Source organism: Chenopodium album, chromosome 2, assembly GCF_948465745.1.
Source record: "Chenopodium album chromosome 2, dcCheAlbu1.1, whole genome shotgun sequence".
Classification (NCBI taxonomy): domain Eukaryota; kingdom Viridiplantae; phylum Streptophyta; class Magnoliopsida; order Caryophyllales; family Amaranthaceae; genus Chenopodium; species Chenopodium album.
In genome coordinates this window covers 37,015,575-37,087,663 of record NC_137835.1, presented here as the reverse complement: position 1 = coordinate 37,087,663, position 72,089 = coordinate 37,015,575, and the positions used below count along the sequence as shown (strand labels likewise).

At 39.0% G+C, this 72,089-nt stretch overlaps 2 protein-coding genes and 1 non-coding gene across 3 annotated transcripts; 2 read left to right on the top strand and 1 right to left on the bottom strand.

The window, feature by feature from the left end:
- Positions 1-26,309: 26,309 nt before the first annotated feature.
- LOC145607190 (small nucleolar RNA R71) lies at positions 26,310-26,416 on the bottom strand. Its single transcript, XR_014105519.1, has one exon. It is a non-coding gene; the product is annotated as a small nucleolar RNA R71 (small nucleolar RNA).
- A 1,011-nt stretch (positions 26,417-27,427) lies between these two features.
- Positions 27,428-28,420, top strand: LOC145571625 (uncharacterized). Its single transcript, XM_081630650.1, has 2 exons — positions 27,428-27,981; positions 28,033-28,420. Exons 1-2 carry the CDS (start codon positions 27,428-27,430, stop codon positions 28,418-28,420), a joined length of 942 nt encoding a protein of 313 aa, XP_081486776.1.
- Positions 28,421-35,260: 6,840 nt separating this feature from the next.
- LOC145571614 (uncharacterized) lies at positions 35,261-36,025 on the top strand. Its single transcript, XM_081630649.1, has 2 exons — positions 35,261-35,451; positions 35,530-36,025. The coding sequence occupies exons 1-2, from the start codon at positions 35,261-35,263 to the stop codon at positions 36,023-36,025; spliced, it is 687 nt and encodes a 228-aa protein (XP_081486775.1).
- The last annotated feature ends 36,064 nt before the right edge of the window (positions 36,026-72,089 follow it).

The following is a 72,089-nucleotide window of genomic DNA, read 5'->3' as shown; positions in this document are numbered from 1 at the left end:
CAAGAAGGCTAACTTTGCCCTTAGACCAAGGATGAAGGAGTTCAAAGAAAAGAGGAAGATGCGCTGCTTCTATTGTGGTAACCTCGGACACTACAAAAGAGAATGCAGCAAGTATCTGGATGATGAGGCAAAAGGAAAAGTAACCTCAACCTCAGGTATCATCTTAAACACTTGAATATAAGCAATTTTAAAAGGTATTAGATACCGGAAAATTGACTCACAATACACTCCTTTTTCAGGAACCAAGTGAGAGGTGCTTTTTCATGTGAAAATGAGTACACAAGTAGGATGAAGGTGATCTATCCAAGAAAACTTGTAATCTCATGTTTTGTCTAAAGAAGTAGAACTTATTTAGTTTTATGCACCATACTTTTGATGTATTTCCGACGTTGAACGCCGTTTTCATCAACCAAGACTTTTGTTTTGATGTCTTGAATACATTTATGGAATGACACTTTCACGTGTTTTTAGACAAAATGTTTGATACCAATGCAAAGAAAGCTAAGACTACACCGTCTAGTCAAACTTACTTGTGGCACTGTCGTCTTGGCCACATTAACATCAAACGCATCAAGAAGCTTCTTCAAGAAGGTATTCTTGACTCATTTGATTTAGAATCCTTTGAGAATTGCAAAGGATGTTTATTAGGCAAGATGATAAAGCAACCATTCTCCAAGTTGGGAGAAAGGGTCGGTGACTTGTTGGGACTAATACACACCGATGTATGTGGGCCAATGAGTACACCCGTAAGGAGTGTTTATCGGTATTTCATAACCTTCACGGACGACTATAGTAGATATGGTTATGTCTAACTAATGTCGCACAAATCTGAATCGTTTGATAAATTCAAGGAATTTCATAACGAAGTTGAAAACCAACTCGACAAGAAAATCAAAGCGCTTCGATCGGATCGAGGTGGTGAATATTTCAGTCAAGAATTCGATGACCATCTGAAAGAACATGGAATACTTTTAGAGTTGACACCTCCGGGAACTCCTCAATGGAATGGAGTATCTGAAAGGAGGAATCGAACCCTGTTAGACATGGTCCGATCGACTATGGGTCTTAGTGAACTTCCAATCTCTTTCTGGGGACATGCACTTTTAACTGCGGCACTTACACGAATCGTGCTCCGTCAAAGGCAGTGGAAAAGACTCCATATGAATTATGGACAATTAAACCTCCAAGGTTGTCTTTTCTCAAGATTTGGGGATGCGAAACATATATCAAGAAACTCATTTCTGACAAACTTCATCCGAAATCTGAGAAGGTTTACTTTGTGGGTTATCCAAAAGAAACCAAAGGGTATTACTTCTACAACAAATCCGAGAACAAAGTGTTTGTTGCTCGTGATGGTGTCTTTTTGGAGAAGGAGCATCTCTCAAAAATGCTAAGTGGGAGGAAAATCGAACTCGACGAAGTTCGAGAGGACGAGCAACAAGGACAAGTTGACAATCAAAGTTTTTTTTTTTTTTTTTTTTTGGAAAATAAGATTTTATTACGAAAAAGAGAAAGTTACAACTTACAAAAGCTAAGTTATAACTACCACCAGAACACCAAAAGACCTGAAAACAACAGGTCAACCCCACAACCAGTTCTAGATCTAAACCTAGCCACCTTCTAGGAAGGGTTCTAGGAAGGGCCTAGAACAGCATGACTCAGATTTCCGGCCACCTTCTAGGAAGGGTTCCTGAAACCAGGACCAGACAACAAAAAAACCAGAAAAACAACAAAGCCAAACACCCAATAGTCACCAAAAACAACAACCAGGAGCAGACATGCCTGCAAACAGACCAGAAAACCAATAACAACAAACACAAGCAACAATAAGAGCAACAATAAGAGCAACAAAGCTTGCACCAACAGCAGACAGCAGGGCACAGAGCAACGGACAGCAGACAGTAGTGCATAGACCAGCAGCAAGCACAAACATCAGCTTCACAACAACAGCAAGCAGAGCCAGCAAGCAGCAGCACAAGCAGTAAGCATACAGCATGGCACAGAGCACCAGAAAGCAGACAGCAAAGCACAGCAGTGCACAGCAGCACCAACAGCAGTGCACAACACCAGCAGCAAGGAACAGCAGGGCAGAGACCACTGCATCAGCAGCAAAACAGCAGTACAGTAACAGCAGTTAGCAGTGCAGCAACAACAAACAACATCAAACAACAGCAACAGACAGCAGCACGAACTGCAGGAACAACAACAGCAACAAAACAGCAATGTAGTAGCACAAACAGCAGTGCAGCAGCAACAGCAAGCAGACAGCAGGCTCAGCAGTGCATAACAGCACACCCAGTAAAACACAGCACCAACAGTGCATAGACAACGAGGCAAACAGCAACAACCAGCATACAACAGAGAAAAACAGTCAGCAGAAAAAGAACAGCAAACAAAAAAGATGCAACGGGAACCTCAGCTTCAAGAAAATAAAAGTACCATCAGAACCCATCATAAAAAAAAAGAGCCAAACGAGCAACCAAGACAAGACAGATAATCAGAGTGAAAAAGAAACCAGAACGCAAACACTAGGAGCCCGAGACAAGCCCTAAACAATCAAATATTTGCTTCCCGCCGGGATTCTACAAACTGAATGAAAGACAATATCCCGAACAAGGGCATCAACAGATTTGCAGCAACCAGTAAAGAGAACTGCATTCATTTGGATCCAAATACCATAAACTGTTTCAGTGAAGGCCACCTGGATCACTTTATTCTTCAATCTGGAACTTCTGCAGATTTCTTTATCCAATCGACCTCATCACTAAACTGCTGAACAGGCTTGGAAACACGTAAGATACCCAATACCTTGCTCCAAACCTTCCTAGAGAAATCACAATAAAAAAATAAATGCTAAACACTTTCATTGCCATTCAGACATAGGAAACAGTTTGGATCACAAGAGATGTGCCATTGAAGCAACCTATCCTTAGTGACAAGCCTATTCCACAAAGCTAGCCACAAGATAAAAACACTTTTGGGAGTTGCTAAGTTATGGCAAGTAACTCTCTTCCAATGAACTTTAGGCACTTGAGGCCTAATAGCAGCATAAAGCTTCTTGATTTTCAACTTGTTGCCTTGAACGAACCCATCCCATCCCCCTTGAGAATTCACAATATCTCTACAACTCAAAATCTTCTTCAAGAACCAAGAGCATCTAGCAGGGGTAGGGGTGGTCCAACAATCTTTATGCTTGAAATAGTAGATATGGACCCACTTAACCCAAAGATTATCAGCCTTGTGAGCAATATCCCAAAGTAACTTAGTGACAACTGCTTTATTCCACTCAGGAAGGGAAAGCAAGTTCCAGCCACCACAAACTTTAGGAAGACAAACATTATTCCAAGCAACCAAAGACTTCTTAGCAGGAACAGAGGATCCAGTCCAAAGAAAGCACCTGAACCTAGCCTCAATCTCTTTCAGAATTTTCTTCGGAAGAATAAAAATTTGAGCCCAATAAGTCTGGATACCAAACAACACACTCTTCACCAATTGAAGCCTCCCAGCATAGGACAAGTGTTTAGCCGTCCACCCTTGAATTCTAACAGTGACTCTCTCCACCAAAGGCCTACATTGAGCAATAGTAAGCTTCTTTGAAGAGAGGGACCCCAAGATACCTAAAAGGAATGGTACCTTGAGAAACACCAAGAAGCTCTCTCAACTCTTTCTGGACATCAACAGGGACTCCTCCAAAGTAGACTTCACTTTTATCAAGATTAGCAGAAAGCCCAGAGGCACCCGAGAATTTCGAGAAGGCTTGGAAGAGAAGCTTAACAGAAACACTATCAGCTCGAGAAAACATCAATAAGTCATCAGCAAACATCATGTGAGTTAGGTTTAGCTTTTCACATCTAGGGTGAAAGTTAAAATCAGGAGATAACCTAAGCTCATCAAGGCATCTGGAGAGGTATTCCATACCAATAGCAAAGAGAAAGGGAGACATAGGGTCACCTTGTCTTAACCCTTTCTTAGCTTCAAAGGGGGGGGGGGGGGGGGCAGGAAAACCATTAATAAGAATAGAGTGAGAGACAGAAGTAAGACAATTCCAGATCCAATCAACAAATCTCTGAGGAAAACCAAGCTCCTGCATGACAGTGATCAAGAATCCCCACTCAACTGAATCATAAGCTTTCTTCAAATCCACCTTAACTATACACCTGGGAGAGATAAATTTGTGATCATAGCCTTTGATCAGTTCAGTTGCAAGAAGAATATTGTCACCAATGCGCTTGCCAGGAATGAACCCTGCCTGAGCATCATCAATCACCTCACCAATGACAGCAGCAAGCCTAGCAGTTATGACCTTAGAAATGAGCTTATAGACCACAGTACAACAGGCTATAGGTCTAAAATCCTTAACATGAGAAGCAGAAAGGACTTTCGGAACCAAAGTGATAGTTGTACAATTCCATTGCTTAGGCAAGGTCCCGTTATTAAAGAAATCAATAACACTTGCATAAATATCATCTTTCACAATATGCCAAGCTCTCTTAAAGAAAAAGGAGTTAAAGCCATCAATACCAGGAGCTTTAGTGTTATCAATTCCCTTAAGGGCGACATCAATTTCATCATGAGAAATAGGCCTAATGAGGTAGCTCTGAGTAGCAGAGCTAAGCTGCTTACCCCTCCTCATAGTAACAAGGTCAACAGCAGGGAGCCAAGGAGCCCGAGTCCCTGAAAGAGACTTATAGAAAGAGATAATTTCATGAGAAATAGCATCTGGATCCTTGAGCAACACCTGATTAGAATCAAAGATGGAGTCAATTCTATTCCTTGCTTGCCTAGTCTTCATCACAGAGAAGAAATAGTGAGAATTGCCATCTCCAAGCTTAACCCAATTAATCCTAGATTTTTGCTTGAAGATGCTTTCCTGAATATCATTCCAGTGCTTGACAACCTTAATAGCATCAGATTCTTTAGCATATAAATCCAAATCATCACGGTTCTGAGCCATTAAGTTTTGAATTCTAGAAAGCTCAACATTAGCCTGGTCAATCTTTCCCTCAATGTTACCAAACTGCTTGCTATTAAGAGATTTGATACTAGACTTCACAGAATTAAGCTTCTGCCAAACAGAACTACCAGAACCCCAAGCCTGCAAAACAGTATCAAGAAAATCAGGGTGATCAGCAATACAATTTAGAAATCGGAAAGGTCTACCTTTCCCAACAGGGCTAGAGCAAATATCCAACAGAACTGGACTATGATCAGATAAAGAAGGAGGGAGATAAACAGTCTCCACATGCCCATGAGAAGCTAACCAAGCTTGATTACCAAAGACTCTGTCAAGTCTAGAGAGCGTTCTAGGGCTAGTATGAGCCTTATTAGACTAAGAGTAGAAGGATCCTTTGCTTTTGATCTCGGTGAGGTCCAAATCATCAACCAAATTCTGAAAGTCTCTAGTCTCATAATCAGTAACATCAGCATCATGAAGCCTATCTGAAGTATGAAGAATAGAGTTATAGTCACCAACACAAAGCCAAGGAGAATGCTGGATAGAGATGCTTCCGAGTCCCTCCCACAAAGGAAGCCTATCGTGAATGGAGTGAAGACCATAGACAACAGTGAGATAAATTTGAGTAGAGAGATCCTTAGAAGAAACAATACAATGAATGAACTGTTCATGAATCTTCAAGACATTAACAGTTACCCTATCCACATTCCAACCAAGCCAAATCCTCCCTTTGGGAGAATGATCATAATTACACAACCAAAGCCAAGAAGAGCCAAACTTCCTCTGATAAGTGAGAACATTTTTCAATTTGATTTTTGTTTCAAGCAATCCAACAACATCATCTGAATGAGAGTGAAGCAACCTCTTTACAGAGGCAACTTTGCCAGGGTCATTCAGGCCCCTGACATTCCAAACAGAGTAAATCATGACACCAAAGGGGGATTAACCTCACCCCCGCTTGGATTTATAGTGAAACCACCTGCACCATCCATTTCATTTGCAAATAAAGCAACAAAGGCATTAGAGGTAGAAGCAGGCTGATGAACTCTAGTTTGTTGGCTTTTTGTCTTCCTCCCTACTATTCTCCACCCCTCATCTGAATTCTTAGAGGTATGAACCTGTGGAGTAATAATAGATTGCCCATGAACAGAAACACCAACATCAACAACAGTAGTAGAAGCAGGAATATGGGTAGGCTTAGGAACCCAAACATGCTTTTTCTTAGGAGGAACAGGAGCCGGTTGCTTAGAAGCCTGCATAGGCATAGGAGGCTTAACAGAGCAATCATGACCAATCTTGTTACACTTAGAGCAAAAAAGAAGGAGCCCACTCATACACCACCCTGATCTCCAATAGTTCCTTTGAAGGACTCTCAACCCACACAGAGGTGGGCATAGGCTTTGTAACATCAATTTGAATCAGAACCCTAGCAAAAGACACTCTGAGTTGTCCAGTATTACACTCATCAGCACAAATTGGCACTCCAAGCAAACTACCAAGGCGGCTAAGAGTGTGAGATCCCCAACAATTAAGTGGGAGATTAGGGAATTTAACCCAAAGAGGAATAGTTCTAAGAATTTCAGCATGAAAATCAAAATTGGGACACCAAGGCTTCACTATTGCAGGCTTTCCAAAGAACATATGAGGACCAGAACAAAGTATAGTATCTCTATCATCACTAGAACACATATTGATAATAAAGTACCCATCATCATGCCAATACACATCTGGTTTTTGCATATCATTCCATTGTTGAGCAAAGAAACGAAGAACAGCAGCAATAGTAGGGTAAAAGCCAACCACATAAAAAAATAGAGCATTAGCCCATTTTCGATTACCTGCCTCAAGCTCGGCTGCCTGTAGCTGAGCAATGAGTTCCCCATCCAGCACTTTCGGAGCAATAAGGATAATGTAGGCCCTTTTGCAGCCAATTTCCCAGTAAAAGGTGCAGCTCGATCACTCACATTCTGCAGGGGAAGAGGCAGCTCGGTTTTCATCAGACTTGCGCGAGTTCAGTTCCAGGGCAGAGGGAGAAACAGCTCGATCTTCATTAACTTTGTGCACATTATGCTCCAGAGAGGGTGAGGAATAATGAAAAGAACGCCCTGGCTCACCACTGTGCCCAGATCCACCAGCATCCAATGGAACAGTAAACCCAGAAACCCTAGGTACTGTTCCATTGGACTGACTCGGCCTAGCAGCAGCTTCAGCAACGAAAGTAGCTTCAGCATCCAATTGAACACCAGAAATAGCACCACAAGCCGCCTGAACTAACGCCAGCGCCGGAGTAAGCAGTTCATCCCCCTCTTGAATCGGGCTAGGAACGAAAGGGGTACTTGAAATTCCCAAATTCTGCAAAATCGAACCAACAACTTCATGAGCAGTCTTTTGTTGCGCTACTTGAGGTGTAGAAATAGCTTGCTTCTTCTTCTTCGACATTGATATCCAGATTTGATGAAGAAAACCAATCAAAAATGAAGAACCATGAAGAAGAGAGAGAAGAGGGAAAGTCAACGACAATCAAAGTTCTCACGAAGCATCTGTTAACATTGGTCAAAGTCAAAATATGCAAAGTCAAACCGACAAAACAAATGCTCAGTCCATCACCCTACGTAGGTCAGCTCGGTCAAGATCTCAACTTGACAGATATCTCGATGTTGTATTAACCTAAGATCAGGACATCCTAGTAGTGGATGGAGATGAGCCGGCAAACTATAAGCAAGCTATGACGAGCCCTGACTCTGCAAAATGGCAAGAGGCCATGAAATCCGAAATGGACTCCATGTTTGAAAATCAAGTATGGGACTTGGTTGATTTACCCGTAGGTTACACACCTATCGGATGTAAATGGATTTTCAAGATGAAAACCGACAAAGATGGAAATGTATTCATTTACAAAGCAAGGCTGGTAGCAAAAGGTTACAGGCAAATTCACGGCGTTGATTATGATGAAACCTTTTCTCTAGTAGCTATGCTTAAGTCCGTTCAAATTCTTTTAGCGATTGATGCATATTACAATTATGTATTATGGCAGATGGACGTCAAAATCGCCTTCCTCAATGGAATTTTTGAAGAAACTATGTACATGACACAACCTGAAGGTTTTGTCGACCAGAACAATCCTAAGAAGGTATGCAAGCTTAAGAAGTCCATTTATGGATTAAAGCAAGCAAGCAAAAGTTGGAATCTGCGATTTGATGAAGCCACCAGTAAGTTTGGTTTTATCAAGAATCCAGATGAGTCTTGTGTTTGCAAGAAGGTCAGTGGGAGTGACATCGCCTTCCTAGTCTTATATGTCGATGACATTTTGCTCATTGGAAATAGCATTCCGTTGTTAGAGTCTGTAAAGGCTTGGCTTGGGAAATCTTTTTCAATGAAAGACTTGGGAGAGGCTTAGTACGTACTAGGCATCAAGATCTATAGGGATAGATCAAAGAGGATGATAGGAATGAGTCAAATTACTTACATCGATAAGGTACTAGCTCGATTCCAAATGGAAGGAGCCAAGAGAGGGAACCTACCCATGTCACATGGCATAACCTTAAGCAAGAAGCATTGCCCAAAGACACCTGATGAGCGAGAAAGGATGAGTCGTATTCCATATGCTTCGCTTATTGGATCCATCATGTATGCCATGATATGTACTAGGCCAGATGTATCGTATGCCTTGAGTGCTACGAGCCGATACCAATCAGACCCAGGAGAGGCGCATTGGACTGCGGCCAAGAATATTCTGAAGTACCTGAAAAGGAACAAGGATAAATTCCTTGTCTATGGCGGTAAAGATGAATCGGTTGTTGAGGGATATACCGACGCAAGCTTCCTGACAAACAAAGACGACTCCAAGTCACAATCCGGATACATATTCTGTCTCAATGGAGGAGCGTTTACTTGGAAGACTGCAAAGCAAAGCACAAGCGCTGATTCTACAACTGAAGCCGAGTACTTGGCAGCGTTTGAGGTAGCCAAGGAGGCAGTTTGGATTCGCAAGTTCATTGATGAACTTGGTGTTGTACCCTCCATCAAGGGTCCAACAGACCTCCATTGTGACAATAATGGAGCTATTGCTCAGGCTAGAGAGCCACGAGAACATTAGAAGGTCAACACATGTCAAGAGGCGATTTCACATGATTCGAGAATGGAAGACAGAGGGTGAAATCAGAATTTGCAAAGTGGGAACGGATGACAATGTAGCCGATCCACTTACTAAACCCTTGTCTCAAGTGAAGCACAACAAACACATTGAGGCAATGGGAATCAAGCATGTCGCGGACTGGCTTTGATTTCCATATTATATTGTTTTAATTAAATTTTGGACAATGTTAATGTAAAGCACTATGATGAACCATTCAGTTTTTGGAGTAATTAAAATTTTTCATGCAATTTAATTCACTCCGTCTCTATTTAATTGTCGTTTAGAATTAAATAATGAGTCCATTCGATTTTAATAAATATTCAAAATAGGGTATCAAGTCAATGGCTTGGATAAAGAAACACCTATTAAGTGAACATTGAATATTTTAATCGAAAATTATCCCTAATCAAGGTCATATTTTGGTGGATGATTAATGACCATTAGAGGTTAGTGTGTAGTATGATTTATAAAACCGTTTCTTGTGCTCTGAAGATATAAATCATTTGCACAGGTATTGGTTTAGAACCATACTGGATCGACCTATGAGAATACTTTAAGACATTTAAAATCGTCATAAGTATTTTTCTCATTATTACTATCAGAACTCTTTTCCTTGACCATGAGTAGTGGGAGATCTCTTGTTTGAGTACTAGTCCACTTTGGTATCCGCCAAACGTCTGTCGTAGCTGGGGATTATAACGACAGATTTCGAGCGGCTAGGTCCTCTTAGTAAGAGAAGCTACATTACAAGACTGGAAATGTCCCCCTACTAACAATAGGGAACATGTCTTGTTGTTTACAAGGCCTCTCGAAGAGCGAAACTGTGAAAATTCATGGTCGTGCTCAGATGGATTTTAGAAATCATCTGCTTATTGACAGTCAAACTCGGATTTTGAGAAACACTTCTGGACGTAACAGAGATGACGAGTAATCTTACTCTGTAGTTCATGAAGAGACATAGGAAAGGGGCTATACACTAAATACACACTTGTCCGGAAGGACAAGTGGGAGATTGAAAGGAATGGTGTCCTTTGAACAAGTGTATTATTCTAATAGCGGGTTCAGAATTATTAGAAAGCTAATATATGCAGTAAGATCAAGTGATCGGAATGCCTGGGTGGAGGCCGCTTCCGATCCGTAATATTAATATAATTATTATTACAGCTTAATCTTGACTGAACCTTTCGGGTCACACCCAAGCAAAATATACGAACCGACTCGACAAATTAATTCTGAAGAAATTAATTCGTCGCCCGAGTGTTAAATATTTAGACGTCGGTAATTCGAGCTTGGAGCGTCAAAAATAATAAAAAGACGAGACGCGCAAAATAATAATAAATCGACCATATTCTGAAAAAACCCCTAGCATCGGAGTGCCCCGAGCATCTGAATGCTAGGGGAAAAAATGTCCAAGCATAGGTGGCTAGCAAGCGCACCAAGCCGAGCCTAGCATGGCTGGCTAGGTGCTTGCTAGCGCACCGTGCTAGCAGCCACGCACATCAGCAGCTAGCAACCGCATGCACGTTGTGCGTGCAGAAGTGAGCTGCCGCAAGCTGGACGTGCTTGCAGCGCACACACTAGCAGCCACGCACAACAGCAAGCCCGCACCAAGTGCGTGGCTTGCGCGCATAGCAGCAGCCCGCATCTTGGTGCGGGGCTGGGCTCGGGCTGGGTCATACGGCCAGTCACTATGGGGAAGCTTGAGGAATATGGGAGCAAGTGGGTAAGGAAATGTGGCACAAGGAGAGTATTGAGTGGGGAGCAAGTATGGTCCCCTACTCTCCATGTGGTCCTCACATGGTAATGCCACTTGTAGATTTATTTTTAGTTTGCAATTTTAATTTAATTTAGCTTTAAATTAATTTGTGGAATTTCATGATCCCACATTGATGGGATAGAAATTCCCACTCATACTTTCCTCTATAAATACCAACCTTGGGATTTGCAATAAAGTGCTTGAGTGGGAGTTAGAAAGAGCATTCCATATTTTAGGAAAAACTCTTAAACTCCATTTACACTTGGGTTTTGGTTGGACCTTGCTAACTCCAAGGTAGCGGACCTAAAAAGTCGTGTTCGTCCTTTGTGGGTGGATACTGTTGGAGGCACGACATTTGCGGTGCTCAAGGCTTTCAAGTAAGAGCCCGTTTTGAGAGGGCGAAGCTCGCTTCAAGGGTATGGTTTGTTCTTCCTTTTCTTGTTTTTATTTACTTATACTCACCAAACCCCAACAACTTCCTCATAGATCTGGTAAGGGCCTTCCCAATTAGGAGTCAGCTTTCTTAGCTCATTAGCCCTACCGGTTGCCTCCATTTTTTCGTGACACGAAGTTGCCAACTTTCGAAGGGCACTTGAGAACTTTGTTGTTGTAGGTTCTCGTCATTCTCAGACGGTATATCTCATGACGCAAGGCAGCATTGCCCTTGTATTCTAGGAGGGAGTCCAATGCCAGCCGCATGGCCTCCCAATTTGCCTCTTCATTATAAAGTATCACTCTGAAAGTCGGCTCGTAATGTTCGATGGGCAAGATGGGTTCAGCACCGTATATCACCGTATACCCTTTGGCAGTTGTCCGGATGGCCCACAGGATATGAATTAATTCCTCTGCCCGTAAGCCACCGGTTCTTTCAATTTTCTTTTTGATGCCATCTGAGATGAGTTTGTTGAAAGCTTCAACTTGGTCGTTTGCTTGGGTTCGGTCGACTGATGCAAAATTGTGTGAGATCCCTTGATCTCCAAACCAAGTCTTGAGGTGAGGCGTTTCAAACTGAGGGCTATTATCAAACACCATAGACATAGGTACCCCAAACCGGATGATGAGGTTCTTCCATATGAAATAGATAACATCCTTTGTCTTGATGTTCTTTACCGCCTCTGCCTCCACCCACTTGGTGAGGTAATCCACAGGCACCAGAATATAGCGTTTTTTGCCTCGTGCAGGCGTATAAGGACCTAGAATGTCCATGCCCCATTATCAAACGATACTAGGATGTGGACTGCCGTCAGATCAGTAGCCGGACGATGGATAAGTTTGTCAAACCTCTGACATTTGTGGCATTTCTTTACCAGCTCTTTGGCATCTGCCTCAAGGGTAGGCCAGAAGTAATGCCACCTGGCTTTAATGACCAGAGATCTGCCTCCTATATGGGAGGTGCAGTATCCCGCATGCAGCTCTTCGAAAACTTCCTTCCACTTTTCTGGGGTAAAACACTTCAATAAAGGTTTAAGGAAACCAGCCTTGAAGAGCTCTCCATTTCTTATCTCGGAGTTTGCTGCTCGTTTCTTCATGGTGGCTGCCTCTTGTGGTGAATCAGGGAGTGTGCCGTCTGCTAAATATGCCTAGATGTCGTCCATCTAGGTAGAACTTCGGTCCAGGATTCCAATGGGTTCTTCATATATACTTCTTCTTCCAGAACTTCCCAAAAGACTGACCAAGGCGTATCACAATAGGCGAAAGATGCTAGTTTGGACAATACATCCGCCTGGTTGTTGTCTGACCTGGGCGCGTGACTCGAACGAAATTCTTCAAGTGCCCCAGCCACTTCTTTGACTGCCTGAAGGTATTTGATCATAGCCGAAGGAGTTGCTTCATATTTTCCCTCATACTGGCTTACGACCAATTACGATCAAAATAGGCGTTAATCTTTGTTGCCCCTGCCGCCTAACACATGTGGATTCCGGCTAGCAGGGCTTCGTATTTCGCCTCGTTATTCGAGCCTGAAACTTATTCAAATTTGTCCCCCTATGGAGACTCATATATAATTCCTACACCACGGCCGTTTTTTGTCGAGCTCCCGTCTACATACACTTTCCAAACGTGATCAATGTTATCTAGAGGAACCGGTCGTGTCATTTTGAAAAATGAAGTCGGCAAACGCCTGACCTTTCACTGCCTTTCTTGGTTCATTTGTGATTTCAAGAATTTACATTTCAATAGCCCATTTCAACATTCTGGATGACTTCAAGGTGGACATTGGCCGCTTGAGGGGCTGATTGGTGTAGATTAGAACCGGATGTGCCAGAAAATAAGGCTTCAGCATCTTGAATGCCATATATAAAGCAAGGCCAATATTTTCAACCATGGGGTACCGGAGTTCAGTATTTTTTAGCACATGGCTATTGAAAAAGACCGGGAGCTGGATGTCGTCTCTCTCAGCAAAGAGAACTGTGAGCATTTTTTAGCACATGCAACCGGTTAGTCTCTGTACTTCCTTAACAGTGTGTGGTGACTTTATGTCAATCACCGACTTTGATCAATCAAGAATCCGAGAAACTTCCCAGACTCAACACCAAAGACGCATTTCATGGGATTTAACATAGCCTTATACTGCCTGAGAGTGGTGATGGTTTCTTGTAGATCAGTAAGGTGATCCGTCCGCTGCTTGGATTTGACTATCAATTCATCAATGTATGCCTCTACATTCTGCCCTATTTGATTAATGAAAACTGTATTAATCATCCGTTAGAATGTAGCCGGCGCATTCTTCAATCTAAACGGCATCACAACATAGAAGAATAACCCCTGATCAGTGACGAAGGTCGTCTTCTCTTGATCTTTTTTCCACATGGGTATCTAATGGAAGCTAGAATAGGCATCCATAAAACTCATCAAGGCATGCCCAGCTGTAGAGACAATTAGACTGTCAATCTTTGGAAGCGGATAACTGTCCTTTGGACATGCCTTATTGAGGTCTGTGTAATCAACACACATACGCTAGGTACCATTCGACTTCTTTACAAGCACAATATTCGCCACCAAGTCGAGGAAATGACATGGTCGAATGAACCCAACATCTAGCAGCTTTTTTAATTTTTGGCAGTTGTCGCCTGACTTCTTTCCTCGTCGTGATTTCTTTTCTTTTGCCGGATGGGCTACTTTTTTGGGTCCACGACGAGTTTCTAGACATCGTGATTCGGACTGACGTCTGGCATATCTTCCACTTCAAAGACAAAAATGTCTTTGAATTCTTTCAACATATGGTGCAGCGTAAGAAGTCGTCACAAACTTAATAGTACGCTCTGGACAGTTGTCATCCAGAGGTATATCAATATGTTAACCAGCCGGCTGGGGACGGAGCTCGTCTGACTATTCACCGGTCAGTGATTGCTATTTTTTCTCTTTCTTCACCTCCATCAGCTGATTAACCTTTCTTTTCTTTTTGGCTGCTTGTGGGGGTGGGCTAACTTCCTTGACATTTTCAAGGTCTATTGGTTCCTGTCCCTGGCAGTCTAAGGCCACAGTGGACTTGACGATTGTGAGATAACACTCCCGGGCCGTCTTCTAATCCCCATTCAGGGAACAAATAGAATCATCATCCTTCATACTTGATCAGCATGAGGTAAGGAATAATTACCACCTTGGCCTCATTAAGAGTTGGCCGGCCTAAAATAATGTTATAGCCGGTCAGATCCTCAACTACCAAAAACTTGACGACCAGGTGTCGTCCTTCTCCTTTCTCTCCCAGCCGGATGGGTAGATCTATCCTACCGACTAGATACACCATCCTCTTTCTAAAGCCAACCAGGGGGTGGTTTACCGGGTGCATGCTGCTGGGCTTATACTTTAGCTTCGGCAAGCACCTATGAATGATGATGTCAGACGAGCTGCCGGTGTCAATAAGAATTCGCCTAACCAGCTGATTGGCGACCTTACATTCAATGACAACCGGGTCATCATGCAGGCGACGGACGCTTCCCCTGTCCTTCTCAATGATCAAAACGTTTTGGAAGGTAAAGCTTGCTGATGCCTGCTCGTCATCATCATTGTCCATCGTATAAGGATGGTTCTTGGTGCCCTGGATAGTTGGGCCACCACATGAGAACCCGCCTGCTATAGTGTAGACCGGCTCTTTGTCAATTTGTGAGCTACTAGCTGGCTTGGGGGTCTTAGATGACTGCCCCGGGTTCTTATTATTAGTCCCTTTGGACTTATAAATGTAGGACATAAATATACCTTAATTAGCTAGCCGGTCCAACGCCCGCTGAAGGCTGAAGCAGTCGTTGGTGTCATGGCCAACCTCCTCATGGTAATGACAGAATTTATTTTTTTTCCTTGATTAAATGGAAATTTTCACTGGATTCGGCTTCTCAAGAGACAGCCAGTCCTTGATCACCATGAGGATGGAGTTGCAGTCCTTGTTAAACTCGTGCTTGGGGACGTACGGTTTAAACTCTTTCTTTTTCTTCTAGGACGGTTGGTAAGAATCACCCACTGTAGACACCTAAAAATGTCTCCCCAAAACCAAACCCGATGATGAACAACCTTTCACTGCCATTATTTGTCGGGTTTAATATTTAATATTTGGAGTGCTTAAATCCATATTCAAATCCATATTTTCATTTCATAAACCAACCCAATTTCTAGCCCATTTCCAAAAAATAACTTATTTTCCTCTTTTCGTGCCTTGAACCCAAAATAATTCATTTCGTGTCCTTTAAAATCATTTATTTCGTGCCCTTTTTATAAAACGTTAAATCCAGTTTATTTTGGTCCATAATCTGGGTCCAATGATTAAATAGTTGGATGGGGCTTTAAAAGAGCTTTCCAACGATATATTATAAGCCCAAATCCGAGTTATAACGAATAAGTTATGGCCAAAATATTAAACTGAGCCCAAACCGAACCTAAGCCCACCTTACCTACGACCCAATGATCATGTAGAGGGTCCAAATTATTTAATCCAATTCCTACAATAATTAGGATTTATTAGAAGCTTCTATAAGTTTCTAAAATATCTTAATAATCCTTTTTGAAAAGATATGACTAAAGAGTTTGAAATTGAATAAAACTTTTCTTTTTGAAAATCCTATTTCTATCCGAATTGAAAGACGTTCAAAGATAGACAGATATTATTTTCGTGCCTCATTGTTTTTATCCAAATTTTATATGGTTGGATATCCCTTGAAATTATCTTTCCAATGATATATTATAATATCAATTCCGAGCTATAACGGAAAAGATATGAATAAAATGTCAAACTCTATCAAAAACTGACACCGTCTTACTATTTCGGCCATATCTTTTGTTCTACAAAATATTTTAATATTTTTTAAATTGGGTTAGAAAGTAGACTTCAAGGTATTTCCAACAATATCTTATTTATCTTATTCCAATTTCTGGATTAAAAGATATGATAAAAATAAAAACCGCAAAAACTGATGTCTATCGCAAGAGTTTTTATCCAATTCGAACTCGATCTTTTCTTGATTCTTCGACCCCTCTTTTTTCTCTATAAATAGAGGTCATATCTCCCCTTTTTTCAGGGATCAACAAGCTTGATCACAAAATAATTTTCTTCTCCCTCTTTAACCTAAATACTAGCCACCCTATTCTCTCAAAATACTTCCCCTAATTAAGCACCCCAAGGAGTTCATACAATACCCGAGGTTTTATACTTAAACCAAGGTGTGAAAGTTATAATTAACTGAGGGTTTGGACCAAATCAAATATACATTTATTTAATTTAATTTTCATTTGTTTTATATTTTTATTGAAGTTACTAACAATTTATTCATGATGTAGCAATTCAAGGAACGCGCGGAATGTGAGTAATTAATTAATTTAATTACTTATTTTATTTTTATATTGCTAGTATCATGATTACGGTTATTTTATATTTGATTTGAATAACACTATTATGGTTAAATTGCTTCCAATATTAATATTTATTCTATTATTATTGTTATGATCACTATATTTCATGTTTAAAGGGAATATGTAATTAAAAATCACGCCTAATAAGATAATTTGGTCAACCGGTTTAGGTTCCTTTTTAATTATGTTGCTTAATTCAAGTGATCACTAATATTTTAGAATTATGTGTTGCATTAATAGTAAACCAATTTAGCATAATAATAGTTTGGAGCAAATTGAATATTTTGTTTGTATGCCTTTGAGATCGCAGGAATCACTTTTCACTATAAGAATCGAGTAGAGGCCAATACGGGCGAATGTGACTCCATGACTCAGTTCGTACCATCATCCCCGATCCTCCTTTCGTGGTTCCAAACCATATAGAGTTAGTAATCTCATGGATTATGAATGGGGTGTAACCTTCACGGGTCAATCGTTGTTGCCTATCGTTGTCCCTTTATCGTGGTTGCCTTTAATGATCCGTGAACGGTTTACAAGTTCCTTAAAAAACTTGTTGGTGGCTCCCTACTTTCCTTGTCCCTAATCGTAATATGTCAATTCCCACTTCCTATGAGTGCAAAGCATATTCACCACATGCTTTTTACGTAGGCGCACTTCGAACGACGCCTACAATTTGGCGACTCCACTGGGGAGGATTCTTGGTTATTTATCGATTTGAATGATCGGTATTTAATTGAAATGAGTGGATGAGACTTGAAAGATTCTTGAATTGTATTCCTGCGATTTAATTGGCATTTTCACATATGCATATCTTTTTAGGTTACCTATTTTGCCACAATAGTACGTGTTCTACGTATGTGGCTAGCCAGGGGGATTTAAGCTTTATCAACCCAAAAACGCTCATGGCAATAAGGGTTCATCCGAGTTTTTAAATCCACCCAAACCATGGATTCGAGTTCGATTTCATCACGAACTCGCGGAGCCTCCCGTTGGCATACACCCTCAAGGGAGGATGCCTTGCTAACGCGTCCAAACTCTTAACCATGGTACCCTTTGACACCCTTTTAAGCTTGACCATAGTCGAACATAGAACTTGACTTTAGGTTGCGAACTTCATTGCATCATTCGTGACAATGTGCTTATATGTGCATTTTTTGACCTTTTATTTTTTTTTCCTCTTATCAAACCTTTTTTTTTTATTATTAGAGTCGAGCCATAGAATTATTATTTTTTTTTTCAATTTTTGAGTCACCCGGATTTTTATTCCCGTATACTGCACAAGAGTCAACTTGTTTTGGTCATAGCCGGAGTTCTAGAAAGAATTACGTGTCGTTCCACCTATGGATCTGTAGCCCCGGGTTTTATCTATCATTTGGCGTTAGTTTCGTCTCAATTAGAGTCACAGATAAAAATTTATAACCCATATACTACAGCCTGTCCGGTTTAGCTGTCTTTTTAGCGTCAACTTTCTTTTGTTTTATTTTTATTTATTTTTTATATCTTTTCATGTCAAGTTAGTATTAGCCAAATCCTTTAATCCGTGTCAAATCGTATAACATAGGATTATAGATTTTTTATTTTTTTCATTTTTTTACACCCATGAGTCATAACTCTTCTAGAATTTTTATGTCTAGTCCTCTTCCTAGTTTCTTGTGATCAATTTTTATGCTAACCTTAACATGTGTTCTTTTGTCTTTGATTGTGGTTGATCTTATTTATGAATAACGATTGCCAATGGACCGTTTTCACCTAGTAAATAGCATAAACATTAAAATTTGACAAAATTAATCAAGTTAGTTTGTTTTTTAGTCTTCCGTGCTATTTGGTCATTGGGTCCTTTGTTTTTCACGTCTTCATGTCTAGCCATGCGATCATACCACGAGTCTTAATAAACTCATCTAATCATACATGTTGAGTTGTGGCACACACTTTGTCTTTGAGTAATGCACTATATTGTTTATGATTGTATACTAGGACCATGCATGCATCGTTTTCCGTCGTAATAGGAATGAGTGGAGTACTTCCCATCAGTTTTCAAAATCGTTTCATACAGTCTTCCTTTTCAATTCGAGTATTGAGTGAATGCATTAAGTGAGTACATCCTTACACATTACTTGAGTCTAAAATCACTAGGCAATAGTTGGAAGAATAAGGGGAACGCCACTCCTTCCTTCTTTCCTTCCAATCAAAGCATCAACAACAAGAAACTTTTTTCCTCACCAGGCGGCAAGAAGTTACTCATAAACAACCATGAAGATAAATCACAATGCAAGCTTCCCACAAAGATTTCATGTTTTTTTTCTTCTTTTGTTTCAAACCCTTCCCCTAAAAAGTCTAGCATAGGTTCTCCTTATCCATGTGTCTATGTGTCACATTTCTTACCTTCTTCATAAATGAGCATCTATTACTTACATTCGATCATGTGATTAGGAAAAAAAAAATTGGCGAACTAAACACAAGGTACACCAATGACTTGAGGCACCTTTGCAACCCTGTCATTCCATGTTAACCGTTCAATCACATTCCATTTCTTCATCAACAATTTTGAGCCTCGTCTAACGTTTGGCCTTCATTTCTTCAACCCACATTTACTTAACCCTGGGATTGGAAGATGTGTAATTGCATAACATTCAAAAAGCAAGTAAAAAAAAAAGCAGCAAAACCACAATAAAACAATGTCTAAAGGCAAGTGTTCTAATGTCTTTGATATGAACATGTCTCAAATTGCGTCTCTCATCGAGTGCTTGGTACCGTGCATGAGAAACATGAATGCTAAGTCAGTGATGGACCGCATGATCTGAGATTGCCTACATTGATTCGAAAGAATGAAAAAAAAAATTCAAAACAAAAAAATGTTGAAAATAAAACTTGCAAAGTCCAATTCACAATTACACGTCTTAGGGTTTCTCTCGGTGTTTTGAGCCTTTTACCCCTTTCTTCCTTAAACCATCAGCTTAACCACATTACAACCCTTGAAAGACCTCTTCGAGGTGTACATACACTTGTGCAAAGTTCGGTTAGAGCTACGTTCGGCCTGATTCCTAACGGATACGTAGGCAACCTCACATCGAGGTGCTGCCACTGCACATTCATATTCATATCCATGCATGATCGAGTCAAAGAATATCCAATGCTTACCCTTACCCATTTAGAGATAGACTTGGGGGCTTGAGCCCACATCATTTAGCCTACCTAGCCTAAAGAGTCATCATCTTTGACTCTTCTCACATCTCTTTCCATCGCCATAACCCTTGCAGCCAGCCTTGGTATCACATTCACACACATCACTCACACATCCATATCCATATCCATATCAATCATCCTTCCCTTTAAGAGCCCTTTATCATGAAATCTTGTTTCCCTACCGTGCATGCTTCATCATCTTTCAAGATAACATTCATAAGAAGAAACGTTGTATACTTGCTTAGCTTCCTGACCTGAGCAATGTTTATTGTTTCATGCATCGCATAATGTGCTGAGTAACATTTCTATATCAATGATTTGTAATAATACAAAGCATATCGTTCTTAGCTCCTTGACCTAAGCAACGTTCATAATCACTTCATCTATATACGTGCTTAGCTTCTAGACCTAAGTGACGTTCAAGATCGCTTCTTTACACCATATATGTTGCTTAGCTCCATGACCTAAGTTCATTCATCTATCGTGTCACATGATGTAATTGTCCTTAGCCTCCTAGACTAAGAACATTCATCATGCATACATTATTTTCAAGACAAGAAATTTAATCCATACGATTCATTTCGTCTTGCTTAAGGAGGAAGTTCAAAACTTCCTCCCTTTTTCATTATTTTCTTTTGGGGAAGTTCAAAAACTTTTTAAAATTTTTTTCGAGGGAAGTTCGAAAACAAAACTTCATTTTTCACGTCTTTCTTTTTCGAGAGAAAGTCAGTACCTTCCACTCGTCTCATGACAAAAATTGACGGAAAATTTTTGCTTTTGCATCTTCGTTTAATTTGCTTGTGTCTGCACACACACATATACACACACACACACATACTCACAAGTCATACACATGTCATGTCACATCAAGTCAAACTTGGTCAAGTCAGTGGTCAAATCAATCACAATATATACGAGTCCATTGGCAAATTTATTTTTGCAGGTCTCATCTACAGCCCACGTCCGGGGATAAGCGGACCATCTACAGCCCACGTCTGGGGACAAGCGGACCATCTACAACCCACGTCCGGCGACAAGCGGACCATCTATAGCCCACGTCCGGGGACAAGCGGACCATCTACAGCCCACGTTCGGGGATAAGCAAACCATTTACAGCCCACGTTCGGGGACAAGCGAACCAACTACAGCCCACGTCCGGGGACAAGTGGACCATCTACATCCCACGTTCGGGGACAATCGAACCACCATCATTTCATGACGCAAGGTTCTCGATACACAGAGACTTGCAATCTCATCATCTGTTGACTTTCCTCAAGCATGGAAAGTATTATCCGGTGGATTTCTTCAAGCATAGAAAACGGCCAAATTCCTCAGTCGGCTTTCCTCAGGCTTGGAAAGCATTATCGTTGGATTTCTTCAAGCATAGAAAAACGACAAAATCATATGTCGACTTTCCTCAAGCATGGAAAGTGTCATTCGGTAGGTTTCTTCAGGCTTAGAAAGCTACCAAACTCATCTATCGGCTTTCCTCAAGCATGGAAAGCATTTCAACAAATGTCATCCGGTGGATTCCTTCAAGCCTAGGAAAATACCAAACTCATTTGTCACCGATACACTAGTGTCAGATAAGCGTTCCATCTCTTTACATTTTTATCTGTGGAATTAACATTTTTTGTAGGTATCGGCGTATACAAAGTGATTTAGGATCGCAGAACGTCTTAAATCATTCTCCGTCCCTATCGACTACTTTGACTATCGTTTTTGAAACTAACGTTTCTACAAACTCAGTCAAAGTGGGGGCTTCTGTAGACACCTAAAAATGTCTCCCCAAAACCAAACCCGATGATGAACAACCTTTCACTGCCATTATTGGTCGGGTTTAGTATTTAATCTTTGGAGTGCTTAATTCCATATTTTCATTTCATAAACAAACCCAATTCCTAGCCCATTTCCAAAAAATAACTTATTTTCCTCTTTTCGTGCCTTTAAACCCAAAATAATTCATTTCATGTCCTTTAAAATCATTCATTTCGTGTCTTTTTATAAAACGTTTAATCCATTTTATTTTGGTCCATAATCTGGGTTCAATGATTAAATAGTTGGATGGGGCTTTAAAAGATCTTTCCAACGATATATTATAAGCCCAAATTCGAGTTATAACGAATAAGTTATGGCCAAAATATTAAACTGAGCCCAAACCGAACCTAAGCCCACCTTACATACGACCCAATGATCATGTAGAGGGTCCAAATTATTTAATCCAATTCCTAAAATAATTAGGATTAATTAGAATCTTCTACAATTTTCTAAAATATCTTAATTATCCTTTTTGAAAAGATATGACTAAAGAGTTTGAAATTGAATAAAACTTTTCTTTTTGAAAATCCTATTTCTATGCAAATTGAAAGACGTTCAAAGATAGACAGATATTATTTTCTTGCCTCATAGTTTTTATCCAAATTTTATATGGTTGGATATCCCTTGAAATTATCTTTCCAATGATTTATTATAATATCAATTCCGAGCTATAACGGAAAAGATATGAATAAAATGTCAAACTCTATCCAAAACTGACTTCGTCTCACTATTTCAGCCATATCTTTTGTTCTACAAAATATTTTAATCGGATTTTAATTGGGTTAGAAAGTAGACTTCACGATCTTTCCAACGATATCTTATTTATCTTATTCCAATTTCTGGATCAAAAGATATGATAAAAACAAAACCCGCAAAAACTGCAGTATATCGAGTTTTATTCCGATTTAATTCGGATCTTATCTTAATTTTTCGACCCTTCTTTTTTCTCTATAAATAGAGGTCATATCTCCCCTTTTTTCAGGGATCAACAAGCTTGATCACAAAATAATTCTCTTCTCCCTCTTTAACCTAAATACTAGCCACCCTATTCTCTCAAAATACTTCCCCTAATTAAGCACTCCAAAGAGTTCATACAATACCCGAGGTTTTATACTTAAACCAAGGTGTGAAAGTTATAATTAACTAAGGGTTTGGACCAAATCAAATCTACATTTATTTAATTTAATTTTTATTTGTTTTATATTTTTATTGAAGTTACTAACAGTTTATTCATGATGTAGCAATTCAAGGAACGCGCGGAATGTGAGTAATTAATTAATTTAATTACTTATTTTATTTTTATATTGCTAGTATCATGATTAGGGTTATTTTATATTTGATTTCAATAACACTATTATGGTTAAATTGCTTCCAATATTAATATTTATTCTATTATGATTGTTATGATCACCATATTGCATGTTTAAAGGGAATATGTAATTGAAAATCACGCCTAATAAGATAATTTGGTCTACCGGTTTAGGTTCCTTTTTAATCTTGTTGCTTAATTCAAGTGATCACTAATATTTTAGAATTATGTGTTGCGTTAATAGTAAACCAATTTAGCATAATAATAGTTTGGAGCAAATTGAATATTTTGTTTGTATGCCTTTGAGATCGCAGGAATCACTTTTCACTATAAGAATCGAGTAGAGGCCAATACGGGCGAATGTGACTCCATGACTCAATTCGTACCATCATCCCCGATTCTCCTTTCGTGGTTCCGAACCATATGGAGTTAGTAATATCATGGATTATGAATGGGGTGTAACCTTCACGGGTCAATCGTTGTTGCCTATCGTTGTCCCTTTTTCGTGGTTGCCTTTTATGACCCGTGAACGGTTTACAAGTTCCTTTAAAAAACTTGTTGGCAGCTCCCTACCTTCCTTGTCCCTAATCGTAATATGTCAATTCCCACTTCCTATGAGTGCCAAGCATATTCACCACATGCTTTTTACGTAGGCGCACTTTGAACGACGCCTACACCCACCGCCTAGAATTCTTTTCTCTTCTTCCTCTCTTCTTTTTTCTTTGCCGGCTGAGCAGGTCGGCTGTCTTTTTTGTTATTAGACTTTTTTGAGTCCGACTGGCTGCCAGGCGAGAAGAGGTCGGTTGCTTGAATATAGCTTTCCGCCTACCTCAGGGCCGCCTATAGGGTAAATGCCCTTTTCTGACAAGCTCAAACTTAAAGGTCGACCCATCTCTCAGACCCTTAAAGAAGTTTGTGAAAGCTACCACGTAAGACAGTCCCTGAATATGAATTCTTGTCAGATTGAACCGCCTGATGTAGGAGCGTAATCCTTCTCTCTCTCCCTGCTTAATGGTGCTCAAGTCAAGACTTGTTTTCTTTGCAGGGATGTTCATTGAGAAGTTGGAAGCAAACAATAAGGCAAGCTTCTTGAAACAATCAATAGAATTGGCTGGCAAGTTGCCAAAGCATTGTTGGGCAATGCCCTTCATTGTAGCCAGGAAGTCCCGACACCAAGTGGCATCGTCCAACCCCTGTAAATACATGAGGTTGGTGTATGCCATAAGGTGGTCTTCCGGGTTAAAGGTACAATCATAAGTACCTACCAAAAAATTTTTGACCTTAGCCGGCTATGCTGCCTCGGTTATTTCCCGGGTGAACGCAGAAGGTTGTTCACCCAGGCGAAGCAAACGAAGCTGCTAGTCCAGTGGCTGGACATTGATGTATGCCGCCTGACCTCCGAAGAGGGCTGGCTGCATAAAATGAGGAGAATCCGGCCGTAGACCATAGGCGGTACGTACGGTGCATTCCCAATCATCTGAGGGCCAGAGTGGACGGTATTACCGCTTGTATGGCTCTCATGCAAGGAATGTGCATTCCCTACATATGTATTCTAAACGTTGTCTGGAAAGCTTGAAGTGGAAGCTGAATCAGACAACTGTTGATTCCTCTTGCGGATGATGATCTCCCGTTGATTTTTGGTTTCCCACCGGTTGTTCACTACGGCAGGTACTTTTGGTATTCATCTTGGGTAGAAGAATCTTTGACTAGTCAAGGGTCCCGGCGACCTTGTTCTTTGGATGCGGAGTTGGCTGCCTGTCCCTGATTAAATTCCTCTTTTCTAGAGGAGTCTTTCTTGCCGACTGACCCTTACTTGGGCCAGCCCGGCTCTTGGTAATCAGATCCTTGATCTCACCCTTCAAACTAGTCATGAACTCCATGTGTTCGTCCCGGGTTACTAGGGAGGATCCACCTACTGTATGGGTTTCCCTTTCCGGCTGACCAGGGGGTCGGCTTGTACTCGCCTTGCTTACACCCCGTTCTAGAGTGTCCATGGGACGGATGCGCTTGGTTATCAGGGAGCCATCCTTAGCTATATAGGTTTCTACCTAAGGATCATCGTCCTCTTGGTTAGTAAAGACCTCTGGCTGGTCTTAATGTTGTACAGACTCTTGAACCATCCTCGAGGTACTCTCCCCACAGATGGCGCCAAATGTTTTGGGTGTACTTTTCCCTTAGGAGAGTTACGTCACAAATATTGGTCCGGCTAAGTTATACCTGCAAAGCAACGGAGACTCCGGGTGGTTGGAGCTCCGCCTCCGAAGGTCAAGTTAGTAACTTGAAAAGAGATAAAAGGACGGAAAATTAAATGGGATCTTCTCGGATTTAGAGATCAGGTTTTCTTTGATGAGAGAGAAAGTGAGTGTAATAAATGATTGAATGTGTCCCCAAAATGTGGGAATATCTCCCTATTTATAGGGTCATTGGGAAAAGTGCCCCTCCCTAGGTCACTCAGACCTAGGTTTTGTGGGCTTCGCCGCAAAGTGCGGATTCCTCGGGAATTGGGCCTTTGAAGGCCGCAATTCTGATTATTCTCTGAGATTGCCACGTGTTAGCTGGTGAGTGGCCTATAGTGGCCTGCCAGAGCTTGACTCGTAGACCTCTCTCATTGGTCAACGTATCTAGGTATTTTTACACTAAACAGTTAGTTTCCCTCTATTCGCTTGGGTTCGACCCTTGACTTGCCTCTTTACTAGTGTTTGGTTTGATTAAGTGTTTACAAATTTAGTTTTGACCGTGGTAGGATTAGTTTCAACGATCTATTCTCAACCCACGTCAAAAATGGCGCCGTTGCCGGGGAATGGCGAAGTTGTTTGCTATTGTTGTTGAGTCTATTTCACTTTATCCCGAAAATACAAAAAGATTTTTCATTTTTGAGCTACATTTGTAGCCGTGCTACTAATACTTTCCTTTAAAGATTGTGTGTGAAGTGAACATGGGAGAAGTCCCAAGGATTACATTAAAGGAGTTGGGAACTCTGGGTGCATACAAGTACGAGAGCGGGATCGCTGCATTATTAATCCCGGAAAGTGAATTTGAAATCATGCCGACAATAATAACTTTGATTGAAAAGAGACAACATAGTGGTGGAACAAATGAAAGTCCCCTCATTCATCTTAAGAAATTCGAGAAATATTATAACACAATTAAGGTGAACGGGTTTGCACAAGAATTCATAAGGCTCAAGCTATTTCCTTTTTCTCTAATTGGAAGAGCTCAAGAGTGGCTACACAAGGAGGTAAATCCTTATTCCTTGAGAACTTGGGATGAAGTCACTAAAGAATTCCTTTCCCGTTTCTTCCCTCAAAAGAAAACGGTGAACGTAAGAGCTTTGATTCAAGGTTTCAAGTAAGGCACTAGTGAAAGCCTTTATGAAGCATGGGAGAGATACAAAGAGTATCAACGCGAGTGTCCTCATTATGGAATCCCCACTTACCTAATCATTCAATTTTTTTATAGTGGTTTGAATACTCAAGGGAAGTCAAGTCTTGATGCCGGAGCCAGACGCCAAATCATGAACAAGACCAAGGAAGAGGTTGTTAATATTATTGAGGATGTAGTTAGACACTACATTGAATGGCAAGATGGTGATAAAGAGCCGACAAACAAGAGTAGCACTACAGGATGCTCAATTAAACAACTCAATGCTATTAATAATTTGTCCAAGCAAATCTCGAATTTAGGGAAGGAGGTAGTATCTATCAAGGTTAAGCTCGAGAGTGAAACTTCACGAGCACAAATTCTTCCCTTCCAAATTAAGGGGAGAGGTACATCTCCTTACCCTAACACTCTTCCCTCTTCTTGTTGTATGATTTGTGAATCTAGGTTTTGTTATCTATGTGGAATGAATGATCATGATGCTTGTTTTTGCCCCAATGTTTCTTGGGATAAAAGTGATTAAATTGATGAAAATGGGAGTGAGCATGTGAATTATGTTGATTATATTGATTTTGGAACTAGATTTGATGTTCATAGGAATGTTGGGAATAGAAATTATCACAACCATGGGAACTATGATAATTATAGCAAAAATAGTGGTTATGGGAACCAAAAAACACAACGGTTTTGTGGTAACTATAACAACCATAGTTATAATTGTCAAAGTCACGACCAAGGGTATGGGTTCATAACCAAGGTTATGGTAACCATAATCAAAATCATGGCCAAAATAAAGCTAGGGGTAATTGGAGTAATAAAACTAGGGGGAATTTTCAAAACAATGCTTAAAGAGGTACCCCACTCGGATTTATTCCAAAGACCCAAGGCCAATGTGATAGTCTGTATGATCAACCTTCTTCATCTAGGAGTTGGTTAGAGGATGTCATTGAGAACCAAACCAAGGTGTTGAATTCTCATATAACCCTTAGTAATCAGAAGATTAATGATATGATGACTTATAGTAAGGGGTTAGAAAACTAAATTTCTCAATTGGCTAGTATGTTGAAAGAGTTTGCTAATCTTTCTTCTTTGACTTCACAAGGCTTCGATCCTCAGAGTCCTACGAGTGAAATTGTGACTAGGAGTGGCAGGATTCTTGAGAGTGGAGTTTCTAAGAAGAGTGATGCGAAGGAGAGCCCTAGCAAGGATTATATTGAGCATGAGGGAGATGAGATTTCATTGGTTGAGAGAGTTGATGAGGAACAAGTTGAGAAAGTAAAAGAAAAAGTGAGAGAAGTTATCAAGCCTAAGCTCCCATACCTCAAAAATTTTAATAGACATAAATTAGATGAACAATTTGGCAAGTTTATAGAGATTCTTAGGCAACTTCATCTTACTCTCCATTTCACCGATGTCATTGACCAAATGCCAAATTATGCAAAATTCCTTAAGGAAATCTTGACTGGTAGGAGAACATGTGATATGGAAGAAACGATTAGTTCGACCAAAAATTGTAGTGCTATCATAATGAACAATAGGACACCTATGTTGAAGGATCTCGGAAATTTTCCCATCCTTTGTGCTTTTAACAAGACACAAATTGATAATGCCTTGTGTGACCTAGGAGCTAGTGTTAGCCTTATGCCATACTTGATTTATCAAAGACTTGATCTAGGAGAACTTTCACCTACCAATATTACCTTACAATTAGCCAATAGGTCCATTAAAATCCCAAAAGGTAAGGTTGAGGATGTTCCCTTAAGGGTTAGGAAATTTGTGATCTCGGTAGATTTTGTTGTGCTTGATATGGACAAAGATTCTAACATTCCCATCATTCTTAGTAGACCATTCCTTGCAACATCAGGAGCTTTGATTGATGTAAAGAGTGCTAAAATTTCTGTAAAGGTAGGGGAAGAAGAGATTGAATTTGATTTAAATGAGAGTATGCAATACCCTTCTTCTTCTTTAAAGAATTATATGAGAATCGAAATTTTAGATGATATTGTGAATTACATGCAAGAGCACAGGCTCACCTCTAATTATCCTCTTTAGTGTGTTTTGTTGAACAAAGAAAATATAGGTGAGCATGGCAAAGTAATGTCTTTCCTTGAAAGAGTCATCAATGAGAGCTTGGAAGGAAGTGATAAGCAATTGTGCATGTACATCTCAAGCCAAGAAGCTTTGTGTAGACACCCATTTATGTCTCCCCAAAACCAAACCCAGTGATGAGTACTTTTCGTTTCGAATCATAATCGAATGAAGTGAAAGTGTGGAAAGTCTAGTGTTGCGGATAGTTTTTAATTCTTTTCTTTCTCTCTGTTTTTGAAAAACTATTTTAAGAAAATAGCCAATCAAGTTTGGTTTGGTCCATGCCAAGGATCCAATAAAAGTGTAGTTGGATGGGGCTTGAAAAAAGCTTTCCAATGACGTATTATAAGTCCAATTTCGATTAATAATGAGGAAGTTATGGCCAAATTACTAAATTGGGCCCGGTGTGATATTTATATGCGGCCCAATGATCTAGAGGAGGGCATTATATTGATTTATCATTCCTAATGCAATTAGAATTGATTTTAGTCTTTTAGATTCTTTTATAAGGTTCTTTTCATTCCTAATTTAATTAGCATTGATAAATTAACTTTAGTTGACTTTTTTGGAGTTTTAATCAGAATAAAAGAAGTGTTTTTAAGGAAAATACAATTTTGCCCTTATGTACGGCAAAATTTTATCAAAATTAAGAAAACGCGTGAAAACGGCTATTAGCGCCTGACGCTAGTTATTAGTGCCTGGCGCTAAACTTCAGCGCCTTGGCGCTAATGTCCAGCGTTTGGCACTAAAACTGTTTTATTCTCGTCGAAACTCTGATTTGTTTTTCAATCCGTCTGGCTGATTTTCTCTATAAATAGCCTCCTAAAACCTCCGTTTTCAATTAACAATTCTCATCAACAACTATCAATTCTCTCTATTTTTCCTATTTTCTCTAGTTTTCAAGATCTCTGTTCTTTCTAGCTTTTCGCATACAAAATTCCGCATTCACAAGATCTAGAAACACCTAGCCAAGTTCGAAGTTGCCTTCGCCCTAGACGTGAAAGGTTTTAATTTATGAGGGTTTGGTCCTAAATTTCTATTTAAATTATTTAATTTAATTATATTGTTTGTTTTTATTATTTTCTTGAAGTTACTAACATGTGTATTTTGTTATTAGAAAGAGATACGAGGCATCCAAGTAAGTGCTTTAATTGATTTATTGATATTATGATACAGAAATCATGTATAGGTTGTTATGATTCCTTGTGTTATGTTAGGGCGTTATAATTTTCCTAGTATCATGTTTAAGGTAACAATTATAATTTCTAATATCAAATATGACAATTGTGATTCCTGCGAGGCTTCCTATTATCTTCCTAATATCATGTTAGTATCATGTTAGGGCTAAATATTTAATCTTTGATGTTTAGTGAAATGCTAGGGTTTGTTATTAATCTTGGTAGTATCATGCCTAGGATCTTGCTATTATTATACTTTAACATGATTTGATTATTATTGTTATAATGATTATTTTTATTATTTTTAATTATGATTATGTTGCTTGTTATATTTATTGTTATTGCTTGATCACGCCTTTTATGCATGTTTAAAGGGAATTGGTACTTGTAATCACGCTTATATAAGATAATTAATAATCTTGTTTAGGGTTAATAGGATTATAATTCAACTGATCGCCAATAATAAATTTATTTTTGCATTAATATTCAACCAACACAGATAAACAGGTTTAGGGTAAACATATTGATTGCATTTTAGTCAGAAAGCGCACATGAATACGATCAGAATAAAGTAGAGGCCTATTATTAGGGCAGGTTCAATCTCTTTTAGGTTGGATTTGTACCTTCATCCCCGAACTACCAGTCATGATTCTAGACCTATTGGAGTTGACTATCTCCTAGATTGTTAAGGGGTGTAACCTTTACCCTATGAACGGTTTACAAGTTCCTAAAACTTGTTGGCGATCTTTTGCACTATCTTCTTTCCCTTTGGACGCCACCATGCTTATGTTTATGATCACAGTGGGGTTCAAGTTTGGGGTAATTCTTGAAATATTCCCTACAGTATTTGGCGACTCCACTGGGGAAGATTTCTATTTTAATTCCTGAAATTTATTTTGGCAATGATTTAGAATGAGTGGATGAGACTCGAAAAGTTCTAAGTATTTCATGTGTGTAATTTTGATTAACATTATTGTCATATGCATAAAGAAGATCTCGTTGGAAAGACCATCCATAATGAGTTAAAAACATAGGTTTTTTACACGTAGGAAATTTGAGGAATATCTTTCACAACTAGGATCGAAATAATGCTACGCGAAACTGGAAAATTTTATCGAGCATAGAAAGCTGCTGAAGCATGTAGGAACTAGCGTCAACAAACAAAGTCTAACGCCACTGATTTGACTCTAGCACCAGGCGACATCTTCTGTCTCTAGGCGCCAAAGCCAAATCGTTTGAGCCGGCCTCTGTTCGCTGGCGCCCAGTTCTTCTAATACCGAGCCAGAAATATGCGTTCTAATTTTGACCAGTTTTAACACTGTGTGCTCGATCCTACTTCTTGATTGAGTTTTTCTCACTTTTCTAAAACCCATATGTGTTCTACATATGGACATAACCCTCTGGGAATTCATGCTCCATCTACCTGATTGAACGCTCTATGCAATAAAGGGTACATCCGAGAATGTTGAATTCACCAAACCATGGAAGCGAGTTTTTCTTAACTCGCAGTGTCCCATCCACTCGCGCTAACCCTTCACGGTTAGGCTTCCGCGCGGTGCATCCGGACAATTAACCATGAACCCTCTTTAACTAACCCATATCCCGAACTTTAGAGAACTAGAGCCATGGTTAGGTTGCAAACTCATTGCATCATACTGGGCCTATTTAACAAATTGTGCATTATTTGTTGTGCATACTCTATGTGTTTTTCCTAACCGTTTGTTTAACTTGTGTTAAGACTAAATAAACTGATTAATGACTAAAAGAACTTTGCTTAATTAATTAATTAATTTTGAGTAATTAAAGTCTAATAATTTAATCAGAGGTGACTTAGTAAGACTTTAGGCATACCCTGTAAAGTATTAATATTGAAAGTAGTTCCAGATCAATGTTCTAGCAATAGCACCGCGATTTGGATTGCAGCGCCTGGCGACAGCTCTGTTGTATGGCGCTACACTACACAGTGTGGCGCCAGTCCTGTTGCTCTGGCGACAGTTCGATATTATGCTTGAGTCATCACTTTGTGCCTAATTGAACAATTTGCTAATCAATTTGATTAATTTTTATTAATAATAATACCTCGTGAAGTCCTTAATTTAGTCTAGTCACATAGTCTAGCCACATGGTCTTACACAAGAGTCTTAATATATCACCTACACTCACTAGTCGTAGCACACACTTTTAGTACGTGTATGTCACCATGATCATGTCTTAGGTTCATGCATGAGTCGGTTCATTTCGTCATTTAAGTTGGGGGTACAGTCTATTCCTAATTTCTTCATATCACTCCATCTACATCATCTTTCTTCACATCACAACCTTCATTATTCTTGCCTTCTTCCATCTATGCATGTTGAATAGAGTTGAGTCAAATAATTAACAATAAATATCCCTAATTCCCCTTTCCACAGTACTTGGTTAAGGAGAGAAGGGCGATTAATCAAGGACAACAACTTTGTTCTAGTCTTACTTTCTGATAAACCTATTCGTCAAAAGAGGAAAGCTAAGAAGATAATGGCAACTCAAGAAGAAGTCAACGAACTTAGGAATCAATTGACTACCGTGACTAAAGCATTGAAGGCTTTAACCCGCAAAATTGATGACCCTGTGAAGCAACAACATATGGAGCTCATGCAAGAAAGCTTGAGCAAGCTATCTAGTGACTACAAGTTTCAGGGCATTCGTTCAGAAGGGGTCTTGCTGGACATTTCTTTCAAGCTCTATTGTTCAGAGACGCGTGGACATATCATCAAGCTTTTTCTTCAGAGACGTGTGGACATATAAAACATCTCTTTTGTTTAGAGACGCGTGGACATATCATCAAAGCTCTATTGTTCAGAGACGCGTTGACATTTCTATCAAGCTCTTTTGTTCAGAGACGCGTGGACATATCATCAAATATCTATTGTTCAGAGACGCGTGGACATTTCTTTCAAGCTCTTTTGTTCAGAGACGCGTGGACGTATCATCAAAAAGAAGCTCTATTGTTCAGAGATGCGTGGACATATCATTAAAGCTCTTTTGTTCACAAACACGTGGACATATCATCGAAGCTCTTTTGCTCAGAGACGCGTGGGCACATCATTCAAAGCTCTTTGTTCAAAGACGTGTGGAAGCATCATTCAGAAGCTCCTTGTTCAGAGACGAGTGAACAATCTTCGAAGAAGCTATTTTGTTAAGAGACAAGTGAACATCAAAGTAGCAAGATGGCATTCCCTAGCTTGTGGAAGGTTATCACAACAACAATAATGCAACAACAACAAATTGGTTACGCTCAGAGACGTGTGCTTGACGGTGAAAGATACGCGTTTCTTAACTCTCTTATCTGTTTTTACTAACGCTAGTTAGCAGGTACCGGCGTTACAAGAATGATTTAAGATCGCAGAACGTTTTGAATCATTCTTCATCCCTACCGATACTTTGACTTTTGTTTTTGAAACTTGCATTTCTCCAAATTTAGTCAAACTTTGCAAGTCGCTTTAACAAAAGAAGGTAAAGGTGTTCCAACGATGGAGCTCAAACCTTTACTATCACATCTTAGGTATGAGTTCTTAGGCCCAAATTCTACTTATCCCGTGTTTGTTAGTGCATCTTTGAAAAAGAGCCAATCTCAAGAGTTATTTTATGTTTTCAGAAGGCACCAAGGTGCTTTGGGATATACCATTGATGACGTCAAAGGTATAAACCCCGCTTCATGTACACATCACATAACTCTTGAGGAAGGCGTTCTTCCATCAATTGAGAGGCAACAGAAGCTACATCCCCAAATGGGAGAGGTGGTGAAAAGGAGATCACCAAACTTTTGGATGCGGGAATTATATTCCCCATCTCGAGTTCTAGGTGGCTTTCTCTCATTCATGTCGTCCCAAAGAAAGGAAGAATGACCGTCGTTGAGAATGAGAAAAGTGAGCTCATTCTAACGAGGACGGTCACAGGATGAAGGATGTGTGTAGACTATAGACTTCTAAACACATCTACAAAGAAAGATCACTTCCCCCTTCCTTCCATTGATAAAATGCTTAAGAGACTAACGAGGCACAAGTTCTATTATTTTCTTGATGGTTATTCTGGATTTTTCCAAATCCCTATCCACCCGGATGACTAAGAGAAAACCAACTTCACTTTCCTATAGGAGAATGTCGTTTGGCCTTTATAATGCCCCTGCAACATTTCAAAGATGCATGATGAGTATATTTGAAGATATGTTGGAGGAGGAGATGGAAGTGTTTATGGATGACTTCTCCGTAGGTGGTGTTTCATTTGAGGCATGCCTTGAAAATCTTGAGAAATGTCTAGCAAGGTGTGAGAAAGTGAAATTGGTATTGAATTGGGAAAAGTGTCACTTCATGGTGGAGGAAGGCATAGTCCTTGGCCATAAGATTTCTCACAAGGGTATAGAGATGGACAAAGCAAAAATTGAGGTTATTCAAAAGATTCCACCTTCGGTCAATGTGAAAGGAGTGAGATCTTTCTTAGGACATGCCGGGTTTTATAGAAGATTCATCAAGGATTTCTCACTCATTTCAAGCCTCTCAATGATCTTCTTCAAAAAGATGTCGAGTTTGTATTCGAGGACAAGTGTTTGGAAGCATTCAATAAATTGAAGAAGGCTCTAATTTCTACTCCCATTGTCCAATCCCCAAGATGGGATTTACCTTTTGAGTTGATGTGTGATGCTACTGATATAAACACTGGGGTGTGTTGGGTCAAAGAGCTGATAATAAACTCCATGTCATTTATTAAATATCAAAGACCCACAATGGTACTCAAAGGAATTACACAACAACGGAGAAAGAGTTTTTGGCAATTGTTCATTCCTTTGAAAATTTCGTTGCTATTTGTTAGGGGCCAAGATGATTGTCTTCACTAATCATGCGGCCCTAAAATATCTCTTTTCTAATAAGGAATCAAAGCTAAGTTTGATCCGTTGGGTGCTTAAGCTACAAACTTTTTAACTTGAAACTAGAGATAAAAAAGAAGTGGAAATGTGGTTGCGGATCATTTATCTAGACTTGAGGATTTTCAAGTTCAAGATGATGAGTCTCCAATAGAAGATAGAATGTTGGATTATTCTTTGTACTCTATACATTTGAAGGAACTCTCATGGTTTGCCGATTTGGTTAACTATCTTGTTTATGGGGAGTTTCCTCCTTTATTTACCAAGACTCAAAGGAAGAAGCTTAATAGGGAGGCTAGGCATTATGTGTGGGATGAACCAATCTTATACAAGAGAGGAGTTAATGGTTTTTTGCATCGATGTGTGCCAAATGAAGAGCTACCTAGTGTGTTGAAGATGTGCCACTCGAATCCTAGTGGTTGTCATATGGGTGTTTCTGGGACATCTTCGAAGGTGCTTCAATGTGGATTTTGGTGGCCAAATATCTTCAAGAATACTTGGGAATTAGTCAAGAGTTATGATCGGTGCCAAAAAATCGGAAATATCTCAAGAAGAAATGAGATGCCCCAATAACCCATCCTTGAGTTAGAAGTCTTTTATGTATGGGGAATCGACTTCATATGTCCTTTTACTACTTCATGTGGGAATCAATATATTCTTTTTGCCGTTGATTATGTGTCGAAATGGGTTGAAGCCATTGCTTCACTAACAAATGATCATAAGGTAGCAATGAAGATGTTCAAGAAGATAATCTTCCCACGATTTTGCATTCCAAAGGCGGTCATAAGTGATAATGGATCTCATTTAGTGCATAGTGCTTTTCGCAAGATGTTGAAGAAGCATGAAGTTGATCAATGTTTCAGACTCCCCTATCACCCTCAAACTAGTAGGAAAGTTGAGGTGTTTAATCGTCAAATCATGTTGATTCTTGAGAAGATAGTCGCAAGAAATAGGAAAGATTGGTCGGTATAGCTAGATGATGCTTTGTGGGCATATAGAACGGCCTTTAAGACTCCTATTGGCACCAATCCTTACCGCTTAGTTTATGGGAAGCCTTGTCATCTTCTGATCGAACTTGAGCATCGTACTCATTGGGCTATCAAGAAAATAAATTTCGACTTGGCAAGTGCGAGTGAGCAACGTTGGCTTGATCTCCCTGAGTTGGAAGAGCTTCGTTTGGATGCTTATGATTGTGAAAGAATATATAAAACTCATACCAAGGAGGTGCATGATAAGCTTGTTGAGAAGAAGGAGTTCAATGTTGGTGATAAGGTGCTCCTTTATAATTCTAGGATGAGATTTTTTCCCGGGAAGTTAATGTCTCGTTGGAGTGGTCCTTTTGTGGTTCAAGAGGTCTTCCCTAATGGTGCAGTTGAAATCTCTCCTTTGGATTTCTCAATGTCTTTCAAAGATAGTGATCATAGGCTCATGTGTTACTATGATGGAATTTTTGTCGAAGTCATTCATAATATGACCCTCTATAAACCACCTTGAAGGGTGGATAAAGTCAAGCCAATGACGTTAAACAAACGCTTCTTGGGAGGCAGCCCGAATTTCTAACTTTTTTTTCTACTTTCTTTGATTGTATTTTTCACTTTTAATGTATTTGTTTTTATTGATTTTCTTTCTTAATTGTGTTCTAGGGTGAATTTTATTGGATAGAAATGAGGTTTCCAAAAATTTTGGTACCAAATTTGAGGATGAAGTGTTCAATTTGATTGCTTAGAGCGAGGCATAGGCAAGAATTAAATCTTTGTTGGTTCGAAATGGTGGGTTCATGAAATTATCGTGTTGAACCCGCCGTGAAGGTGTTTAGGGACTTCCTGGTCTCGTGTTTATGATGATCATGTAGCATGTTCCCACCGATGTGCGCATAAGAATCTTTCGGAGAAGCAAAAGAACCCAGGAGGGCACAGGCGTGCGTGACCTTGGTGCGGCCGCGCAGCCTACTGGCACGGGCGCCCCCCCTACTGGCCCTTCTTTTAAGCGCACCATCCTTCATTTCTCTCTCTTCCTCCATTTTCTTACTTAATTTCTCTTGTTGTGTTCTAGCATATTCTCCTTATTTGCGTCCATATTACCATCATAATATCATCATTTTTCACTTCATTTAGTTAATTAATACTCTAAAATCTCCAAGTTTGCACTTCTATAGTAATTTTCTCTCTCCAAAAGTTGGGATTTTAGGGTATTATTTGATTGGGCTTTTGAGTTTGCAATTTGGATTGAAAGTGTGTGATTGTGCTATTTGTTCCATTTCATTGAGATTTCTCAAAAATTCGAGGTATGATTTCTTTATTTCCTTTAGTTTTGTTGATAAATTTTCTACCTTGGTTTTTCATGAGAAGCTTGATTTTTTTTAGTACTTACATTAATGGTGCTTCCATATTGCTTGTTTCTTACCTCCAATACTTGTATTGATGATGTCTATTGATGGATAATTGAATTTGTAATGCTTGATTTTGCTTGAACATCTACTATTTGGTTATCATGATTGTTGAATATGTTGTTATGATATTTTGAAATAATAATGTTCTTATTGATAAGTTCTAGATAATTGATTGGAGTGTTGTTGCTCTTGGTTCTCATTGGTAGTTCATAAAATCATGCTAGCATTATTGTTCAAGTGCATTTATACACTTGTTGTATGATGATTAACTCTTTTCATAATAATGTGGCCTTGAATTTATGTGCCCTTGATTTAAATCATCTTTTTACATCATTCCTTTCATAATTTTGAGCCTACTTCTCTTTTGCTTGTGTGTAGATGGCACCTCTTTGTCGGGCCAAGAGGGCACGAACTTCTACTTCAAGGGAGGGTTTGCCACCTCCGCCCAATGTCCAAGAGACTTATGGCATCGAATTTACCAAGCAAGAGCATTGGGATAATTCCATCAATCCGATTCTATGATGCATCGGCAACTACATCTATGGGTATTGTAGGCGTCGTTCGAAGTGCTCCTACGTTAAAACATGTGTGAATATGCTTGGCACTCATAGGAAGTGGGAATTGACATTACGATTAGGGACAAGGAAAGTAGGGAGCCGCCAACAAGTTTTTATAGAACTTGCAAACCGTTCACGAATTACAGAAGGCAACAACGATAAAGGGACAACGATAGGCAACAACGATTGACCCGTGAAGGTTACACCCTATTCATAATCCATATGGTTCGGGCCCACGAAAGGAGGATCGGAGATGATGGTACGAAGTGAGTCATGGAGTCACATTCGCCCGTATTGGCCTCTACTCGATTCTCATAGTGAAAAGTGATTCCTGCGATCTCAAAGGCATGCAAACAAAGATTCAATTAGCTCCAAACTATTATTATGCTAAATTTGTTGAATATTTATGCAATATATAATTCTAAAATATTTGTGATCACTTGAATTAAATAATAAGATTAAAAAGGAACCTAAAGCGGTTGTCCAAATTATCATATTAGGCGTGATTTTCAATTACATATTCACTTTAAACATGCAATATAGTGATCATTATAACAATAGAATTAAGTATTCATATTGGAAGCAATTTAACAATCATAGTGTTAGTCAAATCTAATAATAAACCAAATCATGATACTAGCAACAAAAATAAAATAAGTAATTAAATTAGTTAATTTCTCACATTCCTCGCGTTCCTTTAAATTGCTACATCATGAATAAATTGTTAGTAACTTCAATAAAAATATAAATCAAATTGAAAATTTAATTAAATAAAAATTAGAGTTGATTTAGTCCAAACCCTCAGTCAATTGTACATTTCACGCCTTGGTTTAAGTATAGAATTTTGGGTATTATATGTACTCCTTGGAGTGATTAAAGGAAGGAGTAGTGAAAGAATGGGGAGGCTAGTGTTTAGGTTAAAGAGGGAGAAGAGAATTTTTTGATGATCAAGCTTGTTGATGATTAAAAAAGGGGTTATGTGACCTCTATTTATAGAGAAAAAAGAAGGGTCGAAGAATTAAGATAAGATCCGAATTAAATCGGAATAAAACTCGATAGACTGCAGTTTTTGCAGTTTTTCTTTTTAGGAAATTTTGTTTTTTACCACCTCACAAAAATACGAAAATCTGTTTTACCACCTCCCAAAAAAAAAGTATTACTTTACCACCTCATAAAAAACACGAATATAGGTTTTACCACTACTTAACGGTTTCCATCCAAAAATTTTGTTAAGTGTAGCCCACAGTAACACGTGTCAGCATTTTATTTGTTAAAAAAAAGAGAAATTAAAAAAAAAACAAAAAAACCTAAAACTACTCCAGCCACTACCACAACGCCACCCCCGCGCCACCGCCGCCGCCTTCCCCCCAACTCACCACAGCACTCCCTGAAATCACCAACCGCGTTGCACCACCATTCCCAACCCACCTGAACCCTCCCCGTCCCTTTCCCGCAACCGAAACACCCCCAAAAACCACCAAACCCAAAACCCTCTTTCCCTAATACGGTCACGATTTCAGCCATAAATGGCCGAAATCGGCCGGTTTTGGGGCTGAGTGGCCTTAACCGGCCGATTTCGGCCATTTGTGGCCGGAATCGTCGCTGTTTTGGGGGGATTCGTGGTCATTGATGGTTGTGGGTCGGTAGTTTTTGGGTCGATTGCGGTTGCGGGAGAGGGAAGTGGGCGTTCAGATGGGTTGGGAAAGGGAGGGGGTTGAGCCGCGCCGCCGGTGGTAGGTTCGGGGAGGGGGGCAGTCGTGCGTAGGGTGGTGGCGTGGTGGTGGCGCTGTGGTGGTGGCTGGGTAGTTTTAGGTTTTTTTTTTTTTTTTTTTCTTTTTTTAGCCAAAAATAACACGACACGTGGCTTTATGGGCCCACTTAACGGATTCCTAAACGGAATCAGTTAAGTGGTGGTAAAACCTATTTTCGTGTTTTTTATAAGGTGGTAAAGTAATACTTATTTTTTGGGAGGTGGTAAAAGAGATTTTCGTGTTTTTGTGAGGTGGTAAAAAATAAAATTGCCTTGTTTTTATCATATCTTTTAATCTAGAAATTGGAAAAAGATGAATAAGATATCGGTGGAAACCTCTTGAACTCTACTTTCTACCACAATTAAAATCAGATTGAAATACTTTATAAAATAAAATATATGGCCGAAATAGTGAGAGTGTGTCAGTTTTGGATAGAGTTTGATATTTTATTCATATCTTTTCCGTTATAGTTCGGAATTGATATTATAATATATCATTGGAAATATATTTTCAAGGTCTATCCAACCATATAAAATTTGGATAAAAACTATGAGACACAAAAATAATATCTGACTATCTTTAAACGTCTTTTAATTTAAATAGAATTATTCAATTTCAAACACTTTAATCTTATCTTTTAAAAGGAGTTTTATTCAATTTCAAACACTTTAATCTTATCTTTTCAAAAAGGATAATTAGGATCTTTTAGAAACTTATAGAAGTTTCTAATTAATACTAATTAGTTTAGGAATTGGCTTAAATCATTTGGACTTAGGTTCGATTTGGGCTCAGTTTAATATTTTGGCCATCACTTATTTATTATAATATATCATTGGAAATATAATTTCAAGGGCTATCCAACCATATAAAATTTGGATAAAAACTATGAGGCACGAAAATAATATCTGACTATCTTTGAACGTCTTTCAATTCGAATAGAATGATTTAAGACGTTCTGCGATCCTAAATCACCCTTTATACGCCGATAACTGCAGAAAAATGTTAGTTCTACAGATAAAAGAGTAAACGGATAGAATGCTTATCTGACACTAGTGTGTCGGTGACAAATGTGTTTGGTAGCTTCCTATGCTTGAAGGAATCCACCGAATGATGTTTGTTGAAATGCTTTCCATGCTTGAGGAAAGCCGACTGACGAGTTTGGTAGCTTTCTATGCTTGAAGAAATCTACCGGATGATACTTTCCATGCTTGAGGAAAGTCGACATATGAATTTGGCGTTTTTCTGTGCTTGAAGAAATCCACCGATAATGCTTTCCATGCTTAAGGAAAGCCGACAAAGGAATTTGGCGATTTTCTATGCTTGAAGAAACCCACCGATAATACTTTCCATGCTTTAGGAAAGTCAACAGATGATTTTGGCAGGTTTCTATGCTTGAAGAAATCCACCAAATGACATTTTCCATGCTTGAGGAAAGACTTGTTAGATTTTGGCTGGTTCGATTGTCCCCGAACGTGGGCTGTAGTTGGTTCGCTTGTCCCCGAACGTGGGCTGTAAATGGTCCGTTTGTCCCCATACATGGGATGTAGATGGTCCGCTTGTCCCCGGACGTGGGCTGTAAATGGTCCACATGTCCCCGGACGTGGGCTTTAAATGGTCCGCTTGTCCCTGGACGTGGGCTGTAATTGGTTTACTTGTCCCCTAATGTGGGCTGTAAATGGTCAGCTTGTCCCCGGACGTGGGATGTAGATGGTCCGCTGATGAGTGACATTTATGTCACTCTTAGGGAGTAGTTTTAGAGCTATTTTCGTGTTTATTCTCTCTTATTTTCCCTTTCTTTCTCTTGTTTTCTCTTTAATAACATTTCTTGTTTATTTGGTAATTTTTTCGTGTTTTAGTTCTTTTCGTAGTTTTTATTAGAATTAGTTTATTTTCGTATTTTATTTGCTTTCAATTTATTTTATTATATTTTGTTCTACCCTCGTGTTAGTTTTTGGTTGTAGGTGTGTTCGGGTCGATGCTCAATATTCATGTTCTAATCAAGTTGGAAATTCCAGGTTCGAGTCAAATATGACAAACAACAAGCTTCCAAGCATCAAGTTGCTGCCACTCTTACCATACACCACTCCATCTCCCTATACTACACCACACTCTCCTCATCACTCTCGTGCTCCCCAATTCACCAACATTACTCAATCAACACAACCTCCCCTTCTCCCTGCTACACCACCACAGCCCAAACCAGCCACACAATCCCACACCTCAATTCTACCACCATCACCCACCTGCAGAAATCATCACCAGGCACCAGCCACCGCCAAAACCGCCATCAATATCCACCAAACCACCTCCAATCACACTAATCTCCAGCTACGCATTCCCACAAATTAAGACCTGCTTCACAACGCCAACAATTAGCAGCAGCAACTCCTCCCCGCATCACCAATCCGCAACCAATCGAACCAAATTCACATCAAGAAGCTACCCCAGACCACCGCGGGCGTGGCCTTGGGTCCTTCCATCCTTCTCCAAGTTTCGGTAGATGCCAAGGAGATGCCTAGCCGCGGCCGCTCCTTCGCGGATCTTAAATTCCTTAATTCTCACGTGCCTTGCTCGTGAATGGGGGTTCTTATTGAATTTGGACGGCCATGATTGAAGGTGATCGATGGTGATGGCTTGAAGGCTCATGCGTGAATGGTGAAGATGATAATTCAGAGCAGCCAAGCTATTTGAGGGAAGGGGATTTTCGGTCTGATGGAATCGGTGGGTTTGAGGGAATTTGGGGATTTTTGGTTCTTTTTCCCTTTTATTTTTAGTTTTGTTATTTTAGTTATTTTAATTACTTTTATATTCTTTTTATTTCTTTTATTTTATTTTAAGCCTTGTATTATAAATACCCCTTTTTTGGGGGTTAATACTCTCTCAACTTTTCATCCATCTATTCTATTCTCTAATTAGTTTTAGGAGAGCTTCTCTCTCTAGATTTAGGTTAGGATTAGGATAGTTTAGAGAGAGAAAGTAAGGGTTTCACCATTGTTGAGCTCTGATATTGAAGAGGAAGATTGCTCATCTTGCTTATAGATTTTCACATTCAATCAATGAGAATCTCTAACTCTCTCTCCTCTATTTTTATTTTATTTATTTTGATTATTATTTTAGTTGTTGGTATTGCTTGTTAATCATATTTATTCTTGATTATTTGTTTATTAATCTTGTTATTAGCATGATTAGTGAGTAATTTCCCCATTAAGGGGATGGTTGTGGTGTAGTTTGACCTTGAGCAAGTTCTAGGTTTTAGAATTAATTTATTTGTGATTAAAGTCTTTATATGCTTGATATTCTTTAATCTTCTTGCAAGTGCACATTGTTAGTTGATTAAAGGTGAATCTTTGCTAACAAGAAACGGAAGTTGACTTAGTTAAGGTTCATTATTATCGATTGTTATTTAATAGTACCTCCTAGTATATGGTTCTAATGTGGAAACATAGAGGCTATGTTAGGAGAAGCCAATTGACCCCGGAAGGCGGCTAGATTGGGCCCTTTACTTCGATATTCATGCATGTTTAGTTTATAATTAATTCAATTTCTATGCCTTTGTTTATGTTCAAGTGAATGCTATACCTAAACCATTTCCCTTAATGTTTTATTTCTTGATTTAGCATCTTTAGACTTTAGTTTATTTATCCCCTATCCCGGACTAGCTTAAATGTCGATAACATTTATTGGTGTTTATCCTTTCTCTGTGGTTCGACCCCTATGCTTGCCTTATACTCATATTAGGTTTGTTTAGGTTGTATAAATTGTATTTGATCTAGGGATAGACAATTGACGACGCGTTTATTCCCTTGTCATCCGCTTGTCCCTGGACGTGGGCTGTAATTGAGACCTGCAAAATAAAATTTTCCAAGGGACTCATATAGACTATGATTGACTTGACCAACTGACTTCACCAAGCTTGACTTGACATGACATGACATGTGTATGACTTGTGATTGTGTGTGTATAGTTTGAGTGTGTGTGCACAGACACAAGCAATCGAAAATGCAAAAGCAAAAAAAAAAATCCGTCATTTTTGTCAGGAGATGAGTGGAGGGTACCGACTTTCTCCTGAAAAAGAAAGACGTGAAAAAAAAAGTTTTATTTTCAAACTTCCCTTGATGAGAAAATTTTAAAAACGTTTTTTAATTTCCCCAAAAGAAAAGTTATGAGAAAGGGAAAGAGTTTTGAACTTCTTTGTTGAGCAAGACAAAATGAATTGCGTGGATTGAATTGCTTTACTTGAAAGTAATGTATGCATGATGCATGTCCTTAGGCCAGGAGGCTAAGGACAATTACATCATGTCACAGAATGAATGAACTTAGGTCATGGAGCTAAGCATCATATATGGTGTAAAGAAACGATCTTGAACGTCACTTATGTCTTGAAGCTAAGCACGTATCCAAATGAAGTGATTATTGCATAATGAACATTTCTTAGGTAAAGGAGATAAGCACGATATGCTTTGTATGATTAAAAATCATTGATATATAAATGTTTCTCAGCACATTATGCGATGCATGAAACAATGAATATTGCTCGGGTCAGGAAGCTAAGCAAGTATACAATGTTTCTTCTAATGAATGTTGTCTTAAAATATGATGAAACATGCACAGTGTTGAAACAAGATTTCATGATAAGGTCTCTTAAAGGGAGGGGTGATTGATATGGATATGGATGTGTGAGTGAAGTGTGTGAATGTGATACTAAGGCTGGCTGCAAGGGTTATGGTGATGGATAGAGATGTGAGAAGAGTCAAAGATGATGACTCTTTAGGCTAGGTAAGATAAATTATGTGGGTTCAAGCCCCCAAGTCTAGATTTAAATGGGTAAGGGTAAGCATTGGATATTCTTTGACTCGATCATGCATGGATATGGATATGAATGTGGCCGCACCTTGATGTGAGGTTGCTTACGTATCCGTTAGGAATCAGGCTGAACGTAGCTCTAACCGAACTTTGCACAAATGTGTGCACACCTCAAAGAGGTCTTTAAAGGGTTGTAATGTGGTTAAGTTTATGGTTTAAGGAAGAAAGGGGTAAAAGGCTCAAGACCCGAGAGAAGCCCCCCAAGATATGCAATTATGTATTGGACTTTGCGAGTTTTATTTTTCATATATTTTTTCGTTTTGAATTTCTTTTCTTTTTTTCATTCTTTTAAATAAATGTAGGCAATCTCAGATCATGCGGTTCATCACTCACTTAGCATTCATGTTTCTCAGGCATGGTACCAAGCACTCTATGAGAGACGCAATTTGAGACGTGTTCATATCGAAGATATTGGAACACTTGCCTTTATACATTTTTTTTTAACTTGCTTACAAATTACACACCTTCCCATCCCAGGGTTAAGTGAATGTGGGTTGAAGAAATGAGGGCCAAAAGTTAGACGAGGCTCAAAATGATTGATGAAGAAATGAATATGTGATTGAATGGTTAATGGAGAATGAATGAGTTGCAAAGGTTCCTCAAATCATTGATATACCTTGTGTTCAGTTCGGCAATATTTTTTTTTTTTTTTTTTTTGTTCATGACATGATCGAATGCAAAGGAAAGAAATACTTATTGATGGAACATGGCATATAGACATAAGGATAATGAGAACGTATGCTAGATTTATAAGGGGAAAAGGGATGAAACGAAAGAAGAAAAAAAATGAAATCTTGTATAGAGACTTGTCTTGTGCTTCGTCTTCATGGTTGCTTATGAATTATTTGTTACCGCCAAGAGGAACAAGAATTTTGTTATTGCTTATGCTTTGATTGGAAGAAAAGAAGGAAAGAATGACGTTCCCCTTATTCTTCCAACTCTTAACTAGTGATTCTAAAACTCGAGTATTATAGAACAAAATGAGCTCACTTAATGCTTTGACTCAATACTCAGAGTGGAAAGGAAGAGTGTATGAAAGAATTTTGAAAATCGATGGGAAATACTCCACTGATTCCTATTACGACGGAAAACGACGCATCCATGGTCCTAGTATACGATCATAAACAATATAGTGCATTACTCGAACAAAAAGTGTGTGCAATGACTCAACATGTGTGATTAGGTGAGTTTATTAAGACTCGTGGTATGATCGCATGGATAGACATGAGGACGTTGTGAAAAACAAAGGACCTAATGACCAAATAGCATGGAAGACTTAAAGAAAAACTAACTTGATTAATTTTTTCCAATTTTAATGTTTATGCTATTAACTAGGTGAATACGGTCCATTGGTAATCGTTAGTCATAAATAATATCAACCACAATCAAAGACAAGAACACATGTTAAGGTTAGCATAAAAAATCACAAGAAACTAGGAAAAGGACTAGAATTCTAGAAGAGTTATGACTCATGGGTATAAAAAATAAATAAATAAATTAAAAATCTATAATCCTATATATGAGTTGACACAGATTAAAGGATTTGGCTAATACTAGCTTGACACGAAAAGATATAAAAAAAATAAAAAATAAAAAAGAAAGTTGACGCTAAAAAGACACCTAAACTGGACAGGCTGTAGTATATCGATTATAACTTTTGTTTTGTGACTTTGACTGGGACGAAACCAATTCCAAATGAAAGATAAAACTCGGGGCTACAGATCCATAGGTGTCGCAACACATAACTCTTTCTAGAACTCCGGATATGACCAAAACAAGTTGACTCTTATGTAGTATACGGGAATAAAAATTCGGGTGACTAAAAAATAAAAAAAAAAAAAAATCTATGGCTCGACTCTAATAATAAAAAAAAAGGTTTGATAAGAGAAAAAAAAATAATTAAAAAAAGTCAATAAAACAAATGCACATATAAGCATATCGTCACGCATGGTGCAATGAAGTTCGAAACCTAAAGTCAAGTTCTATGTTCGACTATGGTCAAGCTTTTGGGTGTCAAAGGATACCATGGTTAAGAGTTTAAACGCATTAGCAAGGCAGCCTCCCTTGAGGGTGTTTGCCAACGGGCGGCTCCGCGAGTTCGTAATGAAATCCAACTCGACTCCATGGTTTGGGTTGATTTAAAACTCGGATGAACTCTTATTGCCATGAGCGTTTTCGGGTTGATAGAGCATAAATCCCCCGGGCTAGCCACATACGTAGAACACGTACTATTGTGGCAAAATATTTAAGCTAAAATGCATATGCATATGCGACAATTCCAATTAAATCACAAGAATATTTTTCAAGAATCTTTCAAGTCTTATCCACTCATCTGAATTAAATACCGATCACTCAAATCGATAAATAACCAAGAATCATCCCCAGTGGAGTCGCCAATTGTAGGCGTCGTTCGAAGTGCACCTACGTTAAAACATGTGTGAATATGCTTGGCACTCATAGGAAGTGGTAATTGACATTAGAATTAGGGAGAAGGAAAGTAGGGAGCCGCCAACAAGTTTTTAAGGAACTTGTAAACCGTTCACGGATCATAAAAGGCAACCACGATAAAGGGAGAATGATAGGCAACAACGATTGACCCGTGAAGGTTACACCCAATTCATAATCCATGATATTACTAAATCCATATGGTTCAAAACCACGAAAGGAGGATCAGGGATGATGGTACGAAGTGAGTCATGGAGTCACATTCGCTCGTATTGGCCTCTACTCGATTCTCATAGTGAAAAGTGATTCCTGCGATCTCAAAGGCATGCAAACAAAGATTTAATTTTCTCCAAACAATTATTATGCTAAATTAGTTGAATATTAATGAAACATATAATTCTAAAATATTTGTGATCACTTGAATTAAATAACATGATTAAAAAGGAACCTAAACCGGTTGTCCAAATTATCATATTAGGCGTGATTTTCAATTACATATTCCCTTTAAACATGCAATAAAGTGATCATTATAACAATAGAATTAAGCATTTATATTGGAAGCAATTTAAAAATAATAGTGTTAGTCAAATCAAATAATAAACCTAATCATGATACTAGAAACAAGAATAAAATAAGTAATTAAATTAATTAATTACTCACATTCCTCGCGTTCCTTTAAATTCCTACATCATGAATAAATTATTATTAACTTCAATAAAAATATAAATCAAATTGAAAATTAAATTAAATAAAAATTAGAGTTGATTTAGTCCAAACCCTTAGCCAATTGTACCTTTCAAGCCTTGGTTTAAGTATAGAACTTTGGGTATTATATGGACTCCTTGGAGTGCTTAAAGGAAGGAGTAGTGAAAGAATGGGGAGGCTAGTGTTTAAGCTAAAGAGGGAGAAGAGAATTATTTGATGATTAATATTGTTGATGATTAAAAAAGGGGTGATATTACCTCTATTTATAGAGAAAAAAAAACGGGTCGAAGAATTAAGATGAGATCCGAATTAAATCGGAATAAAACACAATAGACTGCAGTTTTTGTGGTTTTTGTTTTTATCATATCTTTTGATCAAGAAATTTAAATACAATTAATAAGATATTGTTGGAAATCTCTTGAAGTCTACTTTCTAACCCAATTAAAATCAGATTGAAATAATTTTTAGAATAAAAGATATGGACGAAATAGTGAGACGGTGTCAGTTTTGGATAGAGTTTGATATTTTATTCATATCTTTTCCGTTATACCTCGGAATTGATATTATAATATATCATTGGAAAGATAATTTCAAGGGCTATACAACCATATCAAATTTGTATAAAAAATATGAGGCACGAAAATAATATCTGACTATCTTTGAACGTCTTTCAATTCGAATAGAATTAGGACTTTCAAAATAAGTTGTTTTATTCAATTTCAAACTCTTTAATCTTATCTTTTCAAAAAGGATAATTAGGATTTTTTAGAAACATATAGAAGTTTATAATTAATACTAATAGGTTTATGAATTGGATTAAATCATTTGGTCCCTCCACATGATCATTGGGTCGTAGGTAAGGTGAGCTTAGGTTTGGTTTGGGCTCATTTTAATATTTTGGCCATAACTTATTTGTTATAACTCGGATTTTGGCTTATAATATATCGTTGGAAAGATCTTTTAAGCCCCATCCAACTATTCAATAAATTAAACCATATTATGGACTAAAATAAACTGGAATAAACTTTTTTATAATAAGGACACGAAATGAATGATTTTAAAGGACACGAAATGAATTATATTGGGTTTAAAGGCACGAAAAGAGGAAAATAAGATATGGTTTGGGGAAATGGAAATATGTATTTAATAACTCCAAGAATAAATACTCAACCCGACCAATAGTGATGGTGAAAAGTTGTTCATCATCGGGTTTGGTTTTGGGGAGACATTTTTAGGTGTCTACAGGTATGGATGATGATGTGAGAGTCTTAGCTCGAAATATGGGGTTGAAAGAATTCATTTGTCTTATTTCTCCGACATATGCCCGCATCAATTTTGAAATTATTTCATCTTTGGAGCAACATGAGGATAAGATGGATGGTGTGACTACTCAAATACTTACTTTTCAAGTTTTCAACAATGACTACAAGATTCCTCTCTCCTATTTCTATGAAGCCTTCATGTTTCCTTCGCCAATAGAGGATACTCCGTATATTTACCTAGCTTTTGGTGCTTTCAAAGAGATCATGGTTATAAGGAACGTTGTTGGTGGAGGCACATCTCGGTAGAAGATAGCTATCGTCCCCAATATTCCAAGTCGGCTTCTATGAACCACCCGGCCGTGAGATATTTTTGTAGGCTCCTCACATATGCATTTTTCACTAAGGAGTCTCTTGAGCCATCTCTAGGGAAGAGCTATGTTTGCTTTGGTTGGCGGATAAGCCTTTTAAGCAAAAGGTTGCGGTCATTTATTTCGCGTCCCATTTGCCTAATCATTTCATTGATATTCGTGATGGTTTTTTTCCCTCTGAAAACATTCAATTAGGAGGAATGATCACTATCTTAATTCTCTCTTTCAATAAAAGATATGGGAAGATGCTTGAATCCCTTAAACCCATTCGTGATAGGCGAGAGAAGACTCCATCCCATCTTCTTAGTATTTATGCCTTGGTAAATTAATGATTTTTGGAGCGTACTACTAAAGAAAACTTGTTTGTTTGGAAAGTTTTAAGGACAATAGATTGGCGCCGCATCCATCACCCCGAGGCTACAACTAGATTCTTAGACAACCCTCTTCCATGGATACCAAACAAGTGGCCGGTCGACCAAGCTCTCAAGAAAGCTCCTTTGCCAAATCTCCGCCACAACCCAAATGTCCCTCTTGCTCCCTCTTCACCCCCGGTGTCCCGGGGAGGTAGATATTTGATTCCCCCTTATTCATCTTCTATCTCTACTTGTGACTTATCTATTTTGCATGCAAAGATCGATTCCATTGTGAATATCTTTCCTTTAGGAATGACATTATGTTTTAGGCTATGATTACCATGCTAGGCAAGTTTATGATATAAATGTAATGAGGGGGATATTGGTCCTTATGTTAACTACCCCTACCTCCCCGTTTAACAGGGACCCATACCTCAGTGGGCCCCGTATGACCCGGACATTGGTCTTATATTTTGCTATTCCTATTAGGAGGGGCCCAATGTGCCTCCCCATGCCATTAAAGGGGATCTCTCTAACCTCTTACGATTATAAGAGGCCGGGAGGATGTGACTTTTCTTTTGACCCGGCTAACCCTAATCCATTCCCTAATCCTGAGACTTTTGGCTGATAAGGGCTCTCGGGTGAGCCGGTTCTAGATGATTGATCCAACCTTTTTGCTAGGGAAAGGGCTATGAGGGAGAGTAAGTTAAAGGGTAAGGGCCCTATGGATGTGGATAATGTCATAAGCCAAGTTTCTTTTGAAGTTGGTGAGGGGAATACTCATTCTACCCCTTACCACAATGCTGAGTGATGTCATTTTGGCTACCCTCCCTTTTATGCTTGTTTACTTTTATGTTATTTTTATGCTATCTTGCTGGTTGGTTTGGGCTTAGGGGGGGTAGCTCACTTTAATCTTGGGGGAATTGTAGGGAATATTTCAACCCATCCCACACTTGAGCCTCACTGTGATCATACACTTAAGCATGGTGGCGTCCAAAGGGAATGAAGTTAGAGTAAAAAGAGTCGCCAACAAGTTTTAGGAACATGTAAACCATTCACAGGGTGAAGGTTACACCCCTTAACGATCCAGGAGATCGTTAACTCCAATAGGTTTAGAACCATAACTGGAAGTTCGGTGATGAAGGTACAAATCCAACCTAAAAGAGAATGAATCTGCCCTAAAAATAGTCCTCTACTTTATTCTTCACGTATTCATTTGCGCTTTTTAACTAACATGCACTCAATAGGTTTACCCTAAACCTGTTTATCTATGTTGGTTGAATATTAATGCACAAACAAAACTGTTATTGGCGATCACTTGAATTATAATAATATTAGCCTAAACAAGATTATTTGTTATCTTATTAAGCGTGATTATAAGTACAAATTCCCTTTAAACATGCATAAAAGGCGTGATAAAGCAATAACAATAATATAAAATATCAAGCAACATAATCATAACAATTAATATGTATATTATAATTTGGGTTACTTGATTAATTAAATATTCAAATTAGTCTGTTACACTTGAGTTAGTGGTTGCATGTGTTGTTATCTTGGCAACTAGGAAACCACAATTACACCTCTTCATCATCGCGCAGCAATATTGTTCTACAAATACAATATCTTTGTTGACTTAAAAAATGAAAAACGTAAAGCAAATTGAAAAAGAATTCTCACCTTAATTGATTCGCTTTTTGATTATAAGTTGTGTTTGCCCTTTAATTGTGATTCAAAAGATAAGAATTTAAGTTTCAATTACTGAATTTAGGGTTTGAAGGAGGGAGAAAAGAGGGGAAAGAGGGAAAATCATGAGAAAGGATGGGAAAGAAATAAAAAGTAAAAAAAAGAGGGAGTTAAGTGGTCACATGCTAAGCACGTGATTTTAAGTGGCCGGAAAAATTTGGTCAACGCCGGAGTTCGGTCAACGGACCCTCCTCGCAATCAAAAGTTCATATAAGGACCTTCCATGCAACCTTTTTCATAAAAGGACCTTCCTCACAAGGTCGACCTCATATAAGGACCTTCCTCGCAAATTTTCCTAATAAAAACATCCTCATCACTAGACCTTTTAACACTTTTGCTTTGTTCGATAATCAAGCAACGTTAAAGGTATTCATCACTGGGTTTGGTTTTGGGGAGACACATTTGGGTGTCTACATGAATATTCTTATGTCTGTTGTGCTTCTTTTGTTTCCCCCTTGCTTTTATGGTTCACTATGGCTTTGTCTTCGACTTTGTGTCTTTCTCTAATGATGATTTATGATGATTTTCGTTTCCTGCGATTGTTTTCTGCTAATGATTTTCGATGATGATCTCTGTCTGATGATTTCTGATGATGATGATATGTTGTTGGTCTGTTTCTTGACCATTGTTTTCGTGATGGTTGATTGTTTTCTAGATGGATGCAATTTCTCTCTTCTTTATGATTCTGTTTCTCTAATTCTTGACCATTTTTTCCACAATTTGATGTTATGTGTTTTTGTTTGGAAGTTACTAAAATTTTCTTTTTGTATATATATATTTTTATTTCTCTCTTGGTATGTTATCCTTGGTTTTGCTTTTAGAGCATCATAAAGCTTTGAGCTTCCTTTCATTTATATTCATTAGCATTGCTTGGAGTACCCGGTGAGATCCTTCTATTTCTTTTCTTTATTTTTCTTTTTTTGATTGCATTTAATAGGTTTAGTTTAGGATGAGTTGATTGTTCGAGGATGTTTGGCTTGTAACTCCTAGCGTGTTTGGGGTCATTGGCGTTATTGCCGAATGACCGCTTATTTGACGATTGGGTTTTACTTGTTTTACTTACATGCTTGTGCTTTTGTATTTTCTTTTCTTTTCTTTCCTTTTTCTTTCTTTTCTTTTGCTTTCTTTTCTTGCATTGATAAAACCAAAAACAAACAAAAATATTTTGAGGCTATATTTTTCTTTTTTCTTGTTTAGCTCTTATATTTGGACATACTACCATTCGAGATTTTGCCTTCGAATGTGTGCTTTCCTATATTTTATCGGTGTGCATGCTTTGAGAGTATCCATGGTTGACTCTAGGATAGGGTATGCTAAGGTAGCGGTTTAGACCTTTTGGGTCCTTGAAGCCGGATTCTTTTGGTTCGTGGTAAGACGGAGTTGCTTCCTTTGGTGGATTTGACAACTTTAGAAAATTTTTGCTACAACCATGTGAGGTTTCTTCTTTTTCAAGCCTTCTTCATATTTTGATTGAGAGGCATGCATCATTGACTATTGCATACCTAATCTTGAAGCTTAACTCATAATTCTCAAACACGAGACTGGACCATCTTGGGAGGATAAAGACATCTTTTTAGGGTGGTAAGTTTCCTTATTTAGGTTAATTTTTCTTTCTTTTCAGTTCTTGGGTTCGTGACAAGTGGAAAACTAGGTCGTTATCTAATCTTCCCTCTGTCAAACTAAATTTATAAACACTTAACAAACCTAAATACGAGTATAGAGGCAAGTCAAGGGTCGAACCCAAAGGATCGGTAATGTTCATGCACTTTCAATTATGCGCCTAAGCTAGGTCGAAGGCGAAGGTAAGAGATAATACTAACAACTAACAAAACAAGTAACCAAGGAAATAAAACACTAGGAATGGGGATCAACAAGTAATCATGTCAATTGCAACAACTTGGGAAGAGCATGCCAATCAAAGGTTGTGAGGACTAAATGATAAGAGCAATCAATAGGAATCAAAGAGCTATCTCCTAATTGTTAAGCTAGGGTTCACTATAAATAACTAACTAAGAGAATCACAATCAAAACCAATTGATAATTGCAATTCCTAAATCAATTGTTCATGTCATTAGCAATTACAATGCAATCTAGCATAGTTCTCAAGTCCTAATTGAATTACACACATGCAAACCTTCATTAATCACTTTAATCTCAACAATTAATCAACACAATTCCAAAATTAATCACAATTAATCAATCATACAAATTTCACCCAATTCCTACCCAACAACTACTCAAACAACATCATCATATCAACTATAGAGAACAAGAATCAACAAAATATCAAGAATCAACAAAACTACTCCTAATCTAGCCTAATCTAGAGAGAGAAGCTCTCAACCTAAGAGAGAGAAAACTATTATAAAACTAAAGAATTACATGAATCAAGATTAAAGGAAACCAAAAACAATATAAACAAAAGAAGAAAAGAAGCTTAAAATCGTAAAAGACCCAGAAACCCGCGCCTGCGGAGAAATCGGCCGCGCCCGCGGAGGGGAACGGACACCCCGATAGCCGCGCCCGCGCCCGCGGGGCCAAGGCCCGCGCCCTCGGGGAGCCCTCGGGACAACCGCGGGTGCTTACTGCCCAAATACGGCAGTTCCGCGGGTACTGTAGACCGCTCCCGCGGCAGTTTTCCATGGCCAACTTCAGAAGGCTGTAACTTCCGATCTAAGAATCGTATAAAAACGTGCGACCTGTCATTGGTAAGCTCTTTTAGTCTAGTTTCCAACCCAACTTGAATCACCCCAATCCGATCTGTAGAACTTGAGATATAACTAAAACAATGCACAAAGGTCCTATTTGATACTTTGCAATCCTTCGTTTTCCTTTGTTTTAAACTCAAATTCAATTCCGAAAAGTGCATATTGATCCTAGTGGGTGCTATTTTCAATTCCCATGCATATAGCACGCTACGTACCTACAAAACAAGACAAAGAAATGAGGAAGCAAGAGAAATAGCCGAGAAATGAATAAAATGATAAGAAAGCCATTAAAAGCATGCATTTCTCTAAACTAACACAAAAACACGCGAATCGAGCATTATTATCTAAAAACACGACATAAACGACTACAAAGGAGCATATAAATATAAAGAAAACATAGCCTAAAGGTGCCATAAATGGCACGGATCAAATTCCCCCAAGCTAAACTTGTGCTCGTCCTCGAGCAAAACAAAATCCAACCCAAGGGAAAAATGATGACATTATTCAAGCAAAGAAAGAAACGAGAAAACTAGAGAAGATGGGAATATACACTAACTCACTTTCGTAGGAATCACGGTCAATTTTAGCAACTAAAGACAAGCCATTTAAACCCCTAGATCGCCCTAGAGGACGAGTGATGCTCTCGTAAGGGTATCCTAAGAGTTTACCCATAACTCTCATAATAATACAAACAAGGCAAAGCATGAAAAAGAAAACAAAATACAAGAAAAGCAAACAAATGTTCATGAAAGGACTTTTGCAAATGTACAAGCACAATGAATGCAAATCTTTCTAAACAAGTAAGGGAGTGCACGCTATAAGATACCTAAGGTTGATTGAAACATAAAAATACTAAGCATAGGAACTATTTATCACACTCCACTTTCATCCCCAACGTTCTTACCGCGTTCCCCCTACTAATCTCATATCTCCCCATAGTGAGCATCTCATAGATTCCGCGAAGGAACTGGAAAAAGATCAAATTTTTGGGCTACTCGACATCTTGACTTCGCATCCCCTTTCCTTAGGCAATGACCCATGATTCCCTCCCCCGAATAGTGACTCAACTTTCTAGGTCGAAAGGTCTTTCCCCAAGGTTGTAACATAAGGCATAAAGGGTGAAGGTAGGCTAAAATTTAAAATTTGGAGGTTTTCCTAAAAAGTGAAGCAAAAGGGTGATTAATCCTTAACAACACGATCAAGAAATCACCAATCAAAAGCAACACCCCCAAGATTATTTGAAGCTATACTCACAAGAAATATATACAAAAAGCGTAAACGCTTTTCCCCCAAGCTTAAATGAAGCATTGTCCTCAATGCTTAGAAGGAGAAAAGAATACATCAAAATATTTTTGAATTTTCACTTTTTTCAAATTTTTTTTTCTTTTTTTTTTTACTTAAACTTGCAATGTCCTCGCCTTTTGCTAAATTCAGACGGCTTTTTCTATAATGCAATTTATTTGTCCATGCCTTTTATGATTAAGGACGGCTTTTACTCAAACACTTGCCATTATTCACAAAGAAGACTTAATCACAAACTAGCACTCATAAAAACCAAATTTCCAACTTATCCACCACAAACTCCATCATACGTGATCAATTTGCTTCACAAAAAACCAAGAATAGAAAGAAAATCAAACAAAAGGCCAAAGAACTAAAGATGTGGCTTGAAAAGAAGGTATAAGGCTCAAATGGTTGCAAGAAGGCAAATGGAAACCCAAAAACAAATATGAATCAAACTAACCTAAAAATGAAAAATACCACCCCGAGAAAGGTGCCTTTGTCCTCCCTAGATAGCTCGGTCTCGGGTTTAAGAATCAGACATCAAGCTTTATAGATTAGGCTTGCAAAGTCAAGGACCCCATGCCGCTCATGCAAGAATATGATGAAATCTTGAACAAATATAAATCTCACATGGTTGTAGCAAAAACTCACTAAGGTTGTCAAATCGAAGATAGGGAGCAACTACCAAACATGCCACAAACAAGTAGAATCCGGCTTCATGATCCCCCTAGTTCTAGACAACTACCTTAGCATGCTTTATCCTAGAATCAACCAAACGTAATCTCAAACCGTGCACACCACTACCATTTAGGAAGAAAAGCATTCAATTATACAAGTCCAAATGTTATTATGTCCAAAGCAAGAACAAAACAAAACACATTGCAAATTTGCCTTGATAGAAACAAAAATCTTTTTGGAGTTTTTCAAAATATAAGAACATGGAAAAGCATATACAAAGGTCCATAGCATACATGAATCAACATCCCACCAAACATGATAGAATACCCTCCCCCAAGCTTTAATGAGACATTACACTCAAACATAAATCATATAATCCATGGGAGAGGAAAACAAGGAGATCAATCCAACAAACCAACATATGTCCAACAAGTCATCATCCACTAGAGAAAGAGCAAGGAAGGATATTACCGGATATTAGGTGGGTGTAAATACCCGCAAATGACCCAATTTAACCTTTCAAAGCTAATTTCTCAAGAATTAAACCTTGTTTCCATATGCTAGCAAAAATAGGAGTCGAACTTGCTCGATTCTTGATCCAAATCGAAGCACCGAAATATATCAACTCATGTACCTAGCAAAAGGCACACAAAAATTTCCATGAGAGAAAATCTATTCTAAAAACAAAAGAAAATCTATTCTAAAACACGGGTTACTTCCCGAGAAAGGCTTGCTTAAGGTCCAGGCTTGACCGCTCTAGTAAAATAATATTGCAACGATCGCAAGAGCTTGTCAAATGCACTACTACACATTTCATATGATAGAAGATAGGAAAATGACGAAAGAAAAACGTGTAACAAGATCATTGCACGCAAGTGAGAAGGGAGGTGCCTAAAGAAAGAAGAAGAAGGATCAAAAGGAAAAACAAGAAAATAAGAAGAAGAAGAAAAGGAAGGGGGAATAAAAGAATGGAAAGAAAAAGAAAAAGGCAAATCCTCCTCACTAAAATATTTTTGGGTGGCAACATCACCCTTTTCCTCAACAATAGACGAATGAGGGAAATTAAGATCATCATAGACAAGGGAGTCCCCAATAGGCTTACCAACAAAGGAAGGGAGAAAAATAGGGCAATAGGGGATGTGGTCAAACCTTTGAGAAAAAGGGGTATGAGAAATAGGCAAAGGGTTCGCGACTCCCTCAACACAAGGTCTCACATCACCAATGAGGGCATGAAAATCAATCACAGAGTCCTCAAATGAAGTTCTCTCACAATCGACATCTCCCTCAAGCTCAAAAACTCCAAAGGAATCAACCTCATCCTTCTTTGCACCACAATAAACAACCTTTCCTTCCACAAACTCAAAACCTAAGTCATCAAAACCGTGCATGAATGGATGCAAATATAACTCAAAATCATCTCTCTCCCATGAAGCATCATCAATGAACTCACTTAGAAGGCTATGGGTTTTCATTTGACTCTCAATAAACACATTGGACATAACCTCAAAGAAGTCCAAACACTCATGGATAGAAGAGTCACATTCATACACTTGAGACTCATCATAATCAACCAAGGAAGAGGAGTTTAGATTCACAAAACCATCATAATCATCATCACTCTCAACTCCCTTTCCTTCACTCCTATGCTCAACAATAGGATCCTCACACACTCTTGGTTGTTCAAAATGATCATCATCATCATCCTCAACACACACATCAAATTGAGATTTTTCACAAACAAGCATCAAGGATGACAATTGGCTTTCTAACTCATCTTTTCTTCTCTTTCCCTCCTCAAGACGCTCATCATTCCTTTTCATTATCTCTAATTGACCTCTCATTAATTGAAGAATCATCTCCTTACTAGTCCCTAGATCATCATCAAGATCAATGTGCCTAATTTGAGACTCAAATATATCAACAAGAGATTCAAAAGATGTAGAAGGTTGAGGCTCAACAAGGGAAGAAGAAGTACAACCAAGATTGGAAGAATCAACATTAAGATCATGAGCATATATATCACATTGGGGAGCGGGGGCACAATCAAGGACATGAGATTCATCATCAAGGGAACGAAGCACATCACAAGAAGGCATGGTAAATAATGAAGAATATTGAAACACACCATTAGCATCAACTTGAGAATGTACTTCATCATCATGAACAAAAGGAGAAATAAATTTGAAATCATATGTTCTAGGTTCACTTAAGGGCTCATGTGACAAATCTTGGGAATTCATGCTAATATTAGAATAATCAACACATTGCAAATCAATATTAGAATCATGATTACCCCTATCATAAACATCCCTAGCAAACCAAACATAAAAATCCCAAGCATCATCAATTGACAATGCTCTAAATTCACCATTATGTATGCATTCAACTTCATTTTTAGTTTGCTCATTCAAACCAAAATAACTAATCTCACAAGCCTCCCAAATATTGCAACAATTATAGTCCAAAAATCCCTCAAGTCTAATGAAATATTCACAAAAAGGCTCATTGCTATATTGAGGAAATGATAGACATGCCATTTTTTTTCACCAAAACAAACAAATATCAAATAAAAGTAAAAATATACACAAAGACCTAGACTCAAGCAATAAAAAACACTCAAACAAAGACACCGTTCCCCGGCAACGACGCCATTTTGACGAGTGGAAAACTAGGTCGTTATCTAATCTTCCCTCTGTCAAACTAAATTTATAAACACTTAACAAACCTAAATACGAGTATAGAGGCAAGTCAAGGGTCAAACCCAAAGGAACGGTAATGTTCAAGCACTTTCAATTATGCGCCAAAGCTAGGTCGAAGACGAAGGTAAGAGAGAATACTAACAACTAACAAAACAAGTAACCAAGGAAATAAAACACTAGGAATGGGGATCAACAAGTAATCATGTCAATTGCAACAACTTGGGAAGAGCATGCCAATCAAAGGTTGTGAGGACTAAATGATAAGAGCAATCAATAGGAATCAAAGCGCTATCTCCTAATTGTTAAGCTAGGGTTCACTATGAATAACAAACTAAGAGAATCACAATCAAAATCAATTGATAATTGCAATTCCTAAATCAATTGTTCATGTCATTAGCAATTACAATGCAATCTCGCATAATTCTCAAGGCCTAATTGAATTACACACATGCAAACCTTCATTAATCACTTTAATCTCAACAACTAATCAACACAATTCCAAAATTAATCACAATTAATCAATCATACAAGTTTCACCCAATTCCTAGCCAACAACTACTCAAACAACATCATCATATCAACTATAGAGAACAAGAATCAACAAAATATCAAGAACAATTACACTAATCAAACATCAAATATCAAAATCAAACCAAACAAACATCAAATTAAACAAAGCAATTGAATGAGATAGAGTTTAGAAATTCTCATTGATAATCAAGAAGATCTCCAACACAATTTTCACACTTGCATCTTCAATCTCTCAATCACCATTGAAATTCCTCACTTTCTCTCTCTAAAACTACTCCTAATCTAGCCTAATATAGAGAGAGAAGCTCTCAACCTAAGAGAGAGAAAACTATTCTAAAACTAAAGAATTACATAAATCAAGAATAAAGGAAACCAAAAACTATATAAACAAAAGAAGAAAAGAAGCTTAAAATCGTAAAAGACCCAGAAACCCGCGCCCGCGGAGAAATCGGCCGCGCCCGCGGAGGGGAACGGACACCCCGATAGTCGCGCCCGCGTTCCAAGCCCGTGCCCGCGGGGCCAAGGCCCGCGCCCTCGGGGAGCCCTCGGGACAACCGCGGGTGCTTACTGCCCAAATACGGCAACCTATCATTGGAAAGCTCTTCAAGTCTAGTTTCCAACCCAACTTGAATCACCCTAATCCGATCTGTAGAACTTGAGATATGACTAAACCAATGCATAAATGTCCTATTTGATACTTTGCAATCCTTCGTTTTCCTTTGTTTCAAACTCAAATTCAATTCCAAAAAGTGCATATTGATCCTAGTGGGTGCTATTTTAAATTCCCATGCATATAGCCCGCGACATACCAACAAAACAAGACAAAGAAACGGAGAAGCAAGAGAAATAGCCGAGAAATGAATAAAATGATAAGAAAGCCATTAAAAGCATGCATTTCTCTAAACTAACACAAAAACACGCGAATCGAGCATTATTCTCTAAAAACACGACATAAACAACTACAAAGGAGCATAGAAATATAAAGAAAACATAGCCTAAAGGTGCCATAAATGGCACGGATCAGTTCGCATTTGCCTACTTGCTAAGCATTTGAGCCTTTTCCCTTCTTTTCAAGCCACATTTGTAGAACTTTGAGCCTTTTGTTTCTTCTTCTTCCATTTTTGGTTTTTTTGTGAAGCAAATGGTCATGCTATTGGAGATTGTGGTGTATGAGTTTGTATTTGGTTCTTATTTGTAAGCAAGCTTGTGAATAATGGCAAGTGAATAAATGTAAAATTCGTCCAAAGTTAAAAAGACAAGGACATTCAAATGCAATGTTGAAAAAGTCGTCCATAGTTATAAGAGGCTAGTGCATTGAATAAAGTGAATATATGAAAAAAATTTAAAAAACATGAAAAAATGCATAGCAATTTAACACAAAAAGCTTTGGCAAAATTAAAAAAATAGAAAAATTAAATAGTTCATAAATATTTTGATGTAAATGTTTCTCCCTATTTTAAGCATTGAGGACAATTCTATTTTCTAGTTTGGGGGGAAGCGTCTTATGCTTTTTGTATATATGATTGTGGGTATAGCTTTGAATAAGCTTGGGGGTGTTAGTTTGTTTTTGTTTGGTGACTTCTTGGTTTTGGTGTTGAGATTTGGCCAATCTTTGCTTCACAACTTATGTGTACCACTAAATTCTAAATTTTTGGCTTACCCCCAACCTTTTTCCCTTACGTTACAACCTTTGGGAAAGCCCTTTTGACCTAGTTGTTGAGTGTAGACACCTAAAAATGTCTCCCCAAAACCAAACCCGGTGATGAACAACCTTTCACCGCCATTATTGGTCGGGTTGAGTATTTAATCTTGGAGTGCTTAAATCCATATTTCCATTTCATAAACCAACCCAAATTCTAGCCCATTTCCCCAAACCATAACTTATTTTCCTCTTTTCGTGCCTTTAAACCCAAAATAATTCATTTCGTGTCCTTTAAAATCATTCATTTCGTGTCCTTTTTATTAAAACGTTTAATCCAGTTTATTTTGGTCCATAATCTGGGTAAAATGATAAAATAGTTGGATGGGGCTTTAAAAGATCTTTCCAACGATATATTATAAGCCCAAATCCGAGTTATAACGAATAAGTTATGGCCAAAATATAAAACTGAGCCCAAACCAAACCTAAGCCCACCTTACCTACGACCCAATGATCATGTGGAGGGTCCAAATTATTTAGTCCAATTCCTAAAACAATTAGGATTAATTGGAAGCTTCAAAAAGTTTCTAAAAGATCTGAATTATCCTTTTTGAAAAGATAAGATTAAATAGTTTGAAATTGAATAAAACTCCTCTTTTTGAAAGTCCTATTTATATCCGAATTAAAAGACATTCAAAGATAGACAGATATTATTTTCGTACATCATAGTTTTTATCCAAATTTTATAGGGTTGGATAGCCCTTGAAATTATCTTTCCAGTGATATATTATAATATGGACGAGGGGGAAAAATGTATGTCGTTATCTACCCTTTCCCCAAGTCAAACAAAATTTGTAAACACCTAACCAACCTTATATGAATATAGGGCAAGTTAAGGGTCGATCCCTAGGGAATGCAATGATGAAAACTAGAGTCTAAGTCAAGCTACCTCGAAGATGGAGTTGATATTATGGTTGGCACTATGGTAAAATAAAGCAAGTCTAATCAAGTAAAACAAAGGTCTAAACACTAGGGATATGGGTTCCACATGCAAGTTCAATGATAATGCTAGTTTAGAGCTCAATAAATTAATTAAAGTATTGCAATGGACAAACAATAGTAGCAATCAAGAGAGTTCAAATGCTGTCTCCTATAGGCCAATCTAGGTGTCACTATGAAAGGAAAATCAAGAAGAATCACAAGCAAACCCAATCAATTAGAGCAACTCTCAATTCGATTGTTCATGTCATTAAGAGTTGCAATGCAATCTAGATTAATCTTATAGGTTGATCACTCCTAGTCTAATCAATCACATGCAAAACTATGTCAACCAATTTAATTGCAAGAAACCAATCAATCAAAGAGCATCAACTAGCAATTTCATTAATCAAACATGCTTCCCCCTTTCCCTAGCAACTAATCTACTCACTAATCATGGTGAAATTCAAGAACAAATAACTAGAAAGTGCTTTAATCTTCATTTCTATATCAAAATCTAAGAGAAATCAAAAATAATCAACAATATCAAATTCAAATCCAAAGAAGAACAAGTAACAAGCAAAAATCAAATAGCAAGTAAGTAAAAGATGAAAGAAGGAAGAGATTCTCACTAATATTGATGATTGAAAATGAAGAAATCCAAACTTGATTGATCAAATGTTGAGTTACAAATCCAAAACCAAGAACTTCTCTCTAACTTCTCTCTAGATTCTCTCTCTAAAACTCAGCTAATGAAAATTATAAAAAGTCCCCTTCATAAAGGAAATACAATTCTATTTATAAGCAAAGAAGAAATTGGCAGCTCCCGCGCCCTCTCTCGATAGACCCGCGCCCGCGGAAAAATGGGTACGGAACCCTCCGCGGGCTATCTGGGCAGACCCCGCGCCCGCGGCAATAGAGATCCTCGCCCGCGGCAGTGAAACCCGCGCCCGCGGCTAATCCCCTGCTCCCAAAGCCTGATCAGGGGGGCCGCGGTCTCTCTGAATGGAGCGGCCTCTCCATTTTACCCGCGCCCGCGGACAGCCCGCAGGGCAACCGCGTCAAGTTCCTGCCAAGTTTTGGCAATTTTGAGTAACATGGGCCCGCGCCCGCGGCAAGATGACCCGCGCCCGCGGCCTGCTGGATTTGCCTTGGAAACCTCTCCGACTCCAAGCCCTCTCTAAGCCCTCTCTAGCCAAATGCTTCTTCCTTGCTTGATCATTAAAGTCCCAAATTGAATCCTTTGCCAAAGTGATTCTCACAATACCTACACAAGTACACAAAGAAAGGAAATAAAAGGGAAAAAGAGACAAATAAAGGAAAACACGATAAAAAGACGAGAATCATAAAGAAAAGCGGAAAAAGAGAAACTAAAGGAAAATGGACCAAAAATAAGAGAAGAAAGCATGAAAAGGGGAAAGAAATAACTCTAAAAGACTACCCTATGAGTGCCATAAATGACACTCATCAAATTTCCCCAAGCTAGACTTTTGCTCGACCCGAGCAAAACAAAGGCTAAAAGGAATAAGAAGGGCTTATTCGAAGCAAAAAGAAAAAGAGGGGCGAGAATTTACACTAAGACTCACTGTCGTAGGAATCACGGTTGTTTTTAGCTACAACAAGCCATTTAAACCCCTAGATCGCTCTAGAGGACGAGTGATGCTCTCGTAAGGGTATCCTAAGAGTTTACACATAACTCTCCACCAAACCCCCAAGAGGCAAACCAGAAAAGGAAAAGAAAGAGGAAAAAGGAAACAAAATCTTACGAAATGGACTTTACAAAGAGACTATAATTCAAATGAATAACAACCTTTCTAAAGAGAATTATGGTATGCACGTTATAAGATACCTAAGGTTGATTGAAACATAAATATGCTAAGCATAGGAACTAGTTATCACATTCCACTTTCATCCCAAACGGTCTTACCGCGTTCCCCCTACTAATCTCATGTCTCCCCTTAGTGAGCATCTCATAGATTCCGCGAAGGAACCGGAAAAGGATCAAATTTTTGGGCTACTTGACATCTTGATTTCGCATCCCCCTTCCTTAGTCTACAACCTATGATTCCCTCCACCGATGAAAGACTCAACTCCTAGGTCCAAAGGTCTTCCCCAAGGTTGTAACGTAAGGCAAGAAGGGTTAAGGTAGGCTTAAAATTTAAAATTTGGTGGTTATCCTAAATTGTGAAGCAAAGACCGGCCAAATCTCAACACCAAACTTAAGTAATCACCAAACAAAAACGTATTAACACCCCCAAGCTTATTCAAAGCAACAATCTACAATCATTAGAACAAAAAGCGCAAGCGCTTTCCCCCCAAGCTAAAAGAAACATTGTACTCAATGCATAGAGAGGAGAAAGACACTTCAATTTTTTTTTTCTTTTTTTTTGAAAATTTTTTTTTATTATTATTTTTTTATTTATTTTTTTATTTTTTATTTTTTATTTTTTTGAATTTTCTCATTAATAAAATTGTTTGAATTTCCTTGAACTCCTTAAAAGCATTAATTCTTTGCCCTTTTTTACTAAGGACGGGTTTTACATAAGCATTTGCCATTATTTACCAAATATAAACAACTCAATTATGTGTACCAATTCGAACCAAACCCCAACTTCATAGACCACAATCACCAAACATTGACCCTTGCTTCACAAAAACCAAAAAGAAGGAGAACGAAACAAAAGGCTCAAGATATCTAATTATGCGGCTTGAAAAGAGGGAAAAGGGTTCAAAGGGGTAACAAGTAGGCAAATGTATCCCAAACCAAAAAGTGACTATCCTAGAAAGAGAAAATTACATCCCCGGAAAACTTGCCTTTGTCCTCCCTTGGTAGTTCGGTCACGGTCTTAGGAATCATACGCTAAGATTCTATATTAGGTTTGCGAAAATCAAGGATCCATGCCGCTCATGCAAGAGTATGATGAAAGCTTGAACAAATATAAATCTCACATGGTTGTAGCAAAGACTCACTAAGGGTGTCAAATCAAAGATAGGGAGCAACTACCAACATGCCACAAACGAGTAGAATCCGGTTTCATGATCCCCCTAGTTCTAGACAACTATCTTAGCATGCTTTATCCTAGAATCAACCAAACGTAATCTCAAATCGTGCATACCATTATTACCTAAGAAGACCATTATTCAAAAGCAAAAGGCCAGTGCATACAAGTCCAATTTTCAAAAAGAGAAAGAGTGAAAATAAAGCCTCAAAAAGTTATGCACACAAACAAGATGAAAAGAAAAGGAAAGAAAAGAAAAGAAAAGAATGGGAAACTTAGACAAGGAGAAGAAAGGGAAAGAGGAAAAGAGCAAAGATGCAATCATAACACGTTTATCCTAATCGACATACAAGCGGTCTAATGGCCACATCGCCAAAGACCCCAAACACACTAGGTGTTAAAATCATACATCCTCGAACCGTTCAACTTCTCCTAAATCTAATCTTAATCTAAGCAACCAAGAAAATGAAGAAGTGAAAATAAAAAGGTAAAATAAGACAGGCCTCACCAAGCATCCGCTCTAAATTAAAGTACCCAAGGAGTAGGAATGTGCATCTCCAAAAGGTTCCGCAATCCAAAGCATAGGCTACGAGCAAGGTGAGTTAAAGAAAAAGGTTATATATACAAAATGAAATTGTTAGTAACTTCCAAACAAAAGCAACCAATAAAACACTTAGATACAAATTATATACAAAGACCTAGAGAAACCATCATCATCAAAATTTCTATTTATTTATTTTATTATTTTTTTTTTTCAAGAAACTCCCAAAAACATCAAGAAATGAACCAAAACAACAAGCAACAGACCAACGAGACCATTAGCAAAAATCCACCAAAAGCCTTATCAAAGACTTCCCACCGAGCCCCAGGTGCTTCCCCAAACCAACATAAAACATCCTTTTTGGCCCTCCCCTCTCACAAAATGAAGGCATCGACCGCGATGCCTATAATCATGCAAAATAGGGAAAGGGGAGAACAAAAAAGGGAACAAACATGCATAAGGGGACTATTGGCCACTAGGGCCGGCACCATCATCACCCGTATCCCAACCTCCGGTGTAACCGGGAGGAAAACCATAGTGACCCTGGAATAGGTCAAGTTGGGATCGGGTTAATTGGTCATAGGGCTCAGGCTGAACAAGGGGCTCGGGGTGATGGGGGTGAACATAGTAATATGCGGGATCACCCCGATAATCACTCCCCCCCGAGACCCTATAATCATAAGGTGGGAAATCGCGCCTTGGCACATCGGGGTCCTCCACCCCGAGCCAATATGGGTACGTAGGGAGGTTGTCACCACCCCATGAAGGTACCAGCCCTTGTTGGGGCGGCACATAAGGGCATCCCCTTGGAAACCCTGTTGTTGTTGTTGTTGTCGTCTTCTTTCTCTTCTTCTTCCTTGAGCATCATCATGAAAATGCTCATGTTATTGTTGTAGTGGCGGTTGTTGTTGCTCTTCATCATATTCATCACCTCCTCCTTCCTCCTCTTCTTCATCATTCTCATCACCCCCATAAATCTCATCATCCTCCTCCATCTCATCCTCAATCCTCCCATTGTCCCTAGGGACCATCCAAATGTTCCTAGCCTCACGAAGGATGGAGGTGGCGGCCGGGTTAGGGAGAAGGCAATGGTGAGTATTTCTCACTAGCCAAGAGTAGGTGCCGGTTCTCCTAGTGCTAGTTATGAAACGTAAAGTGTTAACTTGCTTCAAACTAATCCACACGTCTTCACTCCTTCCAACCGGAGTGCAAGACTTGAAGAACCCCTCTTGCTTAAAATACGACACAAGACGTGTCACCATGCCCTCACAATGAATTTCCCCCGTTTTGACCCCATGCATTATATCCTTGCAACAATTCATGAAGATATAGCCAAAATTAATCCTTAACTCCGGCTTGGAAGCCATCCATAACACCAAAATCTCCTCCCTAGACAACTTCCCCAAATCTTGCTTATTAAAAACCGAATACCCAAGAATTCTATGAAAGATCCTAAGGGCCGGATGGATAATCTCACTAGCAAAAGACTTTTTCGAATCAAACTCCCTCTTGTTGGCTATGGTTCTCCACCAAGAAACCTCATTATACTCAGATTGGACAAGGGAGATAAGGGGCTCGAAGATATCACCATTGGGGTTGAAACCAAGGGCTACATTGAACTCGGCTAGGTTCATGGTGTGTTTGACATTGAAGAGTTGGAAGGAAATAATAAAATCGGTTTCCCCCACCTTATTGAACTCAAATGTGGAGAAAAATTTAATGGAAGGCTCCAAATAGGTTCTAGGGGCCGATTTTAGAAACTCACCCAAGCGAAGGTTATCTAGGAGGATGTCAAGGTCATTTTCAATTCCTAACTTGGCCATATCCTCACGAAAGTAATGCCGGGAGGGTCTAAACTTCCAGTCTTTCATTTTGTTATAGATGGGGGTTTGTTTAGACCGGTTCCAAAATTTGAGAGGGGGTAAAGGAGGAGGAGGAGCATCATCTTGAGTTGTGGAATGCGGTTGGGGTTGAGGGTTTGAGGAGTGGCCTTAAGAAGATTGGCCGGGGGATTGGTTTGAGCGCTTCTTGCTACTTTTGACTCTTCTTATCAAATCCATTTTAACAAAATTCACACAAGTCACAAGAACACAACAAACTCCCTCAAACAAATCAACTTCCTTTAAAAATTACTCACAAACCTCCTTATAAATCCAACCAAACCACCACAAACTACAAGGTACCTGTTCCAATCAACACAACAACCAAAATCCAACAACAAACTACAATATCAACAATCATTCAACAATATAATCATGAATCAACAAGAAAAAGTAACAATCACCCAAATATACCAATTTTCCCATAAATCAACCATAAAACACAAAAATCATGCTCAAATTCAAGGTAAACAAACCAATGTAAAGAAATCAATTGAAATTGACAAAAATATTACAAAGGTTAGAAGTATACCAAGATTGGAGACTCAAAGTAAACTCAAAGCACTTCAAAGACCCGAAATTTCCCGAAGAAGAGGAGGAGTGTTGAAAATGGGGGAAAATGGAAGAAATTGTGAAAAATTTGGGCAAAAGGTGAAGAAATTTGTGGGAAATTGATGTTTTGGGGTTAGGGTTTGAGAGGAGGTATAGAGAGAAAGGGGAAAAATAAGGAGAAGAGGAGAAAATAAGAGAGGAGAGAGGGAGAAGAGAGGCGTGCCCCGGGTTAAAACCCAGTTCGCCGCGCCCTCTCCCGAAAATGCCGCGTCCGCGGAAAAACTCCTGCGCCCGCGGATAGACCGCGGGGCAACCGCAGGGACTTCCTGGAATTTCAGAATTTTAGTACCTGATGGGGGGCCGCGCCCTCTCCAGATTTGCCGCGCCCTCTCCAAAACCTCCCGCGCCCGCGGAGAGACCGCGGGGCAACCGCGGGAAGTCCCTGGAATTGGGTTCCAAATTTGCTTGAATTTAGGCCGCGCCCTCTCCAAATATGGAGCGCCCGCTCCAAAACCTTCCGCACCCGCGGAGAGACCGCGGGGCAACCGCGGGGACTTCCTGGAATGAAGCTTCAAATTTGGTCGAATTGAAGCCCGCGCCCTCTCCAACAGGGGGCGCCCTCTCCAGAATCTCCCACGCCCGCGGAGAGACCGCGGGGCAACCGCGGGAAGTCCCTGGAAATGACATTATAAATTTGCCTCAAGAGGAGAAATTGCCCCCGAGGTTTCTCCTTGCCCTCGGGGAGCCCTCTCCCCAGCACTCTTAATTTTCTTCAAACCCCTTTGTTTTTCAACAAGCGATGATAATGCCCGACCTACAAGACAAACACAAAACTAACTCAAAAATAAAATCAAAAACCAATCAAGGAAAAATAAAAGAAAAGAAAGGAAAAAGAAATGAGATGAGAATCCGGGTTGCCTCCCGTAAGCGCTGTTGGTTAACGTCGTTAGCTCGACGTGCACCACCATTTCAAGGTGGCTTGAAAAGAATCATCTTGTGAACAAGTCCAACAAACACTCCCTCATAGTACTTCTTGAGCCGATGACCATAATTTTTGAATGAAGATGAGGAGTTCAAAGGAGAAATCTCCACGGCACCATTATCAAAAACATCTTTCACCAAGAATGGTCCACTCCATCTTGACATGAGCTTTCCGGGAAACAACTTCATCCTTTAATTGTAGAGGAGGACTTTGTCACCTACACAAAACTCCTTTTTCTCAATCAACTTGTCATGAACCTCTTTGGAGCGAGCCTTGTAGGTGCTAGCACAATCGTAAGCATCAAGTCGAAGTTCCTCTAGCTCATGAAGATCCAACCACCTCTTCTCCCCCGCACTAGCTAAGTCAAAATTTATCTTCTTGATAGCCCATAAGGCACGATGTTCAAGCTCTACCGGGAGATGGCACGATTTGCCATAGATAAGGCGATATGGAGTGGTACCAATAGGCGTCTTAAAAGTCGTTCTATAAGTCCAAAGAGCATCATCTAACTTGTTCGACCAATCCTTTCTATTCCTTGCAACCGTCTTCTCAAGAATGAGCTTTATTTGACGATTGGAGACCTCGACTTGGCCACTCGATTGAGGATGATATGGAAGGCCGAACCGTTGATGCACTCCATGTTTCCTCAACATCTTTTGGAAAGCATTGTGAACAAAATGAGATCCGTTATCGCTTATCACAGCCTTAGGCACGCCAAACCTTGGGAAGATGATTTTGTTGAACAACTTCAGCACTACTTTGTGGTCATTAGTAGGGGAGGCAATGGCCTCAACCCATTTAGAAACATAGTCCACAGCCACAAGTATGAATTGATTACCATATGAAGATGGGAACGGTCCCATGAAGTCAATCCCCCAGACATCGAACACCTCTAACTCAAGAATGGGTTGTTGAGGCATCTCATTCCTCTTGGAGATATTCCCAACCCTTTGACATCGGTCACATGACTTCACAAAGCCCCATGAGTCCTTGAAGAGATGCGGCCACCACAAACCATATTGAAGAACCTTGGTAGCGGTCTTGGAAACACCCATATGCCCACCACTAGGGTCCGAGTGGCACATCCTTAAAACACTAGGCACCTCTTCATTCGGAACACAACGCCTAAGTAAGCCATCAACCCCTCGTTTGTATAGGATGGGATCATCCCACAAGTAATGTCTTGCCTCCCTTTTGATTTTCTTCCTTTGGTTCTTTGAGAAAGAGGGTGGAAACTCCCCACATGCTAGAAAATTCACCAAGTCGGCATACCATGGGAGTTCCTTCACCTCTATGGCATATAAGAAGTCATCAAGCATTCTATCCTCAATTGGTGATCCATCATCATGAATGTGATCACCCTCAAGGCGAGAAAGATGGTCCGCCACAACATTCTCCGCACCCTTCTTATCCCTAATCTCAATCTCAAAAGTTTGCAATTCAAGCACCCATCGAATCAACCTAGGCTTGGACTCTTTCTTGGCAAAGAGATACTTGAGGGCATTTGATCCTCCATTTCCTCCTCCAACATATCCCCAAAGATATTCATCATGCACCTTTGGAATGTAGCGGGAGCATTACATAACCCAAAGGGCATTCTTCGATAGGCAAAGGTCCCATAAGGACATGTGAAGGTAGTTTTCTCTTGATCATCGGGGTGAATGGGGATTTGGAAGAATCCCGAATATCCATCGAGGAAACAATAGAACTTGTGCCTTGTTAGTCTTTCAAGCATTTGATCAATAAATGGAAGAGGGAAATGATCCTTCTTGGTGGATGTGTTTAGACGTCTATAGTCTATACACATCCGCCAACCCGTGACCGTCCTAGTTGGAATGAGGTCACCCTTCTCATTCTCAACCACGGTCATGCCCCCCTTCATTGGAACGACATGCACGGGGGAGACCCACCTTGAGCTAGAGATGGGGAATATGATTCCCGCATTCAATAGCTTGGTGATCTCCTTCTTAACTACTTCTCCCATTTGGGGATGTAGTTTTCTTTGTCGTTCGATAGAAGGAAGGGCGCCTTCCTCAAGTGTTATATGGTGTTGGCACAAGGCGGGGCTTATACCTTTAAGATCATCAATTGTGTACCCCAAAGCACCTTGGTGCTTTCTCAAAACACCACATAACGCTTGAGCTTGGCTCACGCTCAAGGATGCACTAACTATCACGGGATAAGTGGAATGAGGGCCCAATAACTCATACCTAAGGTGTGATGGTAGAGGTTTGAGCTCTACCATAGGCACACCATTACCTTCCTTTGATGTGGCCGCTTGCAAAGCCTCTTGGCTTGAGATTTTCAAGCACATTTGCTCATCCACTTCTTCCATGCTTCCATTAAGCAATTCTTCACAGAATGCCACTTCCTTGCATGGTGTACCTACTTTGTCCTTGCTCAACAAAACATTCTCCAGAGCATCGTTAGAGGTGAGCAAGTGCTCATGCATGGAAGACACAACATGATCAAGTGAATCAATCATCATGCAATTTTCTAGAGAAGAAGATGGATATTACATGCTTTCATTCAAATCAAATTCAATGACCTCATCTCCTACCTTAAGGGAAATCTTTGCACTTCTCACATCAATCATAGCACCCGAGGTAGTAAGAAAGGGTCTACCTAAAATGATTGGAATAGTAGCATCTTCATCCATTTCAAGCACAATAAAATCCACCGGGAACACAAACTTCCCAACCCTCAATGGGACATCTTCTACCTTACCTTTTGGAAACTTGATTGACCTATCGGCTAATTGCAAGGTAATGTTAGAAGGTAAGAGTTCCCCTAGTTCAAGCCTTTGATAAACCGAATATGGCATTATGCTAACACTAGCTCCCAAGTCACATAAGTCATTATCAATTTGCATCTTGTTAATGGCACAAGGGATGGAGAAGTTTCCGGGGTCTTTCAATTTGGGTGGCATTTTGTTCATGATGATAGCACTACAATTTTCGGTCAAATTGATAGTTTCCAGAACCTCATAATTCCTTTTCCCACTCAAAATGTCCTTGAGGAATTTGGCATAATTTGGCATTTGGTTGATCACATCGGTAAAAGGTAGAGAAAGATGAAGTTGTTTTAGCATATCAATGAATCTCCCAAATTGCTCATCCAATTTGTGTCTCATGAATTTTTGTGGGTAAGGGAGCTTGGGTTTCACAATTTCTTTCTCTACTCTCACCTCTCTAGGTGTCTCAACCACAACCTCATCCAATGATGCCCTAACCCCCTCATTCTCAACCAAGGCTTTCTTAGGAATCTCCTTATCCTCACCCTTCCTAGGCAATCTCTCCTCAAGAACCTTACCGCTCCTAGTAACAATAGCATTCACGTGTTTCTTGGGATCAAGACCTTGGGAAGGTAAAGAAGAAGGGCTTGCATGATCTTTCAAAGCATTAGCAAGTTGAGAAATTTGATTTTCAAGCATTTTATTGTGGGTCATCATTTCATTGAACTTCTTATCACTAACTGCCATGTATGTGTTCAACAACTTGGTTTGATTCTCAATTATTTCTTCCAAATTTGTCCTAGGTGAAGAAGGTTGGGAATAGGAATTTTCTCCTTGAGTCCTTGGAACAAATCCGGGTGGGGGACCTCTTTGAGCATTATTTTGAAAATTGCCCTTCCCTTGATTGTTCCAAG

Bases quoted from the DNA above. Each gene is read 5' to 3' on its own strand.
- LOC145571625 (XM_081630650.1), top strand. From the start codon at position 27,428: ATGTTGAAAGAGTTTGCTAATCTTTCTTCTTTGACTTCACAAGGCTTC. The intron at 27,982-28,032 runs GTGTGACCTAGG...GATTTATCAAAG, and splicing joins ACACAAATTGATAATGCCTT to ACTTGATCTAGGAGAACTTT.
- LOC145571614 (XM_081630649.1), top strand. From the start codon at position 35,261: ATGAAGATGTTCAAGAAGATAATCTTCCCACGATTTTGCATTCCAAAG. The intron at 35,452-35,529 runs GTTGATTCTTGA...GTGGGCATATAG, and splicing joins GTGTTTAATCGTCAAATCAT to AACGGCCTTTAAGACTCCTA.